Source organism: Fistularia commersonii, chromosome 27, assembly GCF_037954325.1.
Source record: "Fistularia commersonii isolate RoL2024-O1a breed Wild chromosome 27, RoL_Fcom_v1.0, whole genome shotgun sequence".
Classification (NCBI taxonomy): domain Eukaryota; kingdom Metazoa; phylum Chordata; class Actinopteri; order Syngnathiformes; family Fistulariidae; genus Fistularia; species Fistularia commersonii.
In genome coordinates this window covers 6,664,381-6,725,000 of record NC_141310.1, presented here as the reverse complement: position 1 = coordinate 6,725,000, position 60,620 = coordinate 6,664,381, and the positions used below count along the sequence as shown (strand labels likewise).

General features: G+C 40.0%; 6 protein-coding genes across 15 annotated transcripts in view; 3 read left to right on the top strand and 3 right to left on the bottom strand.

Moving 5' to 3' along the window:
* The window catches only part of itsn2b (intersectin 2b), a 36,008-nt gene extending 29,363 nt beyond the window's left edge, over window positions 1-6,645 (bottom strand). For all 4 annotated transcript variants that reach the window (XR_015108886.1, XM_086175060.1, XM_086175061.1 and 1 more), the window contains exon 1: window positions 6,408-6,645. The gene's annotated coding sequence lies outside the window, so the exon portion shown is untranslated. The remainder of the gene's footprint in view (window positions 1-6,407) is intronic.
* Window positions 6,646-7,058: 413 nt separating this feature from the next.
* Window positions 7,059-15,340, top strand: gcfc2 (GC-rich sequence DNA-binding factor 2). Of its 2 annotated transcripts, none has more exons than XM_086175064.1 (18): window positions 7,059-7,515; window positions 7,978-8,079; window positions 8,608-8,778; window positions 9,089-9,334; window positions 9,825-9,925; window positions 10,104-10,231; window positions 10,471-10,654; window positions 10,999-11,122; window positions 11,617-11,668; window positions 11,941-12,038; window positions 12,679-12,878; window positions 12,968-13,112; window positions 13,189-13,310; window positions 13,722-13,798; window positions 13,914-13,980; window positions 14,104-14,250; window positions 14,352-14,488; window positions 14,751-15,340. In XM_086175064.1, exons 1-18 carry the CDS (start codon window positions 7,122-7,124, stop codon window positions 14,881-14,883), a joined length of 2,628 nt encoding a protein of 875 aa, XP_086031190.1. In that variant the 5' UTR covers window positions 7,059-7,121; the 3' UTR covers window positions 14,884-15,340. The 2 variants fall into 2 exon arrangements, with proteins under 2 accessions (XP_086031190.1, XP_086031189.1); XM_086175063.1 differs by having other exon boundaries at window positions 7,063-7,515; window positions 8,611-8,778.
* Window positions 15,341-19,106: 3,766 nt separating this feature from the next.
* On the bottom strand, window positions 19,107-33,488 carry cnsta (consortin, connexin sorting protein a). 5 transcript variants are annotated; one of them, XM_086175065.1, is made up of 14 exons: window positions 33,322-33,488; window positions 32,258-32,367; window positions 30,699-30,766; window positions 30,131-30,523; window positions 29,016-29,674; window positions 27,695-27,725; window positions 26,672-26,758; window positions 26,133-26,214; window positions 25,300-25,321; window positions 25,069-25,135; window positions 23,300-23,568; window positions 21,358-21,486; window positions 19,962-20,106; window positions 19,107-19,836 (listed from the first exon to the last, which is right to left on the bottom strand). In XM_086175065.1, the coding sequence occupies exons 3-14, from the start codon at window positions 30,709-30,711 to the stop codon at window positions 19,628-19,630; spliced, it is 2,106 nt and encodes a 701-aa protein (XP_086031191.1). In that variant the 5' UTR covers window positions 30,712-30,766; window positions 32,258-32,367; window positions 33,322-33,488; the 3' UTR covers window positions 19,107-19,627. The 5 variants fall into 5 exon arrangements, with proteins under 5 accessions (XP_086031191.1, XP_086031193.1, XP_086031194.1 ...); XM_086175067.1 differs by having other exon boundaries at window positions 21,358-21,474; XM_086175068.1 differs by having other exon boundaries at window positions 21,358-21,471.
* An 829-nt stretch (window positions 33,489-34,317) lies between these two features.
* Window positions 34,318-41,034, bottom strand: tfb2m (transcription factor B2, mitochondrial). The gene is made up of 10 exons (XM_086175059.1): window positions 40,889-41,034; window positions 40,028-40,360; window positions 39,386-39,575; window positions 39,223-39,314; window positions 36,830-36,983; window positions 36,210-36,358; window positions 35,898-35,987; window positions 35,236-35,295; window positions 34,979-35,127; window positions 34,318-34,803 (listed from the first exon to the last, which is right to left on the bottom strand). The coding sequence occupies exons 2-10, from the start codon at window positions 40,310-40,312 to the stop codon at window positions 34,614-34,616; spliced, it is 1,359 nt and encodes a 452-aa protein (XP_086031185.1). The 5' UTR covers window positions 40,313-40,360; window positions 40,889-41,034; the 3' UTR covers window positions 34,318-34,613.
* Window positions 41,035-41,107: 73 nt separating this feature from the next.
* On the top strand, window positions 41,108-47,779 carry LOC147217921 (saccharopine dehydrogenase-like oxidoreductase). The gene is made up of 12 exons (XM_086174656.1): window positions 41,108-41,588; window positions 42,782-42,894; window positions 43,658-43,738; window positions 44,370-44,499; window positions 44,620-44,669; window positions 44,865-44,995; window positions 45,665-45,782; window positions 45,934-46,053; window positions 46,151-46,207; window positions 46,295-46,406; window positions 46,563-46,644; window positions 47,068-47,779. The coding sequence occupies exons 1-12, from the start codon at window positions 41,390-41,392 to the stop codon at window positions 47,156-47,158; spliced, it is 1,284 nt and encodes a 427-aa protein (XP_086030782.1). The 5' UTR covers window positions 41,108-41,389; the 3' UTR covers window positions 47,159-47,779.
* Window positions 47,780-49,097: 1,318 nt separating this feature from the next.
* Window positions 49,098-58,125, top strand: abcb10 (ATP-binding cassette, sub-family B (MDR/TAP), member 10). 2 transcript variants are annotated; one of them, XM_086174965.1, is made up of 14 exons: window positions 49,098-50,012; window positions 51,725-51,931; window positions 52,160-52,362; window positions 53,298-53,432; window positions 53,757-53,903; window positions 54,890-55,025; window positions 55,152-55,247; window positions 55,686-55,895; window positions 55,972-56,051; window positions 56,179-56,353; window positions 56,630-56,673; window positions 56,827-56,861; window positions 56,952-57,010; window positions 57,097-58,125. In XM_086174965.1, the coding sequence occupies exons 1-14, from the start codon at window positions 49,637-49,639 to the stop codon at window positions 57,288-57,290; spliced, it is 2,097 nt and encodes a 698-aa protein (XP_086031091.1). In that variant the 5' UTR covers window positions 49,098-49,636; the 3' UTR covers window positions 57,291-58,125. The 2 variants fall into 2 exon arrangements, with proteins under 2 accessions (XP_086031091.1, XP_086031092.1); XM_086174966.1 differs by having other exon boundaries at window positions 49,786-50,012; window positions 51,691-51,931.
* Window positions 58,126-60,620: the final 2,495 nt, after the last annotated feature.

Genomic DNA, 60,620 nt, shown 5'->3' with positions numbered 1-60,620 from the left:
AACGCCCCCCCTCCCCCCGATTTGACCCCGAGTGGTCCATAACAAACACCTTGTTCAGCCATAAAGGTGCACATATGTGCACTTGGCACCAACACACCTTTGGCCACAGTTCTTTGATCGACCTTGTGGTCGTATCGTCAGACTTGCGGCCACATGTCCTGAGACTCGGGTGAAGAGGGATGGAACTGTCAACTGATCACTACTTGGTGGTCAGCTGGCTCCAATGGTGGGGGAGAATGCCGGTCAGACCTGGCAGACCCAAACGTAATGTGAGGGTCTGCTGGGAACGTCTACCAGAGACCCCCGTCAGAAGGAGTTTCAACTCCCACCTCTGGCAGAACACATCCCGAGGGAAGAGGGGGACATTGAGTCCAAATGGGCCATGTTCCGGTGATTCCATTGTCGAGGTGGCAGACTGGATCTACGGTCGTAAGGCGGTTGCCGACAGTTGGGGCGGCAACCCTCAAACCCGCTGATGGACTCTAGTGGTGAGGGATGCCATCAAACTAAAGAGGGCATCCTATCGGGCCCTTTCTGGCCCGTGGGGCTCCGGAGGCAGCTGACAAGTACCAGCAGGCCAAGCAGCATGCGGCTCCGATGGTTGCCAAGGCAAAAACTCAGGCATGGGAGGTGTCCGGGGAGATTCTGGCCCACCATCCGGTGGCTCAGGAAGGGGAAGCAGTGCTCCGTCAACACTGTGTACAGTGGGAGCGGAGTGCAGCTGACCTCATCTTGAGAAGTTGCAGATCGATGGCAGGAATATTTCCAAGACCTTCTCAATCCCATTGAAATGCCTTCAAATGAGAAAGCAGAGCCGGGGGACTCTTGAGCGGACACACCTATTTCTGGGGCTGAAGTTGCTGACCTAGTTCCCCATCCTGAGGATCACCATCCCGGTGTCGGACCTTTGTCCGCATTGCTGGTTGTGGGTCAGACCCATGTCCGGTGAGAGTTGGACTCCGCCAAAGCTGCCCTTTGTCACGATTCTGTTCATAACTTTTATGGACAGAATTTCTAGGCGCAGCCAGGGTGTTGAGGGGATCCGGTTTGGTGGCCGCAGGATTGAGCACGGGAAAGAACCAGGACACGCTTGAGAGACTATATCTCCAGGCTAGCCTGGAGACGCCTTGGAGTCCCCCCAGAGGAGCTGGACCATGTGGCAGGGGAGAGGGAGGTCTGGGCCTCACTGCTCCGGTTGCTGCCCCTGCGACTTGACTACCGATAAGCGGGAGGATCCATCCATCCAGATGGATGGATGGATGGATGGATGGATGGATAGATGGATGGATGGATGTTGTAGACAGGTGATTGCTGAATGCAGTCAACATTTCAAACGTTCTTCCCGGACCCATGCTTCACTCCTCTCAGGATTTGTGTTGAGCTTAACTTGGTAGCTTGATCAACCCACAGAGGAAAATTGTTACGGCCACTTTAATCTGTGATCTCTGAGGAACCAACCATAGATAAGGATTCAAATATCAACAGGTAAGCTGAGACCTCAGCCTTGCAACCCTCCCTTCAACAAAAAGACAGGACTGGTACCCGTGGTGGTGGTTGGGGGTTTCTGTGTGACCCTTGCATCAAGTGACAGAAACAAACTAGATGAAGAGTAAGAAGCCTGTCACAACCTCTGCATGAGGAATGACGATTGACAGCATAAGACTGACAGGCTGGGAGAGGAGCTTGCCTAGCCTGGACTAAATGAACAAATGGCCTGTCAGCCTTTAGTGGGGGATTTTATCCAACCAGATTTGCAAGCCAAATTTAAATTTTCTCTGAAATACCCCTCTTCACATACACTCGTGCATGAACACACACAATTGCTCTCTTCCTCAGAAGAAGCATTGAGCTACTGCATGAATACTGCATTTGCATTCACAGTATTTGCATTGGGAATAACCCCACTGAGGTAGAATTGAGGTGAGGATTGGATCGCACAGACACACCCGATCAGAAAACTAACTTTTGTGCCAGATGGAGTACCATTAAGACCACAAAAAGTGATGTTCTAAAAGAGATGTCTAGAGCTGCAGAGCGAACACAAAGGGCTGTTGAAGAATCTTCTACTGCACATGCGCTCATGAGACCAGATTTATTCCCCATAACACTGAAGAAGAGAAGGCCGTTAATATCTCCTGACACACAGTACCAACATTTTACCGCGGTTTACATGATCTAATCGCTTACTGTTTAGTATGGCATAATATCCAGTTAACATGTTGGGACTGGAAGCTGCGTTTGGCAGCAACCTGCCAATGTGCTCATGAGAGAGACATTGACCTCCTCCCAGTTCTATTTATACTGGTGTGCAACAAGAGCTTTGATTATTCTTGGGACTGGGTTTGTCTAAAATAACTACAGCATGACTGGGTTTTTTGAAGCCAATGCCCACCCAAAGTATGGGCGTAAGAAAAATAAATAAATAAATATCAAGTAACCTTATATCAGATGTGAGCACCTGTAAATGCTCTCAATGAAACATATGGTAAGTGTCAATAGTGAAACAGTTTATCGTAACTTCTACCAAGTAACAACCAACAGATTTTCAGTGGAATGGAAGACAGAATTTGGACTTAATGATTAATGTTACACAAAATATTCAAGTTGAGAGAGAGAATAAAATCCAAATGCACAGATGCCATACAAAATTTAATCCTTGCAGCAATTACAGATGTTAGAACATTCTTGCACTGAATTTAGGAATAAATACATTAGATTACATTGCTCTGTTTACAAGCTCCGCAGCATCCCCTTAATCTTGCATCCTACATTATCCACTGTTTAAGAGGATCGTGGTTTGCCAAGGAAACTTCCTCAGGGTTGCGGTCTGTCTTTGAATTCATGACTATTGGTTAAACCTCAAGTGCTTCTGTTTGGCTTCGCTCTCAATTGCAAAGGCCAAGTCTGTCTCTCTGCGTTAGTATACACACAACAATGAAAGCTGTTGGATAAATAGCCCGTGTCCTGGACATTAGTTTTTGCAGTGGCAGCTTTGAACTCTTGGTGTCTTTGACTATCTTTAACTGTGACACTTCGTCAACACAGGTCAACTCATAGTTAATCTCTTAATAATGCACTTATCACAAGTCTCCAAGGTGTTTCACTGAGTAACAGATATTGAAAGCCTCATGAACAGTCAGAGATTTGAAACCAAGGGTGCACACACTGATATTTTACAAAGAAGCTTTTCTCTTTTCTTTATCATTCTACTTCCTCATTCTCCAATTCTGTTTAAAATTTAGCAGTTTTATCTCTTTCTCCCCATGTGTCACTGTGCATCTAACTTGGTCTTTTTGTCCTAAATGCATACTTTGCCCGTTTTCTGACTCTTGCTTGTCTTCACTCCCTTTCAGAAGTCACTGCTGGCTGACTGGCACAGTGTTTTTTTAAGATATGGATGTGCTTGCCTTGCTCACTGATCTCATCCCAATGACATCACATTACTTCTAGCCAATGACTCTCTCTTTCCTTACTTGTGCCACTATGGTTTCCTCCCATTCAATTACTTAATTCAATCTTTTTGACTGGATCTTTCATGTTACAATTCAAGAACATTTCCCTTACCAAGGTAGGAAAAGCAAGCCTTCAAAGCAAAGCCAGAGAGCTGGCAGACCAAGTGCCAGATCCCTAACAAGTGCGCAAATCAACAAGCCAATAACTCATGTTTTAATTTAAACAGTGGTTTATCAGGTACGAAGCTGTACTATCTGGTGTAAAAAATGGAACAGGCATATATGTAAGCTGGTTTACAGGAGATATTTGGGTGCTCCATCCCCAATTCACTAACTTCTTCATGAAAGTGTAACTCAGCTACCATGTATGCATTCAGAAAATGTTATTTCTTATTACTGTTTGCAATGTAATATTGTTTTGTTAAGAGGCAAGGCATGCCTCTCCCTCCTGAGATTGACTCTGCCCTACCCTGAGTTGAGCATTTTGCAGGATAAGAAAGAAATTGGAAAAACTGAGTGAAGAACTCCCTGATCTATATTACAGTGGAAACCAGACTTGCTTAATTTTATCAAAGTACCAATATTTTATCTCTTAGCTTCCTCAGTTCTCATTGACTGCCATGTCTGTGACTGAAGTCACTGAAGTCTCAAGTATTTAAAAAGGGGGATGACCCTGAAGAAGCATATACAGCAAGTCTTGGATCCCCCCAGTCACCAGGATGAAAGGAGTTATTAACACCTGGAGGAGAGTGAGGGTGTTAAATCACACCCTCACCCAGGTTGTGCTTAAATACCTGAACCTGCTTGTGCTTAGATAACAAGAAGTGAGGAAGCCTCTTGAAAGACTGGTGAAACACCTTCAAGAAAGTAAGTAATTCCAGTTCCTGCAAATACCAGTTTATTCAGGACCTACCACAACCTGGATGACTGAGAGTCTACACAGACATAGAATGACAATCTACAACTTTCTACAAAAATCTAGAACTATTGTAGAAACGCTGCACTGTCTACATGTATTAGCATGTCTTTCACCACCATCACTGATCAAAAAGGAACTTTCATCTTGCCTTAAGGGGACAAGAGACAGTTTCTAAAACTGGAATTTACATTCATGCTGATCAGTTGAACAGATTATGGCCACTGATCACCTCATTAACCCTGAATACAGAAGTCTGTATGCAGTTCTGATCTCAAAGGACAGAGATTGATGAAGCTGGTACTGGTTAAAAAGTCTGTTACACTTACATTACCTGCAGTGTTAGATGCTGCAAGGAACAATTGCAGGGATATAAGTCAATGTGCTGAAATACACACAATGTGTTACTGAGCATGTCAGAGCAAAGTACATGAGCGCATTTTGACAGATGGCTGAGGACCATTGAAATCGTGGCAATATTTACTAACTTGACTACAGATGGTGCCTCCCTTTTCGAGAGAGAGAGAGCGAGAAGGGAATATCCCGATAATATCTGCAGGATCCTAGGTAGAAAACAGATTTACTTGTCTCCAGAAAATTAATATGGAACAAATGACACAATATAATGAATGCATGAAAACAAAGTGCAGCAGAGCTCTGGTTTGCTAAAATTTTGAACCAGACTAACAATTGGTTAACAACTTTAATCAGCCAAAATCAACGCTTCTAACTCTCTTATGTATCTTATGAATGGGTAAGATGTCAGTTGTGTGAGTATAAAATCTGAATAGATCAATATTTTTAGACGTGGAAATACACGTGTGATTCCATTTGCTGGCCCAGTCGGCTCCCAGCAAAGTAGCAGGGCTGGTAAACCTTGCTATTTAGCTGAAAGCACAGCGAGCAAACTCAACACTTCAGATAACATTTGAGAAGCAAATTTCAAAACTGATGTTTGTGCAGAATTTAAAAAAAAATGCAAAGATAAATTACACTTTGAATGTTTCTTTTTTTTTTTTTTTTTTTTTAATTCAACAGTAAAATATTTCGCCTTAAGTCTATATTTAAAGTTTTGGTAAATGATATAGTATTGCAGCATACTGGAATAAGTATTATATTGTAGTTAATTGCTCTAAAATTGAGATCATGAGCCAGTAATTACGATATATTGCCAAGCATGATTGTCACGGGAAACTTCTATTTGAATAACCGGGACTTGTAATTTTTGATGTAATTAGTAAACGTCATATGCAATATTTGTGTTCTTGCCATTGCTATTGTAGTTTAGACAAGCACAGAAGCACACACTTATACTCCATTATTGGTATTGATCAGACTGTTTATCTTTGCCAGCACATACCTTGAGGCCATCATTACATTTTCCATCGCTTGATCATCTCCTCCAGTAAATACAGCAAATAATTAATTCAGTGTGTTTCATTAAACTGCTTTGACTTCCAGCATGTTCACAACTTCCAGCGAGGACTTGTCCCTGATATTTGATTGTCCCTTTTTGAACAATAAAGACAGTTTAAGGGACTTAACGTGGGTGAGGAAAACCATAAAGACTATGTGAAATGTCAAAAAACAATCGATGATAAGCCTTTTTTTGTAGAAGAACAAACTCGCATCTACATCTGCGTCTGTGTAAGATACACAGATACAGTAACATTCCCGTGATCGCCGTCACCAGCCAGATACCTGCCTGCAACCTGCTCAACAAGTTTGAATCGAGAGGAATTTAGAGGACTTTCCAACAAAACCGATTTCAAACACGCCATAGACTTCGATAAAAAAAAGTCAGCTGATACCATGATATTTTCTGAAATCATGGATAACTTAAATACCCCGTCCCGGGTTGTTTTCGGGACATCTGCAGCATCACCACGTAGATACGTTTCAATTTGCATTATTGCATTAATCGCTGAACATATCTCACCACACGAAGTAAAACGAGGTGGTGAGACTTTTTAAAATTTGATATTTTGCACAATTACAAACTCACACCCGTGCTTAGATAAGCAATTTCGCTCGCCTACCTCTCCTCTCACCGCGGCCCAAAAGTACAACTTCCGAGCAGCCGAGGGGGGCCGAGTTGTCATCCACTTCCTCCGGGCGCTTTTCACAAACTTACTGAAGATGCTTAATGTCGCACAAGAAGAGAAATCCCCCTCTCCAAAAACGGGTTGATTTTTTTTAGCTGCGCTGCTACTGAGCAGAACCTGTTGCTGACAGCTCGGTGTGTCACATCAACAACATGGCTGACGCCTAGTGATCGGCCGCTGTGTGGCTGCCGGGACTGTTAACGTCTGTCCGGCTGCCGAGTGGGAGGAGAGAGAGAGAGACAGAGAGAGAGAGAGAGAGAGTCAATAGTGGGAATAAAAGTTGAACAGATGGAGAGGGGTTACAATTGACGGGAGCGCTGACTATGGAAAGATAATAGAAAGGACGTCGCTTTAATTACATTGGATTTGTTTTGAATTCTTTGTGCCCGCCAGCGTGCTCTATTGTTTTATCCTGCTATAGAATTTGTTTGAACAAACGACGTCGTTAAGAGTTAATTAGCTTTCGAACGTAATAACGTGAATTCCAAGTCAACTGACCGTAACGCTTTCAAGGCGACGGGCTACGACTATGTGGCAATAGTTTTTTGTTTTGTTTTTTTACCTCTGGCAATTGGAATAGTTAGTTTCTTGTGTAACTACATATCCCATAAAGCATTGCGGTCGGTTTACGGCCGGTTTTTATTACGTATGTCAACGCTTCACGACGAGTTGTCGTACCTCCGTCGCTTCGCTGTCGAAAAACCAGTCACTGTCCCCTCACTGAGTGCGTCAACAAAAATGTTCAATAAAAAGCCCCGGAGAAACTTTAGACAGAGGAAAGGAGAGTCTAGCGATGAGGAGGAAAAACAGAAAAGCAGTGATGGGGAAGAGAGTGAGAAAGCAGCGGTTGTTGTGAACAAGCCGTCCAAAGTGGCCCACGGCCGCGGGATCTCTTGCAGTTCGAAGCGAGAAACGCGTCCTTCGAAGCCGAACGAGCCCGGCGGAGAGGACGAGGAGAAGCTGGAAGAAACAGAAGAGAAGAAGAAAGTCGGACAAAAGACGAAAACAAACGCAGTCCTCAGTTTCGCTGATGACAAAGAAGGTAGCGTAGACGTAGATGGGGTTTCTTTTATATAAACGTGGGGACGTTTCGCTCACGTCGATGTGAAGGGAAGGTATTTCGTTAGTAAAATGTTATGTTGACAAGATGGATTAAATATTGTCAGCAAACGGTGTAAACCCCAAATGGTTTACACCATAATCATTTCAATGAAATGCCTCTGTTATTCTTAACAAAACAAAGACTGCTTGTGCTATGCGCGGTATTGTGAAGTTTGCAGATCCTTAGATGAGCCTGTCCCATATAGTCAACGTGACTGTTTTATAGAGTTTGAATACAATGCAGAGGTGTTGATTTTTAGGTTTAAGGTCGGGTCTGATCCAGGAAATTGCTTTTAAAATATTGGGGGAGGTTAGATCATTTGAAATTTAATAGAGAAGCGTAAACACAAGTTATCACACTAATTGATTGTCTGATTTATTTTAATTGTTTTTGCCCATTTAGCCCTGGAGCCAGAATTTACATTAAAGAGATCTGCTGATAAAGCTGTCCTGTTTCAAGTTAGGCGTAAGGAGACTCCACCTGCTGAGACCACATGCAACACCGGTAGGTGCTTTCTCTGTACTCCTAGATCCTTCCAAAACAAATCATAAAACATTTTAGGTCCTCATCAAACTGCACTTCTGTGAATTCATCCCTGGAAAACAAAAGTAAGACATTAGGACTATGTGGCTCTGCAGACCTCAGCAAAAATGCACAAACAAGGAATACTTGGATGTTAAGCATGAGTAAGGGACAAGCGCCCTATTTTGAAACAGTACATCACACTCCTGCAGGTCACTAAGAAAACTGCCAAAATTCAAATCTTTTTACAATAATTATTGTCATCATCATCTTTCTTTAATTCAAGGCCTTTGCATTTTAGTCAGTCAATCAGTGTCACTCTATTACTCTCTACACTTTTTTGTCCTACTACTCACTCCTAGCACTTGATCTTTACAACTATATTTATCTTTTTTTTAATAATCACTTTGACCAATATTACTTTGAATTTTATTACTTTGAATTAATCAAACAAATGGGCAAAATACCATATTTAAGTTGGCTCTTGGACATGTCTCATGTATCCCTCAGCAGCAGATGGAGGAGTCCCTCTATCTCCTAGGCAAGACTACTGCAGTCAGGCATCGCCTCTTAGTCTTCCGCGTAGTGATAGCGAGGAGGAGGATGGTGATGGAAATGATGAATGTGGGGCCAATTCACCCACATCTAGCTACAGCAGCAGCTCCTCAGCTGCTAAACCAGGTATGGGTTTTATTGGGTATGAAATGAAGGGAAAAGTCACTGAGAGAGTAAATGTGACTTAAACAATTTTTGTTGGTTTCCATGCCTAAAGAGTGACAACACATTGTGTGTTAGTGCTGCAAACACTGTGTAAAGTTAATTATATGTTTGTGAATATTTCTTGTTAGTTTGGGGTTATTTGTTAAGTACTTTGTCCATTTTTATGTCTTTTATTACCTATTTTCTGGTGTAATTTGTTGTAATGTCACAGGTAGACTGTATTGCCACATTCATCCTTCCTGAATTCTCTTTGCATTTATCTTGTTTTCAGTATTCATACCAAATGCCAAGGCTATTGATGCGGCCAGGAGGCAGCGACGGGCAGCTCGGGCGCAGAAAGAATTCATCCCTCTCAGTAAAGACGGCCAGAGCTCGGCTGGCAGCACACCAGATCGCGAACACGGGGATGATGAGCACATAGATGAAGATGATGACGATGAACTAGATGACCATGAGAGAACCATAGAGTTTGCTCCCCGAATGAAAAGCATCAAGGAGAGGATAGCTGAGAAACTGGGTATGAGAACGGATGCTTGATATGAGAATGAACGCTGAGAATAAGGAGAGGAAAGCTTGTAAGTTTAAAAAGGCAAAGAACCAAAAGAAAAATTTATTGAAAGGGTTATTTAAGGATATATAAATAAGCCACTGGTCACTGTTTGCCAAAGCTGCTCCTCTTACTGGCTGGGATTAGTGTTCTGTCAGAATGTCAAACATGGATCAAAATTCATGTACCAACTGCTTTTCATTTGTCCTTTTAGACGTTTTTTGCAGATGGTTTCATTTAATATGAACTTTAACTAATGTAAAACCCTACAAATGCTCTTATTGTCTTCGATATTGACTAATTTTTGTGAACAAGGAGTTGGCATGTTTTTGAAAGCACAGTATTAGGACATGAACGTTTTATTGTTCTAAACATATGTTAAACTTGTAGGTCTTAGAAGGTTTTTGCCTTCCTTTTGTGGTATAGTAATTTGAAAAGTACCTTTCTGTACCTGTCTCAGGGGAAAGTGAAAGCAGTCTGGGGGGGACTGATGAAGAGGAGCAAGAGCTGTGGGAGGAGACGCAGATTGGAAAGGGAGTCAAGAGACAACCAGGAGAACAGGTAAATAAATCTTTGAACACCCTGTTGTCTTTTTCTTTCTTCTCTCATCACATCCAGTATTGTAGTATCAGTATTTTGTTTAAGTAATATCAGAGTTTCCTCTTAAAAATATGGCTCCTCTACTCTATTAAACAGCTTTGATTCCTTGCGATTTTGTCATATTTCCTCTGTCTGTCAGAGTCCGAGTGGCAGTGATTCCAGCGGCCCCAGCAAGAAGCAGGAGAGACGACGAAAACAAATAAAGTCAATCCCAGAGGTCCTTCCATCGGTCACAGTCCCAATGGTGAAGAGGAGGATCGCTGGAAAGTAGGATTTCCAGATCATAACTAGGTTAATTAAATCGAGTGTCATTCATTTGAGATGTCACTTGAATTTCAATGAAAAAAGATGTTTATGCTTAATCCAAAGGTAATATTGCTTACGTTGCTTATATTTGGTAATCAGTTGTATTGTTCATTGTATTCCCTGAAATCCATTGCCACATTATTAATTCATTACATCAGTTTCTTTAAAGTTGATATAACATGAGTGTGAAATGTCCTCAGACTGGACTCACTGAAGGAGGTGTGCCGAGCGCGGCAGGCTGAGCTCAGACGAATGGAGGGGGATGTTGAAAATGCCAGAGTCTCTGCTGAGAATCTGGAGGAATGTTCCCCCGAGAGTCAGCTGAAGTTTTTTAGATCCATGACCCTTTACACACACAACTTGGTGGAGTGTCTGCGGGAGAAGGTAAGAAAACAACAATTTATGTTAATTTAATGTTATGTTAATTTCACCATGTTGCCTTCTAATGCAACCAGACAGGGCTTTGAAAGATACTTGGACTCAGTCTGTTAACTAGAGCTCTGCTGTATGATAAATATTAAATGAATATAAACATGGAGATGTAATGCGGGATTACACTTTTATTGCCTCGACTAAATGTGAATGTCTGAACTATTTTTTTTTTAATTCATGTTACTTTCCATTTCCGGTTATCAGTCAGCCAAAGACATTGCTAATGATTAGAATGTTGTTGTTGTTTTTTTTTGCTTGTTTTTTTCGGTAGCTGTTGTAAAGTTGCCTTTCCTCAGATCATGGAGATCAACTCTTTGGAACTGGAGCTGCACACTCTCCTTTCTGGCCACATGGAGGCACTATTGGCTCAAAGACAGCAGAAGATCAAGGAGCAGGCTGACCGCCTACAGCAAATCAGTTGTGAGTGTTGAGAACAAGCTGGATTATTTCCATGTGTTTTCAGTGTTTCAGGTTAAACTAGTTGTAAATGTGTCAAGTCATTCCAGCGGTTATGAGACTGAAGTTGGTTTACTTTGTGGCTGTCTGACATAAAACTCCTCAGATGTGTAGCTGCACGCTGTGGTGACATAGATGTTCAGCTTTGAAACATAAGATGCCCATCAGTGTTTTACCTTTTGATCTTAGCTTTTTTGAGGGTGAAGCTATTGTCTTGTTTGCACTACAAAGTCTTGGTCAGTGACAGACTTGAAACATTGAGAACTTTTAAAAATGTTGAAGATGTTGAGGGCTGCTGATTCATCAAATACTTAGTTTAGTTGAAGAGATATCCACCAGTAAAGAAATGCCTTTAGGAATCAACTAATGTGCTTTTTTTTTTTTTTTTAATAATTTTAAGATAATTTTTTTTGTGTGTAAAGTGTAACTGACAATTTGGTGTTCCATCTCACTTTCAGACAGCAAAGATGAGCAGAGCAAAAGTTCTTCCAATGGAACAGAAACTCCGAAGTGAGTAAACTTAAAGAATTGAAACTCAAGGTGTTCCCAGGCCAGCCTGGAGACATAGTCTCTCCAGCATGTCCTATGGTCCCTTCCCAGATAGACATGCCAGGAATACCTCCCAGTTTTTTTGCATAATCCTGCTGACAGGTTACAAAAAACAGGAGATTTTGATAGAAATTACACACAAGCATAAAAAAGTTATTTTTTTCAAGTCCTTTAAATCTGTACGCAGCGGAAGATCTTACAGATTTTTCTACTTTTGTTAACATTGGTTACAGGAAGGAAGACTCCGCTGTAAGAGCTAATGAAGAGTTTGAAATGCCTGAAGACACAGAGTTGTCAGCGGAGGAGGAAGAGCTTCTGCAGAAGCAGAAAGGTGAGGATGACACCAAATTTTCTTGCTTCTAAATGATGAGGTTTTAGAAGATTAAGGAATGCTGATGTATTCCCGCCAGCCGCAGAGTGAGGAGGAGATGTGGAACATCTGATAGGATGATGTGTGTATTCTTTAGTGTCTGACCAGAATTCTGAATTCTAATTACAGCTCAGCGGTGTGGAGGAAAGTAGTACGTTCAGGAAACAATTTTCCAATTTGGATGTTAATCATATTTAAACTAACCTGTTTGCAATTTGTCCCAAATAAAACAAATCTAATTTCCTGGCTATTTCCAAAGTTTTCTATGAGCTTCTTTCTAATTTTAAGGGGTTTTGTCTTCTTTTTAAGTCTTCTGTTTTAATAATCCCCTGTACATTTTGAAGTTAATCTTTTTTAATTTTTAGTTCACTGTTCATTGTTAAAATTACTAATTGTCATATGACTCATGGCATTCCTCGGGATCTTTGCCGTTAAGATTTCACTGAGGTGAAGACATTATCTGGACACAGACAAATAAGGTCATGTATTCCTGTCAAGACAGTATCTATATACATTAGTAATAAAGCTGTCTTGTTCTTCTCTGCTCCCATATGTACAGGTCTAATGTCTGAAACTTGTTTTTTCTGTCCGCTGCTTCTAGACGACATCCTGATGAAGTCTCAGGCTGTGTTTTCTGACGTTCAGGACGACTTCTGCGACGTTAAAAGGGTTCTATCTCGCTTTGAAGAGTGGAGGGGATTCTATTCAGACTCCTACTACGACGCCTACATCTCGCTGTGTTTGCCAAAGTTGCTAAACCCTATTATAAGACATCAACTACTTGTGTGGAACCCTCTAAAGGTACAGAGGCTGACTCCTATCATTATGACAAATGGCAGTCTTCATACTTTTCTCAAGGTTTAAAAATTTGCATAATTTGTGTCTGAAAGGACTCATGCAGCGACTTGGAAAGCCTACCCTGGTTCACAGCCGCAGAGACGTTTTGTCACGGACACAACCACACAGAGCTAGAGCACGTGGACAGACAGATGCTGTCTAACACCATAGAAAAGACCGTCGTGGTCAAGATAACTGGTAATGCACAGTCCACCTCTGTAGTAAAATGTTGACGCAAATGCAATGTAATATCTCTCACTGTGTGTCTTCTAAGCCTTTGTAGAGTTTGTGTGGGATCCCCTGTCCCACCGTGAGTCTGTCTGCCTCGCTGATCTGTGCCGCTCACTGAACGAAGATTATTCTGTCTTTGAAGGAGACCACAGCAAACCTGTCAAGGTAAAGCGAGCCCGTTTGCGGGAATCAGCGGTGACTGCAGTCACACAAATCCTGCTTCTGTCTTGCTTTTCTGTTTCTTTGATTGTTCTGAATCCATCAGGATCAAATCAACATGTTTGATATTTAGCCCAAGCTTGAATTAGGGTTTTGAGATACAGAAGGAATAAACTCAAGACTGCTCTTCAATAGACTTAAAGAAAATGAAACCAACTGTAAAATGACAAAAAAGGTCACAAAGAAACACTGAACACAAAATACCCAGCATTCAGATGACAACACAGTAAACATAAATAAATGTGCTGCACGAGAACACATTGAAATATTTAATATGCCTATATTTCTAGTTTCTGATGAGCCCAAAGTCAAATAAAAAGTATCTATTTGTGCTGATGTTTCGCCTTCGCCTTGCAGACCCTCATTGACGCTGTGGTTGGCCGATTGAAGAGCTGTGTCGATGACGACATCTTCATCCCCCTCTACCCGAAACAGTAACTTCGTGTTCTTCCCTCTTGTGCTCTAAATCATTTCATTTGAAGCACAGCATATATACCGGTAGTTGTCTTTAATTTTGCGCTCTATTGTTGCATTTGCCTATTGTTAAAGGTTCTTGGAAGATCCGCTGTCTCCTCAGAGGCACTTCAGGGACCAGCAGCTACGGATGGCCATTAAAGTATTATTCATTTAATTCTTCTTCAGCCATTTGTACAATATTACACCTTTGCTGTGCAGAAATGCTTGACTCTGCGAAACTGCTGTCGGCTTACAGATATTTATTTTTTTATTTGGGTTTTAGCTTCTAGGGAACATGGGGAAATGGGATTTCCTGCTTCCGGAGTCCATATTAAAAGAACTGATGTTGGACAAACTGCTGAATCGCTACCTGATGGTCACCCTTTCGAGCCAGACACTGTCCAATATCGAAGTTAATGTATGCAAAAAGGTATTAGTCTTTTGTATTTCTGGTGTTTGTTCCTTCATCATAATTTACAGTCTCGATGATAATCTTTCTGCTTCTGAATGTTCTTTGTGTCTCGTCATTAGATCGCTGACTGTCTGCCACCAAGCTGGTTCAAAGGACAGAGCGAATGTTTGCCTCAGCTTCAGTCTTTCAGGAACCACCTGATTCAAAAAGTTCACAGCACGTGCAAACAAACGCCACCTGAAGATCCAAACACAAGGTAATTTAAACGGCATGTTTCTCTGGAGGACAGCTGGATAAATGTAAATAACTTCACATTAACAACACACAGATCTATCTTGAAAATGTATTATCCATGTCACTGTATTGGTTTCCAATAGTAAAGAAACTGTTCTATAATTTCCTGAAACAAAAGTGTGATGACATTCACATAGATGTGTTCTTTGTTCAAACATCACTTCCCTTGGCATGTAAATCCGCATTAATCACAAAGTGCTAATCCAGAATATTTCCCGATCTAGGTCTGCTGTGGTCGAAGTGCTACAAGTGCTGAGCCAAATCAGGTGCCTCGATTCTATCACGGCCATAACAGAGAAGTACCACTACCAAGATGCCATCTACTCTTACCAGCTGCTGAATCCAGAGCCAGTGTGAACATCAAACCTTATGGTCGATAAATCAAGCAGCAAAAGCACATAAAAAAGTGGGAGGACAACTGTGTTGGTTTTATCCTGGAAGGACTGACAAGTCAGTTGACTGGATGCAGTTTTACTGTTATTTTTCCATTTGGTGGAAGAACATGTTTTCACTGTATCTCAGATGCTGAAGTCAAATAAGGAAAATAAAACTGCCATCTTATGACATGCAGAATTAATCACTAGTGTTCAGGTGATAAAGACGTATGAAAATCACCTGAGTATTATTTTTTAGAATGTTTTTGCAAAGGGGATATTTGTATTTTTCTAAATAAATATTTGGATTTTATCGATACATGGGAGTTTTTATTTCAATTTGGAGTTAACTTGAAATTGGTAAACTGACTCAAATAAAAATAGAAAATGGTTCAAAAGGAGAAGGGCACAATAAAGCATATATAATTATGAGCATTTTACTTCACCTGCAGTTCTGTGCTTTTTCCGCTGATTGTATCTGCACATGAACCTCAAGCTCCAACAAAGCTACTCCATCTGCCTCACACATGAAAGACCACAGAAAGGAAGCTCCTCTTGATGAGTGTATGAATCTGATAATGGAGCAGAGACACATGACTATACAGCCCATAAATAGCTCTGCCATGACAAAATGTGTGCATCAAGACACATCAGAGGGGCAAGTTAGTCTTGACAGATCCCAAATTCTGAATGGATTTTTTTTAGCTCTGTTGTGAAAAAAATGAAGTTTAAATTAAAAAGAAAATCAACTGATCATTGTAACCTGTGGTTATCTGTGGAGTAGGTCTGTAGTCAAGCTGCTATTATCTTTGAATAATGTTCACTATATTGCTTCAACAGAGCACTGCTGTCAGATGAAGAGAGCATTATTCTCAAAACAGTCCAAAAGTAAAAGCAAATAAGTGTCTTCTATTTTCTTTGTTTTCTCGTAATTTGCAAAAAAAGGTGAGTCACTAGAAAAATATCAGACTAGAACACTATAAAAATGAATAATTGGAATGATCTGGGATGATCTTGAAAACTCCCAAATTCCAAATGGGTGTTTTCAGCGCTGTTCTGAATGAATGAAGTTTACATGAAAAATAAAATTAACTGACCATTGTTACTGCACTGAAACACTTCAACAACAGGAATGCTGGGGTAATAGTTTCGGCTCACTTATTTTTGTCATGATCTGTAAGGTTTTTGAGAACCCCTCTGACAGTACGTCATCAGTCAAGGCTTCCAAAGGCTTTTTTAAATGTGTATTTCTAATTTTTAGCCCAAGTCAGGTTTGATATTTCAAACAGGTTTGTGGACTGGCAAATGCATATTGACTTATATTGACTGTTTAGGCAAGAGTGGATATATGCTCGCTCAGCTGACAGACTGCAGGGGTTACTGTTTCTGTACTCAGTACTATTTTTATCAGTTGTATGTCCAGAAATGACCTGCTTCCCTGAATCTGCGAACTACCATCACTGCTGGAACACTGCCTTTCTGCTGCAATCAGTGGTTTTATTCAAAACCGAATTTCAATTCTACTAGCTTCAACCCATTAAAACGTTTTATCTAAATAAAAACACAGTTCCGAGTGTTAAATTTAGGAGACAAAATCAACACTTCAACTTTTACCAAAGGCTTTATCAGGAGACAACAGAAAGAGGGTGTTTGAACAAATAGATCTCATCTCCCGTTTACAATGTTAGAGCAAATACAAAATATTCATCGATACATTGCATTCCTATCACCGTAATTTTGATAACTTGGTACAAAGAACAGATTCACACTCAGAGAATGTGACTTTGCATTCATGTTAAAAGGAAATGTTAAAAAGCAGATGAAACACATAATTGAAGATGGGACATCTTTACAGACTGACAGTTAAATCTGTTAAGGTAAACTATGAAAATATACACAATAGTACAATTATGGCTTTGATGCTTGTATTCAGAAAAAATAAAGAGTTTATCAAATAAGAAGTTCACTGGCCTAGCGAAGCCCTCTCATGACCAATGACAATAAGAGATGAAAAGGTCTTCAATGCAGTGCAATGACAAGTGAAGATGATGAAAAAAAACAAATAAAAAACAAGATTAATCTTCGTTTCCACCTTCACTTTACATCTCTTGTACCATAAATAAGTCAAACATTAAATAAGATTTGCTGAGTCACAATCATCTGAACCAGCCAGACGAGGTGCAAATAAAACACAAATGCAAGTGAATTAATGTGAGTGAGAAAACATTGTTTTTTTTTATATATCTTAGACTGTTAAAATGCATAGATAAGACACTAGACTCTGCCCTGATGAGAGATCTGACAATCAAGATCTTTGTGAGATACGTGTTGGTTACTCCTGCACACTTTACAGTATAAACTGTTACAACAAAAATGAAAAAAATTATTTGCAGGACGTCACGCATATGAAGTGTGACGATGCCCAAAGACTCAAATCTGCTTTAAAATGACTTTGCGTCTTGTAGACAAAAGAATAAGCTCCAGGAGGAGAAACATCTCAGATGGATTCAGTTCTAGAACCAGAGAAAGATCTAGTAATTGAGGCCACAGTAATTCAGACAAGATCAAAAAAACATCAATGACTAATACCAAAGTGAGACAAAACAAATAGCAGGGGTGAATCATAAAATAAATAAAAAAAAAAAGAAAAAAAAAATCAGCATAAAACAAACATGTGCAGACAGAGAAGGGTTGAATAATTAGGGGGGCATGATTCTCTTTCACCGGTTTAGTCTGAGGCTAACAGATTATACCTGAACAAATATTGCTGTATCATTAAAAAAAAAAAACAAAAAACAAAAACTAAATCGTACCACTCATATGTGCAATGTGTTAAACAACTTTCTGACAATATATACAGAGATGTGCTATTTTACTGTACATGCTGCATAATCCAGCCCACTTGAAGCACAAGCACAGTTTTCTATTCAAGTCCCAAGAGGCAGCCATGTCACAACAACACAATTGCGTTGTTGATGGTCATGAAAATGGCAGTGACATGACATTCATGTCAAATGAGGAAGGGAGACAGTTTGAAACGGAGTACAGTTCAAATGGTGCAATGATCATAAAAGGGTATTGACAGCTAGTTGCCAAACAACCCAAAGTTTACAATCACAATCAGCACGTGACAGTGACATGCCCCGGGGTCCTATCAATAAACCTGCTGTCCAATAGCTCAGCTTTGAAAGATAATAAAAACGCTTCATACCTATTTTGAATACATAAAACATTATCAATGCATTACATATACTTTGGTAAAATAATGCATTATAATACAAATCCTTGAAAAACCCTCTCCTTCAGAGTATTATCATAATTTCGAGGTTGTAATGGGTTATATAGACATTATTTTCCAATTATTTAGTCCATCCAATTACTATTAGCCAAAGATGACTAAATATTTGGAGCAGCCGCTCTCAAACAATGATCAACTACAGTCCTGTTGTATTACAAAGCATTATTTTCATCTATCTAGAGTCAAGTAAAGTGGCAAGTGGATGTTTGGTGTGAATGCCCTGCCCTCAACAAAGCTGCATTAACCTTTAAAATCCAAACATTCAATCCAAAGTTTAAGACATGATTAAGACATTGACTTCATTGCAAGAAGTACACAAGATGAGTGAAAAAAAAAAAATTAAAATGTTCTCTTCGTGATTTAGAAAAAGTCAACGATAAAAGCAACACCAGGAGTTGCAGCATTTTGTAAAATCCTCTTGGGGCTCCTTTCCATGTGTGCATTTTCTGTGGAGAGTAAACAAACTATACATTTTTTCACAACTCCAAGTGTCTCCGAGGTTATTGATTGAGTCCAGTGTGAGTTAGAAAGTTTTTTCCTTCCACCGTTGATTGCTCATCCAGACACTTTGAACCTCCAGGATCACTTGTTTCGAGTGAATGTGTCACCTTTTGCTCACTGCTCTGCTTTCTCCATAAAACTAGACTTATAAAGGTTGTCTGAACTGTGACTCTGGATTTTTTTTTTTAACTTTATGTGATATAGTCACTGTCAGATGACTTTACAAATGTTTACTGTTTGCCTTTTTTTGTCCAAAACATACAGAGAAGCTACACAAGTGAACTAAAATGTCTGATTGTTATCCAGTTGTGGTTGCTCACTAAGTAGTCAGATGTGTCTGAGGTGGGAGCAAGGAAGTCACCTTAGGAAGAATTTAGGATTTTCTGGTTTAAACATATTTCTAATACTTTTTGCATATTTAAGTTACTTGATTATGCTACAGAAGCTGCTACATTTAGCCCGTTCTGCTGCAACCCAGAATGCAATGAACACCTGGCTACGTGGAGCTCTTGAGCCAGTACACCCTGGTCATGGTGTCTGATCAAGGTCATATTACATTCTTACAGCAAAAAATGCATCAAGGTCATTTTTAGTCTAAAAGGGTTCTGGTCCAGTTTACGTTAATGTGACCACACATACCTGCTGAACTGAACTGCACTTCTAATTTGCCTGTGCAGGTGTCATTTGCACTTCCTATCCCTGAATAGTCATCAAAGAGCATTCAAATGTAGGAGCTTAAGAAAATGCCTATTTTATCTGATAAAAAAAAACAACTGTTTTATCTGATAAAACCTTTTAGCAAGTTGAGCAATGCAACTGCCATTTTCTGCAAAATAGCTAGGCTTATAGCTGTTGCTAGGCATAATTTTCACAGAAATCCTGTACCAGGATGCAATAAGAGTTGCTCAGTGTCTCTGTTGCTTTACTGTTATGACCCTGGAGTGAACCAGTATTGGATCTGAGATATCACACGCCACGTCTGTGCAATATAGAATTCTGCACTTGTGGTGAAGTCCTGACAGACTGAGGACTGTGCATCACCCAGAGCACAGTAAAGGGCAGTACCTCCCACACTGATCACTACCGTGACGAGAAAGAGCAAGAAAAGAAGGAGGCAGGAGTCTCCATTGCCAACATCTACAGAGAAAAAAAACATAAGAAATGAGTTATGGAGATTTGAGGAGAAAGGTGATATTCTCATTTCACCTATAAAGTATTTAGTGACATTATTTTTTGACTAAATAGATAAACCAAAAGCATACCAGTTTCAAAGCAGTCATCAGGGAATTTGAAACGGACATGTCTTTTAGCACCGGGTTTGTGAGGTCGGAGCTCTGAAATAGTTTCACTGTCCGCACACACATTCTGCTTCTTCAATATAGACACCAGGCCAAGGGCAGGGAATACCTGGAATGAGAAAGCAAATAATAATGATCCGTAAAAAAGAAACAATAGAACAAGATCAAATTCATATCCCAATGCCATAAAGCAAAATGGAAGAGATAACAAAATATTGTAATGCTGCTCCATGGCATTTGTATTCACCTAGCGGATTTCAGAGGTAGAGGGAAATGGGGTGGGTCTGTAAAGCAGAGAAAGTTGTGTAGGTCGGTAGCACGTGGACAAATTGTGGGGGGTTTGGATGATGTCAGTAACACCAGGGGCATCCTACACTGAATGATAAAATGAAGGTGCATCCTGAAACAATATCCACTAGATGTCAGAACAACAGTTACGTGGTGCTGATCACTGAAAGGATGTATCAGAATGTTCAAAAGCCCAGATGGCAACCACTGATTCAGCTGAATGTTCAGTAAGTCTTCTCCTGAACTAGTGAACCCAAACCAGTTCTGCAATTTGAGCAGACTTGCCGAGAGAACTTAGAAGGGAAGCAGCACATTATAATGTCTCAGAGAACACCTGCAACTGCTACTTATTATCTCTACTTTTGAGAAACCAAAGTTCTTAGAGTTAATAATCTGCCTCCGTTTCTTTAGTCTGTTCCCATTCTGTTTGTCTCCTTCAAATCCTTCCTATCTGCTTTAGCTTTGGTTTTTCTTTAAAATATATGGGGTTGTATACAACCACAATACGATTTGGTACAACACACAATATATGAATCTGAAACCAGATATATGACCTATTTCACACTGATGTGAAAACACATACTGATATGATTGGTTTTAATTAAGTATCAGAAGTATATCAGTAACACAGATGTATGAAAAAAGAATCCCTCAGGCTGTATCTGTTCTCCGAGGGTCTAATTCTGTCTGTGTAGGAGAAGGAACATGCTTCGATTAATATCTGGGGACCAGGTCTATAGTCTGGGTCCTATTATCTTTGAATAATGTTTACTATACTGCTTCAACACGGCATAGCTGTCAGATGAAGAGCGAGGCATTATACTCAAAATGGTCCAAAAGTAAAACCAAATAATAAGTGTCTTTTCATTTTTCTTTATATTTCCGTAATTCTGAAAAAAAATTAATGGGGAGAAAATGTCAAACTATAACACTATAAAAATGGATAAATATATCCTCTGGGATATACAGGGGTAAAAATGTACATTCACGCCCAGTGTGTACATCCATGAAAGCACGCACGCACGCTTACAAACAGCCAGCAGGTCAGGTGACCCAGAGAAAATGTACAAACCTCCTCTACAGTAATCAATTTAGCCATTTCATCCAGTGTGGCATCTTCATTGTGACATCTGTTGTCGCACTGTTCCACATCATATTCCTCTTCGTCCCCAAACTCTGCTAACTCCTGCTGCAGACATAACTGAAAATCAGAACCAGAAACACGTTTATCGCCCAAGTATGATCACACATACAAGGAAAGTATGTGATTCTGCTCTGGTTAAACCTTGTACTGACTTGGAAGGTAAATAACAACTGGATAAATGCATCTTCAATATGACATGACAGCAATTATCCAGCCATAGATGTTGGGACTTAATGCAAGGAAGTAACAGGTTTACAATTTCAGTTTTGGGCCTCCGGGGAAGAGTACATAGCTTCAGGGTTGCTGTTTTTTATCTAATTTATTCATTCGGGATTTTCAGGACATTTCAACATGTACAGCTTTTCCCTGACAAAAGAATTTCCAAGTCCACTAGGAGTCATTATGTGAGTCCATGTGACTGGTCAACTTTTTTTAATGAGTTATGAAGTAAAGAAATATTAAATTATTAACCCTAAAAATATTGAGTTTGAGAAAAATAGGACAGCACCAGTCCATAGCTAACCAACACTTGGAAAAGCAGAAATTATTTTGAAATGGTACAAAACTACTAATTTTTATTCACATCCACACAGTATAACAATGTAAATTGCCTAAATCTCTTTATTGATCTTTGTTTTCTGTACACTTGTCTTTCCTGATTGTACCACTTGAGGTCAAGAAACGGAACATTATTTGGAAGGTGAGAAACATGATGAGGTAACTTTACTATTACTTCAAAAGGCCTCTGGTAAAACATTGCAAAAATTATGTTTGTGTCAAGGTGAAAACTGAGATGCTTACAAAATATCTGACACCAAACACTAACTTACATTTTTGCTTTTCCTCTTTCTCTTCATTTGCAGGGTATTACAGCCGTTTGGACCTATACAGGGACATTTCTACCCCTTTCCGCATGTATATTTTGCTATCAGCTACACAATTTTCCTCATGCTAGGATTTATGATAGTTAGAGCCTGTGAGTCTGTGTTTGAGACATCACAATCCTCCTTATGACAATTCCAGCTCCTTGTGACATCATAGCCTCTCTAACGTTAACACGTTCATTACTAGCATTTGTGTTTGCTAAAATTTTCATTACAAAACATTTTTCAACAAAATTATCCAAACCTGTTGCCACCACTCCTTCCACAAAATGTTTCCCATATATACGAAGTCACTATGGCTTTTGCCATCTCTCTCTTTCCCTTTCTCATCCTGCACTGCCCTGCCCTGCCCTGCCCTGCTTCTGGACAATAGATGATAAACAAAGATACAATCATTAGCCTCCGTGATACCTAAGACTCACCATGCACAGTATACAAGCGTGTAAAATGCATGCGTGTATAAATGCCTTATATGCCCAAGTAATCAATGATAGTCTGTGACTGAGCAAGCATTGAGCCTTTGGATTTTTTTTCCAATGTAGTTAATGCTGCTCTCAGAAAGGTCAGTAAAGGGATAAAAAATTTACCTCATCGACAGGGGGTGTCACAAATCTCAAATGATAGAACCAACACTATTTTGACTATTTTGGCTTATTTGACTTTTTGTCTGTCAGACATCCAAACAAGAGCAGCCACTTATCTGTATGCTCTATGTGGATGGACTGATGCGCATTGGACTGAATTTGAAGGTTTAGATAAATCCTAATTTTAATCTTCTAGTTAAAATTTATTACATCACCTTCAGCTGTACAAAATATACATGTGACAATTCCTTGTATTTGTCCCTTCAAAATAAAACAAATATATTTATACTGTATACTACACTGAATATTTCTACCTAGCCTATGAGCTTCTATTTTTTATTACATAAATCTTAATGATAAAAATCTTTCCAATTCAAAGAACCAATAAAAAGGAATATGTACCTTGTACTCCTGGTTGTCCCAGTGTTGTATCTCAACCTCTGTGCCACTGACTAGTGTCTCTACTTGCAATGGTTTGGGGGAAAGCGCTGATTCTCTTTTCATCTGTTTTACCTCCTCTTCTTCTTCCTCTTCCTCCTCATCCTTCATCCCCAGCTCTTCCGTTGTCTCCTCCACCGCCTCCTCTCCTTCCTTGTCCCCCTCCTTCTCCTTTGCTGGACTTAAGTCACCTCCCTGCAGCTCTGCGGGCTTGGACTGATCCATTTCTCCAGCTGTAGAGCCATGCAGTTCATTACCTTGGAACGAAATGGTGTAACCCACCCCTCCTCCGTCTCTCCTCCCTCTCTGGCACTGCCCTGCTTATCCATTAGCACAAATCCATGGAAACCATCCCTCCCTCGAGGATAATTGTCAGGGTCTTTCCTCTCCTTTTCTATCTTCTCAGGGGAATTGAGCCGATCTGACAAATTAATGGAGGGTGCAACTGAATAACCATTTTGATATAGGGGAGGATCTTTGGCTCCCCCTCCTTCAACCAGATGGGCTAGATGAAAAAAAAAGAGTGAAGGAAGACTTTGGGGCCTATGCACCTATGCAGTGCAACAAACAACTTTATGGTCAGATATTTAAAACTATTATTCAGCACAACAACTTGTAATCTATTTTGACTACAAGCCAAATGCCTCATGTCACCAACTAGGTGGAAACATCCTGTAGCATGAAATCAACACTCAGACTTATTCTGGCACAGATGAAGCAGTCATTTGCTGAGCAGCCAAATATGCTCTGATGGAGTTTTCTCTGCTGTAACATTTATAAATCCCCAAGTCATCTATAAAGAAAACGTATGTCAGCAAACAAATACCCTAAAACAATGTAACTGAAACAGGGGTATTTTGGCCCCAAATGGCCATAGAATTAAATTTTTCTGGCCCAAGCACAAAAAAAGGAAGTAAAAGCCCCATCCATCCACTGCTTTAAGTTTGTATGTAACCCACATACATGCAGTTGAAGTAAGCAGGATGGATGTGACATAAACAAAAGTATCATGGTAGCTATAAATATTTCGACAGTTTTTTAACAAGTTTCCTTAACATTCATATGAAATCACCTAAAAAAATCCTGTGCTGAAATTCTGATATTTCCTATATTCTATTTCTTTGATAAGCAGATCCTTCACAGGCTACAAGAGCTAGCCAGTTGTTAGAAAGATTTCTGCCAATTTATTATGAACCAGCTGCACATAACAAAATGTGTCTGTGGAGGTTCTCAGTCATCCAGGTCATGGGGAATTCATGTCAATATGTTCTTATCCTAGCAACTGGACCTGATATGAACTGAAGAAGCCTCTCAGATGACAGATGAAACATGTTCAAGGGAAGAAAATAAAGTCCAATTGCTACGATAAGATTTTGAACATCAGCTTTAGTTAATGTTCAGTTCAGAGTCCAGGTAGATTCCTTAGTAAAGGTCAGTGTATCCAATCAAGACATGTCGACATCAAAAACAATCAACACACTGCCCAGAGCGTTAGTCTGTAATTCATACTTTGACACTTCAGTGCTGCCCTTTGCTTTACATATGAGAGTTGTTGAGAGTAATGCCAAAACTTATGACCCTGTATCTGCATGCAAGTCTTGTTTTGAAAACTAGAGTAATTTTGCAGTTTTTATGATGCTGTAAAGAGACAGTGGTCAGCCTTTAACTGTATCTCAAAAAAGTCAATCTATCTACCTATCTATACACAGCAACATAAATACTTGCTCACTCACCTGAAGAACATGAAGGCAATGAAATATCCTCTTCATGAGTGGCCCTCAAAAACTCCAGAGATGCAAACTGCAATCATACATGTAAAATTACATCAAATTTAGTTTTGTAGTACCTTATTCGATTTTAAAGAAGTGAGGAGTTACAGATAAAGACATTCACACATACCGACATGAGTTCTATATACAGATAAATTCACATCTGAAATAGAGATAAAATGCTGAAAGTCTTACCACGACATCTGTAGTCCTTGGGCTATTAAAATGATGAAAAGAGAGAAATTGAGAAAATGAGTATTGGAGAGCGTTCCTGTTTTTTGTAAATGAAGATGTGAAAGATGGTTGACCGTCCTCCGGTCTCCACATCTAATATTAGCTTCAACACATTTCCCTGGCCATTACAACTTGTCCATGAGTGATATTCTCACTCACCCTGTGTGTGTTGTGTGTGTGTGTGTGTGTGTGTGTGTGTGTGTGTGTGTGTGTGTGTGTGTGCGCGCGCGCGCACGTCTGTGAGAAAGGGAGTGAGTGTGAGAGAGTTTAGCTAGGTGAAACCTTAGCAGTGCAATGGCTCAAATGTCAGAAAGTGCAACAGCCATATGCTGCAACCATTACTGCAGTACACGTTACAATACATCATACTAACAGATACTCAAAGACAGCAAAAAGCATATAGACAGGTTAGATATACAGGATGTGGTATGATGTGTTCAGTAGGTGCATTACACAAGTAAGGGGTGCCTCCTTTGACTAATTTGTTTATCAAACTCATAAAAGAAAATAAGTGTGGATTTCAGTGACTCACCAAATAACAGTCCCAAAAATTAATCAACTTTGCAAATAGAAGGATCCAAAGAGACAACACTTCCAAAAAGCCATGCCAACAATTGCTTTGAAATAATATGCTGAAAAACTACTAATAAAAATGCCAATAGGGAAAATATCCCTTTGAGAGTGATATTGATAGAAAAAATGATTTACTTGAGTTTTTTAATGCAATTTTGAGACAAAAAAGTAGTATATAGTAAACAATTGACAAAGGCAGACGTACAAAAGTGGAGACTAACCGATTGTGCATCTGACAGATGTCTCTCAGGGTGTCCAGATGCTGGGTTTCCAGGTTGGAGGATGCTCCTCTACACTGACTTTCTAAGATCACAACACAAAATAAAAATAAAGTTAAATTAAAACTAAAATTTAAATTAAATTAAAAACAAAACACAAGCATGTGGAGGCATAGGTAAAAAGAAGGTTGAAACTGTGGAAAACTTAAATGCTGTTACTATATGGTCAAATATGCAATGGTTTAGTATGTTTTCAAAAATGTTATACTTTAAATGTTCTCCTGATTCTGAAGGTATTTGAATAATTGTTTTCTTATCTACTCTGTAATAAGTAGTTTATTTCTATCATATAAGACAAATGGATAATGACTAATTTGTAAATTTTTACTGAAGAAAACTTCAAACAACACAAATACATATCATTGTCTTAATTTGCGTAAATCAGCACCATTCCGAACTGTTTATCTGAAATCCTGCAGACACAGACATTAAACAAATGCATGGTCCTGCAATCTCATCTGAAGTGTATGTGTTCCAGTTACCCCACTGTTCCTGAAGAGCATTCAGGTTCACCAATACTCTCTGGTGGTAGAGTTGCTCTAACTGGATGCATCGCAATGCCAGCCGGTCTGAAAACAACAATTAAGGATGCATGCAGACAAAAATACATTGTGGATAGATCAGAAAAGGAATCTTACCTGGTAGTATAGAGAATATTTTTCTTTGGGAACGAAAAAACTGTTTTCGCTTGTTTTTAGCTTAAAAAAGAGAGAAGAGGACGAGTTCTCACTGGGATTCCATCTGTCTTTAGGGATATGAGCAGCTAAGACACAATCCTCTTTTGACATGGCTCAATTCTCTCATTTTCTCTCTCTTCTCTAAATGCTTGATGGAGCTAAGCTGGTTTCCTCCACTCTTTGAATCTCATATCTCCCTTCCCACTTCACTATCCAAATTTCCGACTCCCGCACTCCTCGTTTCAGTCTTTCCTTCAATACATCCCTTTTACTTCAAATTACCCTGTTTGGTACTTCTCGCTAATGGTCCTGAGTGCACTACATGGAAACATCTCTGACTGGGTGCACTGATGATGCTGTAACTCTTACTTGAAAATAGATGATCGTCAGTTAAGCAAGTCAAAATAAAACAGCCAAGAATAATGATTTCATTTGCCATTACTTAAAGTCCAGCATGTTTGAGTTATTCACTAAAACTAAGATTTGCATTTTTGCTTACATGTTATGCTTTATCTGACAGGGGAAAGTGACGGACAGAAAGAGAAACCTTCCCATTTCAAGACGAGGTTTCTCTTTCCTGAATATTTTACATCTATTGTCTTTTCCTTTTCCATACCTAGACTACACTTGTTTTTTTAAATAATACTGCAGAGTCAGCCAGGTATGAACTAAAGCGGTCTAACATCTCCACAACAGATGATACTAAATAATCAACGTGCAGTGCAGCATGTGACACAGTGCAAAATTCACATAAAACAATGTAAGTGGACACGATAGAGAGCCACAACACTCTTCTCGGACAACCTCAGTCCAATACATAAAGGATACAATCTTCATGATGAGCAAATGCCTCAGCAATCTGCAAGGATACGATGCCATTTAATAAAAAGCATTTTTATCATTACTAAAATAAAATTTGTTTTGAACCAACATAAAAAACGCCTGGTTAGAAATCTTCACTTTATAAAGCCAAAGAAACAGTGAAGAAAGCACAGTAATCAGGAACATGGATGCCATTCAATGCAAATCTGGAATAATTCCACTGCATCTACATATATTATAGATAGACTTAAGAAAAAAAATCATCTCTATGATAACAGTTACTCACTTTACGAGGGTCAACTAAAAATAGAGGAAGAAGCAGGATAGACACCAAGACAAAATGACAGTCACTCTCCCTCTATTCACCAAGTATCAACTGCTGTTTAGCTGACTCAAATTCATTAATACTGTGTGCAAGAGAGGAAGAGAAAGAGAGAACCTGATGGCAATAACAACAGCATAATATTTTAAGAGCCTGGGGGGGTGAAAATAATATTCCTTCAAATGGTCTCAGTGTATAGCCACCTTAATCAGAAACTCATATAGTTCTAAACTTAATATTCAAAATCCAACAATATTATATTTCAATTAGACTTTACATTTGAGGCCACGCTCAGGCCACATTCGGAGAAAATCTTGCCCACAATTATGAAAAAGTGTCAACTTTAATTGTTGCCTGGCTCCACTGACTGATCACTTATTAGCTTATGCCCCCTATAATTTTTATTACTACACAAGATAAAAAAGTGATGTGTGCGCACCTCAGTATCAAGGTATCAGTATCAACATGCAATGATACAATATTAAAGACGTTAAGAAGAAATGAGAGCATTCACAAAATCCTGTTGAATGGTAAATCTACAATCATATATTCTTATATCCTCTGGGAAATAATGTCTCTCTCAATTCTTCTGCAGGCAAAAATACTTTATGGGGATCATCTGAGAGCCATCTGTATAAAATCAAACTGACAGATATTTTAACACACCCAAATAACCATGTCCAGTCATGCAGGTATCTGTGTGAGAAACAAGCAGTGTGTGCTTATTTTTTTGCGATTTCTTTTATTGCACAGTCGAATTCTGCGCAATAAAAGAAATTAACAATAAAATACAAGAAATTAACAATAAAAAAAACTCTGTAAGATCTTTTATAATGAGTGGGTTGCTTGTAATATAGATTCACAAGAACGTAGTCAAAGCAAAGGCATCTGCCAAGGAGACGTTTAGCCAATGATAAGTGGTATATACATTTGTTTATCTACATTATGGATTACCGGTGCACCCCAAACAAATACTATTCCTTGTGAATCCCAGAGGTAACTTACCTGATGAAGGTATTGTGGAAAATGAGTATCATCTCCTTTTTGTGCCAACTGCTCCAGAGCAGCAAGCAGAACAGACTCTTGGATAGGGCCTGTGGTGTGGGAGGGGACTGGAACTGAGGCTAAAGATCCTGAGGTGGAAGTTGATGCTGTATATGAAGCTTGGGGCCTCGTGGTGAAGGTAACCATTGTTGTTGTTGTCACACTCATTGGCGAAGAAGGACTTGAAGAGATGAGCTGTGTGACTGAAGAAGTGACTGTCTCTGCAACTGAGGTGACTGGTTCTTCATTAGAACTTGCACGTCCGCTGAAGCAGGTGGACCCACAGTTAACAACATCACTGATACCTGCTTCTTTTCCTGAAGCCTCTGTGACACATGTAGTTCCATCTGTAATAATCATCTTTTTGTCTGAGGTTCCTATAACAACAGTGGAAATCATAGGCTCTGTGGTGAAGGCAGGTCCTGGTGTGCAGGTAATGGTCCCAGGAATGGAGGCAACTGAGCCACTGTTAAAGGTATTTAAACCTGCTTCAGCAGGATTCCACTGTTCCACAGGGCTGATAGGATATGCACTTTCTGCACTGATTACTGGAATGACAGGGGATGTAAGTTCTGGACTCATCCGTGGACTGAAGGAATATGCAGTCTCCAACAAACTGCCTAAAGACAATGTGAAAGATGGCGGCACACAGAAAAAAAGTTAAGTGAAAGACAGTATCTGCTCAGACAAAATGACAAAGCAAGCTGTATCCTGTTCAGGGGTGTGTTTCATATGTGTTTAAAAGACTGCTGGAATAAATTAAAGATGTTCCTTTTAGAAAATGAAGTCTAAGATTACAAATCATTCAAGAGATAAAAGTTTACTCAAACATAGCTCTCACATTTAAATGAGCATCAGTGTGCGTGACTAATCAATGAATAAAGACAGAAATTAATACTTAGTGTACACTATTACAAATACTTTGATAGAAAAGCAATTCTAAAGTAATTGTATTAGTGCTCTAAGTCCGTTTTGGATGCTAACTCTAGAAAATATTAAGTTCAAATGCTAATCTGTAAGCTGGTAAAGATCGTTTGCCATCAAATGATAAAAAAGAAAGAAAGCAAATGTCATACCAGTCTCTGAATTAGAGGAATCCATCATGAAAGTGTCAGGAGACCGGCAATGAATTAGACAACTTGATCCCTCGGATTCATCTTCCTCTTCTTTCATTTCCTCATCCATCTCTTCCTCATCCTTTGCTTCATCTGAACCTTTATATCCATCTGCCTCTTGTTCTTCCTCCTTGTTTTCCCCATTGTTGTTGAGAGGCACTTTCAGGATTTGCTCAAACTCCGGTCCATTCTCATTTTGAAGGGGAGAGTCACTCTCAGCATGTGTGAGCAAGTTCGTCTCATTGAGGTTTCGGGTTTGAACAGGATGGACTTCAGAGCTTGGTACATTATCACAGAGCTCAGTCCCACTACCCTCACTTTTTGACATTATTGTGCCTGATTTCTCCAACTGACCTGAAGACGGTAATTAAAACACATTAAAGGATCAGTGAAAGTGACAGCAAAGTGTATGAATTTCAAAACTTCCATAGCTTTATCAGTGGATGAATTAAAAATAGCAAATCTACGATTGAAATAAAAATGTAACTTCATAAATAGTATGTGGAGAATTATGTTGGTGAACACTCACCACCATGATCCATAAGGCTTCACCCTCACAGCAAGTGACCTTTCAGCTTGACTGTTGCTTTTGTCACACTGATGGAGATGAGAACAAGAGTGGGAATAAATAGATATGAGACTCAAAAAGATAAAAAAAATGTGACTGTATTCAGACTTCAGTTGAGATGTTAGAGTGAAGGAGGCAGGGACTTGGAACATGTTTAGCATCATTCCTAAATAAGCAGAGGTAAGAAATGGACAAACAGTAAATACCAATGTGTTTAAACTTCAGTGAGCATTAATGGGAGGCATAAAACCAGTAAAGCATCATTCCTGAGCTCCTAAACAAACACAGTGGAAAGAAATTCAACTACCTTTCAGTGTGCCTCATCAACACATTTTGCTGTAAATGGTTTGGTCATGTATGCAAAATTAGGACATTACTGGGAACAACATATTTCATAGCTCTCAAAGACAAAACTTGATCAACCATACAATATTCGAAAAATTAATAAAAAACGAAAAGCTTAACCATTTGAAATTAAATGACAGCCAAAATTAAAAAAAACTCAAAAGCAGGAAAATTAAAAATAAGACCCTGATATTCTCAAAGCATTTTTATCATTTTCTCAAATGTGATACCTGCTAGTACTTGCCAACCAAGAATTGCCACACCTCTATTTGTGTCCCCTACAGATTCTTCATTGTAAGTCTCTGAAATGTCTAATGTAGCATGAAGGCTTCATTCAAGTGTCAGGCAGCATTCACCTACAAAGTCAGTAAAACTTTTTCCAAAAAAATATGAAGGATTATTTGGTATGTCTCAAACTGTAATCAAGAACTACTCATGTTCGCCTCACACTATAATTTCTTTTGACTATCGGTGAAATAAACAGTTAAGAAACACAGAGGTCTGTAAAACATTTCACTCTATCCGCAGCTACAAAGGAGTTTTATTTAATTTCTGATATTAGTACAACAAACAGTGGGAAAATCCAAAGCTACTATAAATGTGTGTCTATGCAACGGAACGCTTATCTCAGAGGAATAAGGCTGTTACTGGTTTCCTGCAGCACTTAGCAACTTGTTCCTACTCTGTATCGCCCAGTGTAAGATTAACAAAAAAAAAAAAAAAAACAATACATGCAATATCTGTGGTTTCCTTGGTTTTCCAAGGATAAACTGCACAATAGTTATCATGAGATGGCACCTTTAAGTTCACATACTATAATTTAACTAAAATATCACAGGAGATTCTGGCCAAGCTGTACACCCAATAGCCATACTGCTACTAAAGCTTTTATTGGTCCACAATACAAATATACAGAACCAATCCTAATTTTCAATACTGAGAACTGATGAAACTACATTGCCTTAAGAATGAATAAGTGCTATTTATCATGAAGAAACCTGTTGTGGTGTTTGTTTGTATGTATGCTATGTATGGCCGCATTCCTAGGTACTATCAAATTTCAAAGGCTGGTACAATTAAAAAAAAACAACTTCATGATAGTCAACATAAATATTTAAGTAAATGAAGAAATAACCAGTATGTGATATATTTAGAAGTTATTGTGTCTGTTGTACCTTTTTCTTCTGCTTCTCAGGTGGGTTTTTAAAATCAACGGCATCCGAAAGTGTCAGTCCTCCATTGAGCTATCAATATTTATCCATCCCATACTCCTTTTGCATGTAGCCTTCCGACATGGGAGCATAAATAATAAAAGAGAAAGGAGAAACATAAAGAGGGAGAGAACCCATCGACAGATCTAACACAAAGGTGCAAGACAGAGAGGCCCGGAGAGAGACTCAGCAGGACAGCGGTGATGAACGTGGCATAACTAACAAGCAAAAATACAAGTTTATCGAACAGGGTTCGAATAGGAATGCATATTGGGCTTACGTTCCCCGCAGTCGTGCAAATTGTAAGATACCACATTCTATATGAAAGACTGCAGGGTCGATCAAATAAGTGATATTTCTGTGTTAGTTTAAGTGCTGAGACGGTGTGAAAGGGACGCTTTGACTTGTGTTACACTCATGTTCCCCAGGAAACGTGATACTACAATGCCGAAACTGCTTGTCTCGCTTACATCAATTGACCCTTCGAATAAATCCACAGGCTACTGACAGTCAAAAAAAAGCACACAATCGAGTTACTGTCGTCTCAGATGTATTAAGCTAAGTGACAGCGACTCGCAAACCTTCATGTGACTGGTAAACATCTTCAGTCTGAATAAGACTCGCTTTCACATCGGCGAGCCATGAAGAAACCGATGTTACGGACGGCTCACGCAGAGTTGTTTCGGCGTTCACGTTATTTCATATGCTGTTACTTGCTTCATTATCAGCTACCGTAATTACTGGAAAAAGGGCGTCTAGCTAGCTTAATGACTGCACTCCTCTTTCATTTCTAAAATACAGCCACAATAAAATAATTAGCACCGTGACGCCAAAATAGCGTCCCCGTATGTTGCTGTTTGCTAGCGTTAGCTTGTCGAGTTAACACATCTGGCCACCGCTTCGGGAACAAAACGTTCAAATTACAACCCTTTACTCATAATTTGCCTCCGGAAAGCTGATAACGAGAGTTAGCTTACACGCCGGTATTCCTTCCCCGAGACAGTGTTATAAAACCCAACGGAACTTACAGGTGACAAGGTTGACTGCGTTAAAGGTGAACCCTTGGGAAGCAGACACCTTGCTGGGGATTTTGTTGTAATGACAGTAATGTTACCGTCGGCCGGGGCGGAGGGTCGCCGCTCCAGTCGTCAGGCCTGTGAGCTGTGCTGTCGCCATCTCCTGTCTCCACGCCGTCAGTACGTAGGCAAGAGAGAAAGCTGCCTATAACTCCTCCGGTGGTCCGGTAAATCTGCCGTTTTAGGCAGTTTTGGGGGATATCTTAGCGTCTAGGTGCTCGTAGGTTCGAGCAGTTGTTGCACTACAGATCGCGCACCAGTGCTTTTTGGCACATATATCTAAATGTAAACAGATTTGGAATTTTCAGATGTGTGGAAGCAGCAACGGGTAGACTTCGATCTAAACCTGTGAAATCCAAACCTGTTTCAATCCATTGAGATGTCGAAAAGGAAAACGGATCCAGAGCTTTACCACAGTAGATAATCTCGTTTTCAGAGTTTTGACCCGGAACCTGCTTTATGCTAGAACTCATTATTTTTTAATATATTTATAATCAAAACTATAGCTTTTTTGGGAAATTGTTGACAATAAATAATGGATAATTTGTTGTCTTAGTGTCGCTTCCCGTTTGCTTGGGAAGAGAATGGATGTTTAAGGCACTGTATTTTCAAAACGCTGTCAGTTGTTTCACACGGACTGACAAAAGCCACAACAATTATATTTTAGAGAAAACAGAACTATTTTCAGTTAATTTCGATAGTTATACTAATGTATTTAAGGTTAAGTATAATCCTAATACTCAACCCAATATGGAAAAATGGAAAATGTATTTGTTTTAAGAGGGAACATTCAGACATTTTTATTCATTTTTGCTATTAATATTTGTGCTTAGGCATAAAAGATTCTGCAGTTCCTTTTCCATTTTGAATCAAAAATGATCGAAGCCTTTGTTATGCAGCAACTGCAAATTTTAACTTAAGTAGAACACTTAACACACTGCTCCTCCGTTGTGTCTTACATATAGTGAGTCACACACCTTTTAATCAATTCCATCCATCCAAGTGTTTTACATCACAATAAAAATACAGTAAATATTAATGAGCTGACAATTTCACTTTTTTTTTTCTTAATATGCCATTTTCATTAACATCTGCATCTCATATCTTAAAAGATGTCAATAGTCAATTCATAAGTCATAGCTTTATAGTCCACGATCTGTATATTATAAAAGTTTTTATATTTCCTTTTTGTCATTGATTTTGAAAATCAGTGACTGGCTCGTCATGCTGGAGTTGGATCCATTTCAACCCCATCCCTCTCTCTGCGTGTTCTCCAGGATCTCTTCATACAGCCAGCTCTGAGTGAACTCCTGGCTCTTGTCCATCAGCTGAAACAGCTGAAGATACTCCTCTGGATAGACATGGCCTGTCAAGATGTCTTCTGGCACTCTCATCTCTGATAACAATTTACTCCCACTATCTGGTGACCAGAGGCTGGAATACAAGAAAAGGTAAGAATGGGAAAAGTATAAGTATAATTCAAAAACCTATACAACAGCTGCATATGACTACTGTGCTGTATCGTTTTTGCAAATTGATGCAACATACGCATTGGAGGGCAGCAAAATTATCTCTGCACAATTTTACTATCTTTGTGTGTATTGCTTACTTTAGCCTGTCAATGAGCTTGACCTTCCTTTTTGCCAGACACTGTTTGACCATCATCAGCAGGGTGGAGGCATTTGAGGGCGTAAGGCCTGCAGAGAACAGATCAGCCCGTGGACGGAGACGTACCAAACACATGTGGCTGTTGGGAAGCTAGGCAGAAAAAATGGGGAAGAAGGCAGAGGGGGTGGGTGTTGTGCTGTCTGAAATGCAACATGGTCAAGTTTACACTGACGCTACGGTGCCTTCAAACCTCTTTACCTTGCCTTTGGCAGCTGGGGCACTTTGTCTGGAAGAAACCACAAATGACTCCCATGGCTCCTGCAGACACCCATTTTCCATTATTATTTAGGAAGTGTATGTAAGTATAAGGCAGTCAAAAGAATAAGAAATCTTTTGGTCCTAGCTTATATTCAGGAACCAAATAAAATAGTGAATAAAATAAATAAAATATTGAGCCATATTTGCATCAAGCATATTAAATCCCCTCACCTGGGAGGAAGTACCTAATTGCTGGGAAAAATTCAAGCACTGAGCACTACTGGGTAAGCTGAGCAAAGACTCTCCAGTAAACAAAGTTGAGTGAATTCAAAACAAAATACAGAGCATATAAAATGTGTTCACTTAGGAAAGCTGTCTCTGGAAAAAGATCTTGCCCATTTGTGGTAGTTCTGTAGCTCAGTCCCTCTGTTGTTTTACACCAAATACTTTGACCAATGTTAAAGTAATGTTTCTGCATATTAGAATATCAACTGACCGATGGTGGACGTTCTTAACAAAAAGCCTTTTGAAGCTGTAGGCTTCACAAACGGGTCCCAAATGGTCGCTAGCTAACCTTGAAACACACTAGTAAATAATTGTCATATGAAATCAATAAGTCCAGAAGATCTATCAGAATAGCTCGACCCCAGGCCCAAACATACCTTGTGCAGAAGTTCGATATCACAAGCCATTTGCCAAAGGACACTGAAGGCTCTGTAATACATCATTTCACCTGGGCGTGACACCAGTTTCTGGTAGAGGAATATGTGTTTTTAATGTTTTCTAGCAAGTAGTTAGTAAGTTAAGATGTTCAAATGATGGACACTATATTCAACGTAACCATTCTGATGGCAGAGCATAATAGTTACAAATGTATTCACCATACGTTATTAATGGATATATGAAGCTTTTGCAATAAAAAAATGAGGGTTGGATATAGTATTTTTGAAAAGAAAATCATATTTTTCTATTACCAGGTATTCTTTCTCACTCATGAAGAGATTAAGCTCTATTCTTCCATATCTGAAGACGGACAGACGCTCAAACAAGGCATAAACCATCTTCAGCAGCATGCCACGCTCATTACGTTGGGGCAGGATGCCAACCACCTTCACTGGGACATCTAGAGAAACGAACAAATACATCAAGATGTAAGACAAGCATCTAATCAGACATAATGCATTGATTTTATTAAGTAAGGAAGTGAAGAAGATAGGCTGATTATTAATAACTGAATTTACTGAGTTAAAAGGTTAACACATAAGTGAGCTCAAGTTAGTAAGATAGCAAATAACTAGTTGATTTCTATATTATCACCATTTTAAATAGAAAATGATAATACAATACAATATTACAGTTAGATGATATAGAAATACATTCTAATTTTAAAGTATTGCTCTATATTTGTTTAGTTATGGAATTTGAGGCAGGCGTTTGGGTAGTCTGATTCCTAAAAGATTTCTTTGCTCCCAGAGATAATTAAGTACAGAGGCAATTAGCTTTTTCTGTATGTATGCATGTTTGTAAGGAAGCCCATAGCGTTTTAGATTTGAGGAGCAGCTTGTGTTTTGGCAAATGAAAACCTGTTTCTCACCATCAGTCCAGCTGGATTCCGAAATTCCCAAGTCAGTGAAGAGTTTGTCAGTGAACATGGCAGGGGGTTTTAGATTCCCACTGCCTATGGGGTCCAGTTTAAAGTAGTCACAATGAACCACTTGCAATTGACCATCAAGTGAACCTTCCAGGTCCTACAAAAATAAAGCATAACAATTAAAAGGTATAATAACAATGGAAGTATAGGAATTAAGATAGAAATGTCACACTTCTACCCCTCCGTAGGCTGCCACCCTACCATGGTGGAGGGGTTTGTGTGTCCCGGTGATCCTGAGAGCTATATTGTAGTCACCCAACGCAAGTAGGTCCCAGTGAGAGACCAGACAAAGTGTGGCTCAGAAGACCCTCATGAAGAAGACAAACATTGGACCGAGTTTCCCCTTGCCCGGACGCAGGTCTACTGCTCATGGTTACTACTCATGGTTCATCCATGATGGGTTAATTGCAGAGAGCGAATTTCCCCACTGGGATTAATAAAGGATAATTATTAACTTCAACTTTCAACTTCCAGCGCTGTCTCGGGCAGCTGCCTGCCAGAGTTTCTCCTCTTTCTCCACTGAACGCCACAGGAGGTCTTTCCTACCTGAGGCTATCAGACTTTTTAATTCCTCTTCCCTCAGCCGCAGGGAATCTTCAAATCTTTGTACTTAAGACCTTCTTAAGACATTCTTACTCTCCCTCCTTCCTACTATTATCAATTACTGTTATGTTTTTGCTTGAAACTCTGGCACAACAACTTCCTTCGGGATAAATAAAGTTGTTCTCATCTCATCTCATCTCATCTCATTATTATTAGGGTCTATTCAGCAGTGCTGGAGAAGAGGGTCCAGCCGGTCATTGAACCTTGGATCCAGGAGGAGCAGTGTGGTTTTCGTCCAGGTTGTGGAACAGTGGACCACCTCTGTACCCTCAGCAGGGTCCTCGAGGAGGCATGGGAGTTTGCCCAACCAATCTATGTGTGTTTTGTGAATCTGGAGAAGACATTCAACCGTGTCCCATGGGCAATCCTGGGAGGGGCCCGTCATACGGGCTGTTCAGTCCCAGGATATTCAGGATCGGAGCTTGGTCTGCATTGCCAGTTGTAAGTTAAGAATAAGAACAACTTTATTAATCCCGAAGGAAATTGCTGTGCCAGAGTTACAGAAAATATAACAGTAATAAATAATAAAAGAAAAGGCAGAATTAGAAATAAAAATAACTATAAACTATAAAGTGTCTCAGTGAAACTATAAAGTGTCTTAGTAAACAGTGATAAAACTATAAGTGTCTTAGTAACAAGTGAGGTAAGGAGTGCACAATAGTATGATAGAAGGGAAAATTGTAGTGTAGCTGTTATGAGATGAGATGAAATATTGCACAGTGTAGCTGTGATGAGATGAAATATTGCAGTTTCTGAATAGTGCACAGTGAAATGAAATATTGCACAGTTTTGTTTTTTGTTTTTTTAGGTTAAAGATAGGTTTTTATGGTTGCCCCGTTGGCCCCGTTTCCAGGGAGAGTTGAACTCCACCAGGGCTGCCCTTTGTCACAAATTCGCCATCGCACCTCCAAATCTATGACCAGGGTGCTAAAACAGAAACAGGTGGAATGCCCACTCTGGGTCGGGAAAGAGGTCCGGCCCCAAGTGGAGGAGTTCAAGTATCTTGAGGTCTTGTTCGCAAGTAAGGGAAGAATGGAGCGGGAGATTGACAAGCGGATACGTGCAGCGTCTGCAGCAATGCAGACTACTGGTCTACCGTGGTAAAGAGGGAGCTGAGCCAAAAGGCGACGCTCTCAATTTACCGGTCGATCTACGTTTCCCCCCTCACCTATGGTCACAAGCTGTGGGTAGTGAGATTGCGGATAAAAGGGTCCGAAAATGAGATAGGGTGAGAAGTTTGGTCATCCGTAAGGAGCTTGGAGTAGAGCCGCTGCTCCTCCGCATCGAGAGGAGTCAGAGAAGGTGGCTCAGGCATCTGTTCAGGATGCCTCCCAAGGAGGTATTCCGTGGCACGTTTATCTGGGAGGAGACCACAGGAAGACCCATGACACACTGGAGAGACTATGTCTCCAGGCTGGCCCGCGAACGCCTTGGGGTACCCCCAGAGAAAAGAAGCTGGACCATTTGGTGGGGGAGAGGGAGGTCTGGGCCTCACTGCTCCGACTGCTGCCCCCGCAACCTGACTCCGGATAAGCAGGGGAAGATGGATAGATGGATGTCACACTTATGGATAAAAACCTTTCTAAGAATAATTTTTCAAACACTTTATATTATATTCATATTAATTTAAAATAGGACTTAAAAGTACATTCAGATCTTTTGAGTATGATCAGAACTAGGGATTAATTAGGGGAAATGACAAGTTGTTTGGCGCATGGAAATGATTGTATTACCTGAAGTTCCTGCAGGAATGACTTATCACCCTCAAGAGCAACAACTCTCTGGGCTCCAGCATTGAGCAATGTCCTTGTCAACACCCCAGGACCTGCAAATAACACAGCCTGTTATTGTATCATACCATCTGGAGAAAAGAAAATGTACCATGAAAGCTCATACCTGGGTTACATTCAAAAATAACAGTCTTAGCATCCTGGAGATCAGGCTCCAAGTGCTGTGTTATCAATTTTGCCAGGTCTGGGTCCACAATGAAGTGTCTGGTTTTTTTACACATCTGAGCCCTGCGAACATTCTCCTCCAACTCGCCAACATCCAGGAAATCATAAACACAAAGAGGGCGACGTTGGCCCTGAAAATGGGCAAATAGTGAGAAAATGGTCATTGTAATAAATTCTTTTCAATAGATGTAGTTAATCTTCACACCTGTAATTATTCAAGTAGCAAGGACCAGTATTAACATGATAGATTTAGGATGGCATCTTATATATTTACTTTTTATTTACCTTAGTTAAGACTAGTTTGACTTAAGACATTACAAGTTAATTATACAAGAAGATGGACGCCCAACAACAAGCTGGCATTTACTTTGCTTACTGTTTTGCTTGTCAGTAGAATTCCAAACCTTAGATATGGCTAACTTTTGTTTAGAAGCCCATTACCCAGCATTTAACTATCATAATGAGTGTTCCACAACATAACATGCCAAACAGGATATTATTTTGTTATTACTACACCTACACTAACAAAATAAGAAATATATCCATTTAAACATACTTTTTTCTTATCAAGCTAACCACCTACCTGTACTGCGACAGCAGACAGATTCCTGTGTGTTAGAGCTGAGGAGGACGAAGTTCGCTCAGCATGGGGGCTCTGAGAACTCACACCAAGAGTTGGCCTACCAGGTCCTGAGAGAGAGTCCAAGCTGTAGGTCCTTCTGTGAGGCACAGATGCCACAGGAACACCAAGACCAGAACAGTCTAAAGGAGCCAATACTGCCTTGCACAGACAGGATCTCCTCCTGATGGTCTGACAGCAAGTAGAGCGCACTGCCAGCTCCAACACTTTACAAATCAGGGCAGGCATGGTGAACCAGTTGATGATGGTACGGTCAACCTCAGCCACGGCCTAAATCTAAAGAAAAGAATAACAGATAAAAGACTGTTGTTTTCCTGCCCTCTGAAATGTTACACAGAACTAAAAATACAAGTTGGAGTAGGGGTAATCTCATACAACTATGTGAGGTGCTTTAAAAGTTGAATCAACAAGCCATCAATAACTAGAGGTAATGAGAATCTGATCATTTGTCAATTTACTCTCGTAATATTGACATCTCTGGTACTCGAGTTAATGTTAGGCCAGGCGGTGAATTGTCTCATGCTGCCAGCTACTGTTGGCTTAGCACGTGTGGACGAACAGTACCGACCAGACTGACGATGTGATTTCTCAATACAAGTGACAGTTGAAAGACTAGTCGTACCTCTTCTGGAAAGCTATGGGAAAATATAGTAATCTATGTAAAATACAGTATTACAGTGAGACTTTGGACGGGGTAATGATGCTGCTAGTGCTAGCCGAATGTCTGACATCCGTTCGCTAGCTTCACAGAGCGGTGCAGTTAAATTTAATTCTATAGGATTTAATCGAGAAACACAAACGTACCTCAATCCAGGTGTCCTATATATATATTCAACACGATTTAAGGTTGACTTTTACCAGTTTATTCTCTGGTAAGACCCTGTGACATTGAGACTTTGGCATCTTGACTGACCCCACACTTGTTTTCACAACTCCGCAAGGAGTCATGCAGCAGACGCACATTGATGTCGTCACAAAGGCGAATACTGCGAGGGCCAATCGGAAATTAAATACAAATCAAATGATTAAAATAATAATGATGACGGGGAAGCTGCATGCGAATCTTCTCAAAAATATAAGACATATATACAGCATTATGCATTTTAAAACACAGTCGATTCTCATTTGTAACCGGTTTTGGTCGCTGAATAGAGTAACCAACGGCTAAACGTACCATTGCTACTTCCGTAGCATTCGTCAAAACAAGGTGCGTCGTATTCATTCTACTTTCCCTGGTCCCTCAAACCGCCTGTCGGTGAGAAAGGGAGCGGTATTGTAGTGCTCTGTCTGCCTGCCACTTTCGTAATGGCTCGTGTAGACGTCTCCGCTAGCAGGCCTTTCCATCTGGTTATCTTCGGTGCCTCGGGGTTCACGGGACAGTTTGTGGTGGAGGAGGTGGCCCGGACCGTGTGCGAAGGACCGGGAGGGACCCTGAAGTGGGCCGTGGCCGGCAGGAGCAGACAGAAACTGGAACATGTCCTGGAGCAGGCCGCCGCCGTCCTCAGTGCGTAACCCGAATGCATCTGCGCCCGTTGTCGCAGATTGACAAAGTAGTTTTCTTGCACCATAACTAGATGTTCTTGATTTTTAATTTTTTATCACATTTTAAGGCTGTCAAAACAGCTACGTCACATTCAGTGACAAACGGATTTTTTTATTGTCGAGGGTGTCCTTTATCTCTAATGGTCTGATACTTAACTGCAACTTTTCCCCCCTGACTGGCCTGATCATCTGCCCGACTTCACAGAGAGGAGATAGTTAGTCATGCTAATCTTACGTTCAAAATATGCCAATGTAGTTCAAAGTACAAAAAAAAAAACCTGCCAACTAATTGCTTTGAAATGATGTTATCTGGATATTTGTTCGGTTTATTTTCCACAAGATGTGAGGGAAACGAGGAGTGATCGGGTGCTATCAACTTGCTTTCTGTGATAACTAATTTTCTCAACCGCAGTAGAATTTGGTATGTTTTCTAATATTAACACCATCTATTAGTACATTTTCACTGAAATGCCTTCTATTAAAGCGAACTTGAACAGAAATATCAGTCATTTTAATTAAGTTACCTTGTTGCATATGTGCCAGTATTTTTTTTACGTAGTGTACTATCAATGCATTGTCATGATCTATTTATCTAAAATGGAAAATTAGAATCAACGAGCTCTTCTATTTTCCTGGAATTAAGTTTCCAAAGGATTAGCTGCTGTTCTATTAATCCCCTCCTGTTTGTCTTAGTCTTTGGGGAGTGAACAACAGCTGATGGAACATACCATCTCCCTATTAAGCCCATCTATTACTGCACACTGATCTTTCAGTTATTCAATTCAGCAATTAAATGCTGACATATGTTAAAACCAACCCCCTCTAAATTTATTCCATTTCCTATTGAAACAAAAAGGAATAATTATCAAAATTATATTAACAAAATCATACATCCAATACACAGTAGTTGACTTCATGGATCTTGACATAATTTAAATATCAAAAAGATTTTGTTTGTCCTCCACACAAAACAATTTTGTAAGGACTAGGGTTTGGTATTTTTTACATTATTTTATATTTAATTACCGCAAATTTTTACTTTTACAAATCATTCTTCATTTTCAGGGACCAGCTTAATGGCCAATTGTAGCCTGTTGCATCAATAGTCAATGATCATTCATCATGTGAAAAGATCTAGTTTGTGTGTTTCTTTAGGTAAGCCAGAGCTGAGGACAGAAGTTGATATCATTGTGGCCGATGTCCAGGAACCAGCCTCCTTAGCTGCCATGTGCAAGCAGGCTGTTATAGTTCTCAACTGTGTTGGACCTGTAAGTAGAGAAGGTTTTTACTCAGTTTTTGCCCGTCATGATTTTTCTTGCTCTGTGACATGATACACTTGTTTTTCCTCATACTGGTAGCGTTATTAGGATTGTAATATTCACCATCTTTCTCTCCAGCTTTCTTTCTCTTTTCTAAATATATATATTTTCTGTCTCAACACACAAAACATTGTTGATACAACAATGAAGGCTACTGACTTGCAGCGCATAAAAAGCCCCATTGTGTGTAGCGATTGTGTTCTGCATCCTATGAATAATTCTAGTACTTGTTTCAAATTGTCCTTCTACAGTGGCAAGAGACTGCTCAGTAGGAAGGCAGAAAGGAGACCAACCATTTAATAATTTTAGTTTTTTTTTTATCCCAAATATGTAAACATGTTTCACACTGAAAGCACTACAATCTATCAACCATGTGAAAGAAAAAGAACTTGCAGCATTTAAGGTTGACACAATCATCTATGATAATTAATGGAAAATAAAGAGGAAGGTTTTATGAGTCAGCTGTTTGCCAAAAATAAACCAAATGAAAGCCTGAGTGACAATGGATGGAATCATGTCGGGGGGATTTAGTGAGGAAAGTTACTGGCAGGCAGTAAGCTAGTGTCAACGCTTGTCTGTACCCATAGAGGATTAGCAATGAGCAACAGTTCATGGAGATTTGACAGCAACCAACAGAGCATATACAGGAAACATATTCAAATGTGGGATATTGAATAAACAAAAAAAAATGTGTGTATCTTTATGTCCATAGTACAGGTTCTATGGTGAGCCGGTTGTGAAAGCTTGTGTGGAGAACGGGGCCCATCATATTGACATCTGTGGGGAGCCTCAGGTATATGGTGCTGCAATACTCCATATAGTGTTGTTATTTTGTTAATTGTTACTCATGTGCTGCCTTTTGATACTTGCAGGATCCCCTTGAAAGTGACAGGCCAAAGGATAGCCTATTATATGCTCCTAACATTTTCATTAATTTCTTTAGTAACAGTCCAGGGACTCAGAGAAAGGGCAGTGCCCTAATCATATGTGATCCTGTAAATGACAAAAACTCAAAGTGCTCAAAGTCCAATTAATTAAATTGCAAATTGTGAAATATAATCTGCCCTCTAGAACTCCATACTGTCAATACATTTTTGGGGGATGTTTTCAGCAACGGATTCCTTCACTTGCTGGTTGTCTAATCATGTTAGATCACAAACTCGCTTAGTTCCATGCTTTATCCTATTAGATTAAATGCTGTCTTTCGTAGCCGCATTATTGCAGTTTTCCTTGTTGGTATCTGAATCGATATGGTGGGTCAAATATCCACTTAATTGGAGTTTTTAGGCTGTATGGGTTCATTCATTCACAACAGAATAGTTTGAAAAGCTACTTAGTCCTCTTTTTGTTTGTGTTTAACAGCCTTTAAACCACTAAACTGATCTTGTGTTTGAACTTGTGGCTTTCTTAATGGTGGTGGGCAGTTTCTGGAGGGCATGGAATTGAACTACCACCAGCAGGCTGGAGAAAATGGTGTGTACATCATAGGGAGCTGTGGATTTGACTCCATTCCCGCTGATATGGGGGTGCTTTACACCAGGGACCAGTTCAACGGTATGTATAGAGCATGGAAAAAAAATCACTGAAGTTGGTTTGAAATGGCCTATTGTCTATTAGTGGTTTCATTGATATTTTGGCTTAATCTAAAGCATGGTTTTCATTAATTTTCTGTAGGTGTCCTCACTGCAGTGGAAAGCTTCCTGACAATCAGTACGGGGTCGGACGTACGTAACTACATTACCCATGTGTCAGTGCAGTGCACTGGGCTGCATCTTACATATCATTGACCCCTTAAATCAAAGGCTTCCTGTACCAACTCGTTCCATAAATTGTTTTTTCTGTCTCTGTCACGGTTTCACTTTTGATTTATATATACATTATATTTCTTTTTTTCTCTTTTTTGCTTTCACCTCTTGCAGGGTGGATGTATCCATGATGGCACTTGGCAGTCTGCCATTTATGGATTTGCCGACAGCCACAAGCTGCAAAGTCTTCGAAGGCAGTTAAATCACAAACCTCTCCAAATTGCTGGCTCAAAGCTGAAGCGGAGGTCTGTTGGCCATGCTAAAAGAAGCTTGTATGTTTCCTAGGTTACACCAGCTTGCTGAACTAAGTATCATTTGGATCACTGCCTACAATGACTTTATTAATCATATTGATATGATTAGGAGTCACTTGCTTATGATAGTCAGGAATCATGAAATACAAGAGCATGACATGCAGTGACAATTTTTCTTTATATCTAGATCTTGTCATTAAGAATTTCACTTAAGACAATATTTGTTTGTCTTACATTTCACTACGTAATACTTGTATTTGCATTCCAAAGGTTTTCAAGTCTCATTAGCTTCCGTCTTTATATGTAAATTCAATACAAATGTTTAATCACATTATCTTTGGAGTTTTGCTCGAAAAAGGTAGTATTGAACTTGAGATCCTTTCAGTCCTACTATGCATGTTTCGGTTGAAAGAAAATCGCCATGAGGCTAAACAATCATTCCCAATCACCCCAGAGTTTAACTCGTCATCACTGGGGATTGTAGGTGGCAAGCATTAATTCCTGCAGTCAGTGCTCTACACATGTAGACAAAGAACACAATCCCTACTGACAACACATCACACAGACCTGTCACCTGACTATAATGTTGTACCGCCTGTTTTTCCTGTTAAAATATAAGATGTTTAGATTGCATTTCTTTCTGTTTGTGTATATCTCCAGAGGCAATCTTTTCTTCAGCAACGAAATCCAGCAGTACACGGTGCCCTTCATGGGCTCCGATCCGTCAGTCGTCAAGAGAACACAGCGCTACTTGGCGGAGGAGCATCAAGCTACACCAGTCAGAATATTATTTGTTTGGAATTTAATGTTTTTAAGAATTCGTGTTGGAAGCACATGATATGAGCATGTTTCTTATAAATGTTTTTGATCTGTGAAAGTTTCCATGTCCGCTGTCCTCAAACAGTTTATTGTATTGTGTTTCGCTGTAGGTTCAGTATGGAGCGTATGCGGGCATTGGAGGAATTGGCAGCATTATTAAGCTGATGTTTGCTGGCATGATGTTCTGGCTCTTGGTCAAATTTAACTGCGGACGCAACCTGCTCATCAAGGTAAAGTAGAATGACCAATGCAGCCACAACTGACTATAATTTGACCTGAAATGTCTTTGTGCTAATGGCCGTCTGTCAATTGTTACGACCATATCAGTACCCAGAGTTCTTCTCTTTTGGACTCTTTTCCAAGGCGGGACCAACAAGGAGGCAGGTAAGAGAAATTGTAGACGCTGATACATTCAAATTGTTAAGTTTGCCAGCCGGAAGATAATCATGTGGGGGTTTGTGTTTATATTAGATGGAAGGTTCATCTTTTCGGTTTGCGCTGTATGGAGAGGGATTCACAGATGGACAAGACCCCTCCCGGGAAAAACCCAGCGGCAAGATTCGTACACTGGTTCAAGGACCAGGTAACTAAAAATGATTAGGGTATAATAAAATAGTACATTGTAATCTGGATGTAAAGAGTAATAGATGTTTAGGTCGTTGGTGGGATAATTTGTTATGAGCAGTGGCTATTCATGATGTGTAATGGTTTTTATAATTGAGTCTATTCTACTGCCCAGAGTGTGGATATGTGGCGACACCCATTGCTATGGTCCAGGCTGCTCTAACCATCCTCAATGAAAATAAAGCCCTGCCGAAGAGGTGAGATTGCAATCACCCCCAATGTTCTGCCTGTCACTGATTTGAACACATACTCAAACACATGCACCAAAAATGAGCACTGAAGTAACTGTATCTTGCACAATTGCACTGCAGAAATCCTCCCTGTAAATTGTTACGTTGTGAATAACCTGGATGTCTGGATAGCTATACCATGCTGTGATTGGACATTGGTTCACAATGAATTTAGTTACATTTCCACAAAAATCTACTTATAATATATTTAAATAAATTATAATGAAATCCTGGTTAATTAGTGAACTATTAGATAACTAGAGTTAGATAATATCAGAAACACACAATCAAGGATAGGGACATCATCGATTGTTGATTGGCATTTTTTTGTTTGTCATGAGAGTAGGCCTGGGTTCTCACTGAATTCTTCTCTGTCCTCTGTTTATTTAGGGGAGGTGTTTATACTCCTGGAGCAGCATTTGCCAATACCACTCTGATTGAACGCCTCAGAAATCATGGCATTCAGTTTTCTATCATCTGAAGTTTGCCCCTCCCCCAGACCCTCTGAGAGCATATTCAGTTATTCAGCACTTGAGCGTCTGCAGGATAAAAACGTGGAAGCTATCAATTACAAGAGAGAAAACCTTTCATCGTGGCCTTTCATTACAATCCAGTATATTTGTAGTTTATATTCTAATTCTGCCATTAACATTTTTTTAGCCTCTGTGCATATGTGTGTGTGCCTGTGTGTCTCAGTCTGCCTGTCTCTGTGTGGCTCACACTTACCGGTAATCTTTTGCACTACTTTGCCTGTTTACTTCTGAATCTGTCTGCTTTGGCAGTTTTTCTTGAGTGATAGTTTTTGTGCGTCCACAAACTGTTTCTTCCTAGTAAGAGGCAACCAGTTTTCTTTTCACTAAACAACAATGTTATCAGGGAGATGAATGGATCCTCCCTGCTATTTTGAAGAGGCCCTTATCACTCTTGTGGAATTGTATGATTACACACACACGCACGCGCACACAACACACATGATGATGTAATCTCATTACTTTTCAAACAACACTTGCATGTGATATGCTGTGTTTTAGAAATTGGCTCCTGATGTGATGTGTTTTGCTTTGTATGGACAGCCTAAATAAAGCGAACTCTGTAAATACAATGAAGTCTTGCCGATTTTGACCATGTGACAAACACTTTTTTTTTCCCTCTATGTTATCAATGTGCTGTTTAAATGCACAATGCCCTTGTTTAACATATGTTTCATTGTCATTGAATTTTATGATGTTAGTAATTTATTCCAGCATCCGTCTACCAATATATTCACTATCTCTTCTCTGTACATGACCGAACCATCTCAGTCTGGCTTCTCTGACCTTCTCTCCAAAACATCGAACATGTGCCGTCCCTCTGATAGACTCATTCCTGATCCTATCCATCCTGGTCACTCCCAAAGAGAACCTCAACATCTTCATCTCTGCAACCTCTAGTTCTGCCTGCTGTCTTTTGGTCATTGTAACAGTTTCTAGTCCATACATCATCGCTGGTCTCACCACTGTCTTGTACACCTTTCCTTTTATTCTGGCCGATAGTCTTCTATTGCATAGTACCCCTGACACTTTTCTCCACCCATTCCAACCTGCTTGGACCCGTCTCTTCACCTCTTTTCCGCACTCTCCGTTGCTCTGGACTGTTGACCCTAAGTACCTGAAATCCTCCAGCTTCTTGATCTCCACTCCCTGTAGCCTCACCGCTCCACCCGAGTTCCTCTCGTTCACACACATATATTCTGTCTTGCTGCGACTAACTTTCATTCCTTTCCTTTCCAGAGCATACCTCCACCTCTCTAGATTTTCCTCTACCTGTTGTCTGCTCTCACTACAGATCACAATGTCATCTGCAAACATCATGGTCCATGGGGATTCCTGTCTAACCTCATCTGTCAGCCTATCAATCACCATTGCGAACAAGAAGGGGCTCAGAGCTGATCCCTGATGGAGTCCCACCTCCACCTTGAACTTCTCTGTTACCCCTACAGCACACCGTACCAGTGTTTCACAGCCAGGCAAGAGGTCTCGAGGACGACCAAAGAGAAGATTTATGGATGTAGTGAGAGAGGATATGAAGGTAGTTGGTGTGAGAGAGGAAGATACAGAGAATAGGGTTAGATGGAGAAAGTTGACTCGCTGTGGCGACCCCTAACGGGAAAAGCCGAAAGAAGAAGAAGAAGTAATTTATTTAGGCATAGGTTTTGCACTTGTGTCCTTTTTGTTCAAATTAAGCTTTCATTAAGCTTTCATTAAGACAGTTACAGGTGGCAAATTTAAACAAACTGTTACAATTAAACAGCCCCGAGCATCAGCAGAACAGGTTTCAATGATCCAAGAATTGATCATTTTTATTTAAAAAGTCTGAGAAGTGAATCCTATCTTGGGAATCGAAACAAATGAGCGCTTACCATTTATCACCAGTAGAGGGCGGCATTGCGCTTCGCGACGGGAAGCCTGCCGGAAATGTATTCGAAGAACCCCTGCTCTGTGCTCGCTTGGTTTTGCCTGTGAAAGTTTGCTTATATCACCGGCCATTGAAATTCCCAGTCTGGTGGAAGGTGTCGTGTGTACGTGAGATTTGAACCGAGGTCACCTTCCCTGGTTCCGCTCTTCGCTTCGGGCTCGGTTTAGTGTCAGGGAGAGTCGGACGCCGTGACTGAGCTCTTTTCACCCGACCGACCGGCAGACATTGCGCGGCAGATGACAGTGACAGGCTGGGTGTTGGTGGGTGTCGGTGGTCAGAGATAAAAGTGTGTGAAGTGGCTGTCAAAGGCAGATAACGCAGACAATAACGGTTTAAATTCGATAATGCGGGCACAACAAGCGCCTCGACGGCCCGGCTATGGACGTGTCGACCTCACAGCTCTTCGCCGACTCTGAAATTCGTTGAACCGGAAAAGTAAATGTCGGCTTTTTTCTTGTTCCGCCAACTCCACCTCGCTTCCAGTCGGTAGCAGACAAGTGCAATAATGCGGCTGTTAATTCGCTTGTCGAGGTGCGTTCACGGACCGCCTCCTTCGCTCAGGATGCTTTGGCTGCGGCACCGAATCCCCCTCGCTCCGGCTCCCAGGAGGAAACGACCGGCGGCCGGTGACACGATTTCCGCCTCCCTCCTCTTTCCACCCAGGAGGCAGTTCTTGCCGGTGCTCCTGTCCTCACACTCGTCAAAAGCAAGGACACTCTCACACACACCTGTTGCCTTCGCTAGCTCCTCGGCTGCCTCTGCTTCCGGATCACTGAAGGGACGGTCGGATTCCGAGAGTGGCAATGCGCCGACCACCGTTCCTCTGGATGATGTCAGGAGAATCCTGCAACTCGCACACCCAGAGAGATGGAGACTGGCAGGTAGAGTGTGTGTGTGTGTGTGTGTGTGTGTGTGTGTGTGTGTGTGTGTGTGTGTGTGTGTGTGTGTGAGAGCTGCAGCCATTTGTGTCATTGATATACTGAACAATTTGTGAAGTCAGAACAATTAAATCAATGTCATGGGATAATTAGTGGATAAAAATTTGACAGAAGCGTGTTGAATTTATATATTGTGTGTGTTATTGAAGAAAACATTGTTAAACTGAAAGATTGTGTTTATTACAAGCATGTGAAGTGGTAGCAAGACAAGATCATGTGGATTTTAGTTGTGGTTAAGGTTGGGTAATATAGAGAAATAATCCATTCATTGAGACGATTGTCTTTTAGCACAGTGTCTACCTTGGAGAATCAAATGAAGGAATTCCTTGTGTGCTCCGCGTGATGGTACTTTACATAAATGTAATTCATCTTACCACTTATGAAAGAGACTGTGAAAGCAGCAGAATGATGCAATGCTTACTCTCAGCTTTCTTGGAAGTGTATCAATTATTTTTATAATGATTTTTTAGTCAAGTAATATTTAGATTTTAAAGCCATATTTTTGATTGCAGTTTCAGATATTGTGATAATGTTTTGATTATTGCCCCATCTCAATCAAATAGCTGATGACCAGGCTCGCCTGAGCTGCCTCCAAGGGCCGCGTTTTCTCGTCTGCATATCACATATCGTCTGCATATCACAAACATTATCACATTTAAGAGAGGGTTTCTAAAGAAGAGCGCCAAGTCCCTTTTCCTGAAGTCCATTAGGGTTTTTTCCCCATCTTGCCACCGTAATTGTTGTCTACTTTTCAGTTTTATTTCAGTGAAAAACAAGAGAGTTACCAGAAACTCTCATTGAAGCTCTCAGTTCCATTTATATTAATTTGGTCAGTTTACATAAAAATCCTGTATTTTTTTTGATTGTCAAGATAGAGGCTTATTATGCTTTTATCATCAGGCAACACTAATAAATCTGATCGCATTGAGTAGTTTTGTGAACAAAACTGGAAATACCTGGTCAAACTTCACAAGGAGAGGCTTCTCTGCTGCTTGAAGCCATTTTTGAATCTGCCTAAGAAGGCCGTATGACAGTATGTGCTTTGGCATGGAAAATTACGTCACAACACACACAAACTAGTTTAACCCCGGTGTACTGAGGTGAATTGGGGTTATATGAATGGTGGTTAAAGGCTACTGAATGAAATTCTTTCATTAACAATGAATGAATTAAATCTGACACGTCACTGCATGAGTGACCTTTTGAGTATAATGTTAAATCATTCAAATTGAATTAAATAATATGTTGCATTTTTAGGAAGTTTGTCGTTAAGTCTCAGGTAACGTCTTGCTGATTTTTGATTACATTGATGATTTTTATGATGGATAATGCTGATGTACTAATTGGTTCCACTCTGATTTAGAAAAAAAAGTGAGGCATTTTTCATAAATAAAAATGTATACTAAGTACCGGTAAAACTTTTTTTTATTTTTAACAAATGTTTTTATGAGAAGAAATTGTCTGGAATTTGAAATATAATAATGTGAGATGTTGAAAATACTCCCAAGATTCCATGATTAGTTTCTTCAGCTCAATTACAAAATGTCTCAAATCTTCTGAGCTCTTCAAACCTTCATTAATGGTTCACAGCACCTCCCACTGCCATCTCCTTTTGTTTCAGTCTTCAACCCTGTCTGTTCCTTCCCCCGCTGCAGCTGCTGTCGGCTTCTTGACGGTCTCCAGCGCAGTCACCATGTCCGCACCTTTCCTCCTGGGGAGAGTAATTGACACTATTTACACAACTGGAACAGACACAGAGACCATGACAGCCTCCCTGACGTCGCTGTGTGTCATGCTAACAGGAGTGTTCCTCTGTGGGGGCGCAGCCAATGCTGCCAGGGTCTACCTCATGCAGACTTCAGGTGAGGCCAGGAGTGACACTGAAAAAGTCACTAATTAAAAACATACATGATTACAAAAAGTTTATTTCAGTGCAGTATGGACGTTGTGAGGAAAATGCACACATTTTGCGCTTTACTTGTGAATTCATATCTTCAAAATGCCTATTTGGTCAAAATATTCACCCCTAATGCCCCCTCAAAAGTGCTCTCTGTGAAACTGGTAAATCCTTCTTCTCCAACTCCCCTCAGGCCAACAGATCGTCCGTGATCTCCGTGCCTCCGTCTTCTCCTCCATTATCAGACAAGAAGTTGCTTTTTTTGACAGCAACAGAACAGGCGAGCTCATCAACCGGCTCTCCGCTGACACAGCGGTGGTTGGCCGCTCCATCACCGATAACCTGTCAGATGGCCTTAGAGCCGTTGCCCAGGCAGCTGCTGGTGTCAGTATGATGGTAAGGAAGTCATACTTAGCGGTTACAGATCAGCCATATCTCGACTTGTGGATACTACATAAGTCTTGTATTACAAAATCCATATACTCTTCATTATATGATGAATGTGAATTAATTACATGGTTGTAAGGTTAAAAAAAAAGATCAGAATCAGATTTTTGTAACTAGTAATTGTATAATCGCCTATAAATGTCCTTTGCATTATAACTTATAATTGTGAATTGTGTGTTTTTCTTTTGTTCATTCATTTTCAGCTCTGGTATTAGGCACATTAATTCAGAAAAGTCTTAAAATTCTGTTTCCTTTTTAAATCATCAGTTCAACCAGGACACATTAAACTAGTGACAAGGCTTGCCAATCGTGTGCTTCACTTCACAGGTCACATGCCTTCAGTCATAAAAGTCTCAGATGTTGACAAACTATCCTTTCAGACAGATGTGCCTATTCAACAGATGCATATGTTTATTTAATTTTATCATACTTTATTAATCCCTCGTGGAATATTATTCCTCTGCATTCAGATGAATCAGCAGTGCCAGGGGAGCAGTTAGGGGTTCAGTGTCTACACTATTTAACTGTTGTAGTGTAAGTTCACAAATAGAAGGGCTCATTGGAAACTCACACCTGTCTGAACTCTTGTCAAGAACCTCAAACCAAATTCATGCAACACAATGAGCAAACAACGCCCCCTCCCTCCACATTGCATTGAGAAATGCCCACACATTCATTACAGGCATATAGTTTCATTGCAGGAAATGTTATTGTTTCTTGGTATGAGGAAGAATCACTGGAAATAACTACCAGACCTAGTACTCCGTTTTGCCAGTTCTGCTAATCCCTGCTGTCTGACTTCCTCCCCTGCCTCCCTGCCCCCTACTTTACCCTCCCATTATTTCATTAACCCAGCTCTTCTCTATCTCGTCCCTCCCTCCTAGTTCTACGTCTCCCCTAGCCTGGCAAGCTTCGTGTTACTGATCGTGCCACCACTGGCTGGTCTGGCTGTGGTCTATGGTCGATACCTTCGCTCCATCTCTAAACGTACACAAGATGCTCTCGCACAAGTCACTCAGGTACACAGAAACATACATTCAAATGCAAAGTGGAAGTACAGGAGAGCTACTTTTGTAATTCTAATTTAGCTGAAGACAGTAATGGGGATGTGGTAATTTGAACGAAAGGATGCTATGACACATTAGGATTGCAACATCGTCATGTCTATAAAACCTGATGTTACTTCCTACCACAGTTTTAAAAGCGTTGCATATCCCCCTTGTGTTTTTTCTCCCATTAAATTACTGGTCTGCACTTAAATCAGATTTTTAGAATTTGATTAAGATGTCCTTCTTTGACAGTCTAATAGTTTAATCGTCTAATAAAGCCACTTGTGTTCGCAGTTGGCTGAGGAACGCATCAGCAACTTGAGGACAGTCCGGGCTTTTGGTAAAGAACTGTCTGAGGTCAAGGCTTATGGCCAGAGGATAGACCATGTCCTCAGCCTGGCCTGGAGGGAGGCTTTGCTCAGAGCTGGCTTCTTTGGAGTGGTAAGTGTGTCTGTCCATCTCCCCCATTACAAACCACAGCTACTATTGGCAAACAGCCTGTTGCGCATAAGCTTCTTCTTTTATTTCAAGGACTCTTGCAGTGCCTGTAAATGACACAGGTTTAACAGGAAAAATCCTCCAAAAGACCCATAAAGCATTTAAACATGAGACAATAAGACCTAATTTCATTGACATGATGTGTATTTTTTTTGTTTGCTGTTAAGCCATGATAACATTATTTCTATTGTTAGCAACTATTGAATATGTACTGGAAACACGCTGTGGGTTGAAGCTTATGACTGGCAGACCATTTCAGCCAGTTCTTCAAGCCCCCTTCAGCTCTGCATGCTTTTGCACCAGAGTGCACCTCGCAGCATGCAACAACAGCAACCTGCAAGCTCGCTAGTCACAATCTGTATGCTGAAAATGGCCATTATAAACAAGGACTTGGAACAGATATTCATAAATGTCATTTAGGCCATTTGTTTTTTCACGTATTTAGATTAAAACTCTTGTCTTTTCTACTCTTACCAAGCTACTCTTATGTAATTTTTTGAAGAATTAATTGAAGTTCAGTCATTTCTACATCAAGAATCACAAACTTCAAGCATTTATTTGTAAATGTGAATACGCAATTCAGTGCAAATATATCATTCAATTGCAGTTTTCATTTGAAAATGTGGTGCATTTTGGTTATTTACTTTTTCAGAAATCAAAAATACTTTAATTTGCAGTTTGACTCAGACACTTAAATTCATATTTTTTCACTCCCTTCCTAGTTTTAAGTTCAGCGTATATTTAAGTTGTAATGAATTGAAGTCTCTCTCGCACCTTAAGCTGCGTGAATCCTGAATCATGCTCCACGATATTCATTTTATCTTTTGTGTTTTGATTTTTTTTCTATTAGAATGTGTGTTTGAGTGTGTGTCATAGTCAGTAATTCAGCTTATGTTCACTGGTCAAGTATCTGTGTCTGTGTGTCTCAGACTGGTCTGAGCGGTAACATGATGATCTTGTCAGTGCTGTACAAAGGGGGTATTCTGATGGCCTGTCAACACATGACGGTGGGAGAGCTCTCGTCCTTCCTGATGTACACCTTCTGGGTGGGCATCAGCATTGCAGGTAGTGCGACATTCACACAAACACACACACACACACACACACTGCAGACTTCTGAGTGTTTTAGCTGTGCTGTCAGTATGTCATATATGTGAGGTTAATCCTGGGTTGGGTTGTGGTTCCATGTAGGCCTGAGTTCCTTCTACTCTGAGCTGATGAAAGGTTTTGGTGCCGGGGCCCGACTTTGGGAGCTGCTGGACAGGAAGCCTGAATTCCCTCTAGATGGTCAGTGCTTGCTCTAAGCATGTGCCTTAAAGTCTATCCTACTGGTTGAAAATTATGAAATTGCTACCACTTGACTTTTTATGCTCTCCAAACTGGTTTCCATTGATGTTACCTTGAGTGGTAAGGTTATGGTAATTGTAGGTTGAGTCTCATCTGTAAATCTCATGGTTTGGTCAAGATAATCAATAAAGCAGCACTATATATTTTGATTGGATTTCCCAAGATAATTTACTGATAAGAGCCTTCTTTGTATGCACTTAGAATGCTTTGAGTCAAGTTATTAATAAATATGCAAGGAAAACCAACTTTAGTCTTACAGAGAAACTTGTTGTAAATCTTAATGACAATTATAGTACTTCTGTATAATGTGGACTTTGTATTTTGGAAACTGTTGGGACAAATTATACTAAATCTTTCTGTCCCTCTTTTTCTCACCAGAAGGCCTGGTTCTTCCTCCAGACCAGCTGAAGGGTAGGCTGGAATTCCAGGATGTCTCCTTTGCTTACCCGTCTCGTAAGGACGCGCCTATATTCCAGAATCTCAGTCTGCTGGTCCCTGCTGGGACCGTCATGGCTGTGGTCGGACCAAGTGGGTGTGGAAAATCCACCCTTGTCTCCCTGCTGCTGAGGCTGTACGACTGTGACACCGGTAAGAGCTGGCCTGTTTCATGTCTTCTCTAGTCTCACCCTTAGAATGCTTTCCCTAAGTAATTTTTCTCTTCCAGGCATCATCACTGTCGACGGCCATGACATCAGGGACTTGAATCCTTATTGGCTCAGAAATCACATCGGAACCGTCAGCCAGGTAAAAATCCTTTTCATACATTTACTGTACATAAAACACACTTGACACCTTTCATTTACATGAAGATTTTACCACCATACACTCCATCTTTTTTCCTCTCCTCTCCTTTTTTCCTCTCCTCTACCAGGAACCAGTGCTGTTCTCTTGTTCTGTCAGAGACAACATTGCATACGGCGCAACGGAACCCGTGACAGCAGAGGATATCCACAAGGCGGCCAGGGTGGCCAATGCATATGATTTCATCCAAGCATTTCCCAAGGGCTTTGACACTTTGGTAGGGGAGAAAGGGGTGCTGCTGTCAGGTGAGGATACAGTGTCACAATAGTGTGTATCAGGGTTGGCAATGCAACCGAGAATTGACTAATAGTGCCGTAATACAGCATTGTCATGTTGTAATCATAGAGTCTGTAGTGTGTAAAAATATGCCCATCTGTATGATACTGGTGAAGCTGTTATACGGGAAGATTTTAAAGATGTTATTCAGACCTTTAAAGCACTCGTGATGTGTAAAGGCTGCACATTTTTAGATATTTAAGTGGTATTTGTGCCAACACTGACCCTGTTGTTTTGGTTCTCAGGTGGTCAGAAGCAAAGAATAGCCATAGCCAGAGCTTTGCTGAAGGTAATGAAGCACCATACGTGTTTTAGATTAAATCAATGTGAAGACATGCATTACCTGCCCTAGAAATTAGAGCATTAGACCCCAAGCTTAAAGCTTCACCAGCATCTCTATCTCTTTTTTTTTTGGTTTGTTTGTCTTGATTATGATCTTCAGAATCCCAAGATCCTGCTCCTAGACGAGGCAACTAGGTAAGGAGGCAGAGGCAACACATTAAATTTCTGCATTGTCATTGTCAGTTATAAAGTTGAAAGAAACCTTGACAAACCATCTTTCCTCAGTGCCTTGGACGCTGAGAATGAGTTTCTGGTCCAGGAGGCTCTTGAGCGTCTGATGGAAGGTGGATTTCTTTTTATTGAAATAAATGTCATACAGAATGCTTTTATATCTCCCAGTCGAATAATTACCTTCCTGTCCAATCAACAGGCAGGACAGTTATAATCATCGCCCATCGTCTCTCAACCATACAGAATGCGAATGCCGTTGCGGTACTGGACCAGCGGCGTGTTGCAGAATGTGGGCAGCACGCAGAATTGCTGGACAACAGACAGGGACTGTTCAGGAAATTGATGGAGAAACAGGCCTTTTTACAGGAGGAACAGAAACGGGCCCTGCAATGAGACAACACGGCAAGGAGGTTAAACACTCAAAGTTGACATAGCGCTCTCCAGGAGGACCATAATACTAGAATGATTATGATTTTCCTTCATACTGCAAGTGTCCTTTCACTACTGACATAACTGTATGAATTGATCAGAAGAGCTGCTTTGAAAGGGAGTAAAAGGAAATCAAGTGAACCCCTCCCAACTCTCAGACATGCAAACTTGTGCATTATTGCAGAAAATACTGTGGTCCTGCAGTGGGAGGACAGATCATCCTCTTAAGATCAACATTTTCAGCTGAAACGTGTATGTGAAGAATTTGTCCCATTTGACTGATTCAGGTTGTAATCTTGCCATTCTAGTGCAAAGTGTCGGCATTAAATATCTATATGTTGTGGTATAAATATGCAGCAACTGCCTTCTCCTGGTTGAAACCTGGCCACCAGAACTGAATTTGCTGAGTCGCTGAAAGCAGCTTTTGTGATAGCCAAACCCCCCAGGAAGAGAACCTGTGTGATTGATAAGCCAGCCTGTGGAGTAACACCTTTGGTGCCCACACACAGGGCAAACAAACTTTGCTCCACAGAATTGCATCGTACCAAAACATCAGCCGCCAAAAACCTAATCAATGCAGAATTTGTAAAAAAAGGAAGAATTCCCATTTGAGCGCACCAAGCTACATGGTGCACCTGGTAACGGTCTTAGGTCCAGATCCCATCATAGTGAAGGTGCTAGAGATCCATGACCTTACTGTGTCAACAAGTGGTTGGGTCAAAGTGGAACTGCTTTTACCTTGACCTTACTGATTTTAATATTGTGTAGCATTTATAATTGTGATGGTTTTCCTCTCACATCAATATATTTCGCTCATTTTCAGGGACTCCTGCAGCTTTTTAGGTATTTTCCTGTCCACTCATAGATACTTTCTGTCCAATTTACACATGTAATTTTCTTGGGGTTTTAAATGTTGAGGAAAATAAAAATGAATTAGCCTAATTTTTTAATAGCTTAAAAATATATTGTCCAAATGATACTATGACATTTTTATCACATCTGAACTTGTTGCTCAATCCAGGATGATTTTAAGAAAAAAAATCAAAATAGTTATCAGTTTTATTCTAAATTTGAAATTTTTCCATCTATGTCTCCACACACTATTGAAGCCTCGGGTCCCGTGTATACCTGGAAGTAAATGCTTTCTTAGCTTAGCATTGCCTCTGCCGTTGTATCCATCTCTCATCATATATCCATGCAGCCAACTCCCCACCTCTCACATTGAAGGATAAGCAGACTCAGGATCCTAAAGTGGAAAGGGCACCTTTAAAAAGTGACCATATATTTTTCTTGTCACTGAACTATTGCCCCACAAGAAGCCCCGCACAATCAGTCACCCACTCTAAAGGGTTCTTTTTTTTTCCAAACCAAGTGTTGGGTTAGCGTGTGTCACCACCATATTTTGTTTTGGGGGGAGGTCATGAGTGTGTTTAATTCTGCTATTTATATGAATGATCAATGTATGAACGGAAGTGAGGGGACACTGGTTTATCGTGAATCAACCAAACAACAGTCCTGTGCAGCACTGCTAATAATGTATTTCTATTTTTCTATTTGTGTTGTGTATTCACTGATTTATTTTTTTTTTATTATTTTTTTTAAACTTGAATTCCATGTGAACAGTCTTTCAGAGTCAGTTTAATCACAAAGCAGCTATTTGTGGTATTTACACTGTGTGAACTGGGTCAAACCCTTTCCTGACATTCTGCACACATGGACATATATTTATTTGGATCATGAAAAACATTTATGATGACTTGACACATTTTAGCTGCCACAGATATTAAAAGTATTCCTATAGATTTGGGGTAAAATGAATTATAACCGGGTATTGGTTTACCTGTGAGATTTTGTACTGGGCCTCTATATAATATATATAATTTTTCTAGCATCGCTTTTGCCGAGGATTTAACTGACAGTCCTTGTACTGTTGATTTCCAATGTCTCTTTTGAAACCTGTGAGTTGAGAGAAGCCAAACTCTTAGGAGATGTGGCATTGGATTCTTTAAAAATGTCAGTTTCATTAAATCACAAGCAAAGACTTGAATTATTTCACCATGTTATTTTTCTGCAACCTAAGTAATCATTCTCAATATTCCAGCTACGTTTTACGGATTAATAGCAAAACCCACAATCAAGATTTAGTTTTACCAGCAGTGCAAGTGACACAGCCGCGCCTCCATAATCTGATCGTCGTTTACAGGAAGTAGACCTGATCATCAGTTCTTTCAAACAGCTCTGAGTCTTCAAGTGATAATAAATATTATGGTTATCGGCTAGAAGTCAAGGTTCCCTGAGCTCTGAGGGTCTCCAGAATGAGAAGAACAAAATCATGGATTTAACTTTTGGTTTTATTTCTCTTAATACCCCAAAGAACTTTTTTTTTCCATGTAAAAAAAACAACTCAGGATAGCAGCAGTCAACATTGACATTGTTAAATGTAATAAATCAAAAGAAAAACTGCATGGTTATTCACCTACGTCTTTTTTGACCTATGACTTTTTCACATGTTAGAAATCTTTGCTTAAAAGGAAGGAAATACATGACAACATATTTAAAAATTGCAAATATAATTAGATTGTAAACATTTATGACACAATTTTAAGAATAATTGACAGAAATCTGATACAATAAATCCACATAAAGATTGTTGGGATATATTAACCTGCAAGCTTTTGCAGATTTAAATGATGGTGAATGCAAATGCGGAGGATTGCTCTTATTTTGATGGTACTTGTAAACTTGAATCTATGATGTTTGTATATTTTTAAGTTGTTTAAGTCTTGGGAGCCTCAAACAGGATGTGACTCAACAGAAAGGAATGAGACTGGATGATATTTTAAAAAAGGGACATGAATATGTACTTTGGTCTGAGGTTTTATATATTGATTTATAAGAGTATATATTGGCAGAAGTGAATCTGTTCTTGTTTCTACTTAATATATTAATTGAAGCACCTTTTTTAGTATGTGAAGTCTTGCTTCTTTTGTCGCATCATGTTTAATTGAAAACTGAGCACACAATTGAGTCGCATTTTTTATGGCATTTCATCTTCCATTTCAATGGGAAATATATATATATATTTACCACCAGTAGTATTGGTGTTGACTTTCCTCCACAGACAAACATGAAAATTAAAAAGGTAAACTACACTATAGATACTTATAAAGAAGAAATTAGCTTCAGCTCTCTGTAACACTGCTGGTTATTATCACTGAATGTTTGAGTTATTCATCACATACCCAAATGGTATGATTTGTAATTATGTTTTTTTTGGTTTGTAAAAATGATAAA

Bases quoted from the DNA above. Each gene is read 5' to 3' on its own strand.
- cnsta (XM_086175065.1), bottom strand. The intron at 26,759-27,694 runs GTATCCTTTATG...TGTTGTTTTCAG, and splicing joins ATTTGCTCATCATGAAGATT to ACCGGCTGGCATTGCGATGC. The intron at 21,487-23,299 runs GTACATATTCCT...TCTGATTTTCAG, and splicing joins GGGACAACCAGGAGTACAAG to TTATGTCTGCAGCAGGAGTT.
- gcfc2 (XM_086175064.1), top strand. From the start codon at position 7,122: ATGTCAACGCTTCACGACGAGTTGTCGTACCTCCGTCGCTTCGCTGTC. The intron at 10,655-10,998 runs GTAAGAAAACAA...GCCTTTCCTCAG, and splicing joins TGGAGTGTCTGCGGGAGAAG to ATCATGGAGATCAACTCTTT. The intron at 11,669-11,940 runs GTGAGTAAACTT...CATTGGTTACAG, and splicing joins AATGGAACAGAAACTCCGAA to GAAGGAAGACTCCGCTGTAA.
- tfb2m (XM_086175059.1), bottom strand. From the start codon at position 40,312: ATGCCTGCCCTGATTTGTAAAGTGTTGGAGCTGGCAGTGCGCTCTACT. The intron at 35,988-36,209 runs GTAATAGAAAAA...TTCCTCTACCAG, and splicing joins TGAGTGAGAAAGAATACCTG to AAACTGGTGTCACGCCCAGG. The intron at 35,128-35,235 runs GTAAAGAGGTTT...TTTTCTGCCTAG, and splicing joins CCCCAGCTGCCAAAGGCAAG to CTTCCCAACAGCCACATGTG.
- LOC147217921 (XM_086174656.1), top strand. From the start codon at position 41,390: ATGGCTCGTGTAGACGTCTCCGCTAGCAGGCCTTTCCATCTGGTTATC. The intron at 44,500-44,619 runs GTATGTATAGAG...AATTTTCTGTAG, and splicing joins CACCAGGGACCAGTTCAACG to GTGTCCTCACTGCAGTGGAA. The intron at 46,407-46,562 runs GTAACTAAAAAT...TCTACTGCCCAG, and splicing joins TACACTGGTTCAAGGACCAG to AGTGTGGATATGTGGCGACA.
- abcb10 (XM_086174965.1), top strand. From the start codon at position 49,637: ATGCGGCTGTTAATTCGCTTGTCGAGGTGCGTTCACGGACCGCCTCCT. The intron at 52,363-53,297 runs GTAAGGAAGTCA...CCTCCCTCCTAG, and splicing joins CTGCTGGTGTCAGTATGATG to TTCTACGTCTCCCCTAGCCT. The intron at 55,026-55,151 runs GTAGTGCGACAT...GGTTCCATGTAG, and splicing joins GGTGGGCATCAGCATTGCAG to GCCTGAGTTCCTTCTACTCT.